General features: G+C 32.8%; 4 protein-coding genes across 5 annotated transcripts in view; 2 read left to right on the top strand and 2 right to left on the bottom strand.

The window, feature by feature from the left end:
- LOC112685987 (remodeling and spacing factor 1) overlaps positions 1-717 on the bottom strand; it is a 10,458-nt gene extending 9,741 nt beyond the window's left edge. The window contains 1 exon segment of the mRNA XM_025558065.1: positions 399-717. Within this exon segment, the coding sequence (XP_025413850.1) occupies positions 399-573 (175 nt within the window). The 5' untranslated portion in view covers positions 574-717.
- Positions 718-6,425: 5,708 nt separating this feature from the next.
- LOC112685929 (pyruvate dehydrogenase [acetyl-transferring]-phosphatase 1, mitochondrial) lies at positions 6,426-8,920 on the top strand. The gene is made up of 6 exons (XM_025557984.1): positions 6,426-6,783; positions 6,845-6,989; positions 7,116-7,600; positions 7,672-7,817; positions 7,913-8,105; positions 8,547-8,920. The coding sequence occupies exons 1-6, from the start codon at positions 6,622-6,624 to the stop codon at positions 8,865-8,867; spliced, it is 1,452 nt and encodes a 483-aa protein (XP_025413769.1). The 5' UTR covers positions 6,426-6,621; the 3' UTR covers positions 8,868-8,920.
- A 3,878-nt stretch (positions 8,921-12,798) lies between these two features.
- On the bottom strand, positions 12,799-15,080 carry LOC112685975 (vacuolar protein sorting-associated protein 4B). Its single transcript, XM_025558051.1, has 8 exons — positions 14,945-15,080; positions 14,519-14,630; positions 14,311-14,452; positions 14,015-14,249; positions 13,672-13,939; positions 13,387-13,600; positions 13,096-13,324; positions 12,799-13,041 (listed from the first exon to the last, which is right to left on the bottom strand). Exons 1-8 carry the CDS (start codon positions 14,966-14,968, stop codon positions 12,940-12,942), a joined length of 1,326 nt encoding a protein of 441 aa, XP_025413836.1. The 5' UTR covers positions 14,969-15,080; the 3' UTR covers positions 12,799-12,939.
- A 313-nt stretch (positions 15,081-15,393) lies between these two features.
- LOC112685974 (nuclear hormone receptor FTZ-F1-like) lies at positions 15,394-70,864 on the top strand. 2 transcript variants are annotated; one of them, XM_025558049.1, is made up of 10 exons: positions 15,394-16,110; positions 28,172-28,228; positions 28,498-28,554; positions 42,238-42,630; positions 57,705-57,973; positions 58,756-59,523; positions 68,930-69,188; positions 69,371-69,471; positions 69,572-69,927; positions 70,644-70,864. In XM_025558049.1, exons 1-9 carry the CDS (start codon positions 15,822-15,824, stop codon positions 69,716-69,718), a joined length of 2,340 nt encoding a protein of 779 aa, XP_025413834.1. In that variant the 5' UTR covers positions 15,394-15,821; the 3' UTR covers positions 69,719-69,927; positions 70,644-70,864. The 2 variants fall into 2 exon arrangements, with proteins under 2 accessions (XP_025413834.1, XP_025413835.1); XM_025558050.1 differs by lacking the exon at positions 15,394-16,110 and adding an exon at positions 21,859-22,047.
- The last annotated feature ends 1,225 nt before the right edge of the window (positions 70,865-72,089 follow it).

Here is a 72,089-nt window from a genome sequence, read left to right as displayed (position 1 = left end):
ATGGAACAATACAAAGCTGTATTTTTTAGAATTAATGAAACATATGTTATTTGTAAATTTAACTAAACATAAAATTGTAAGAAATGTATAATAAAGCAATTTAAAAAAAAAACTACACATTTACTTCTACACCCAATCACATAATAAATGCGACCCACCAAAAACTTACTCAACCATAAGGGAACAGAGTAAACTCAACTTAATTTCTACAGTTGCATCTAAGGGCTTTACTATATAAGTGTAAATAATCTGGTGGACATGGTTATTTAGATTTGACATGGAGCGTTGGGTCATAATTGTAAAACATAACACAGCGTTTAATGGCCGAAGTTCTAGATGGGTATATTTTCTATATATATATATATATATATATGGGGATCAAGTTGGCCGTGCGTTACCTTCGTCGGTCTTCTCTAGCATTTCTTGAAGTTCTTGGAACGTGGGAATGGTGACACCACAACTGTCCCCGAAACGTTCGCAGAAAGCAAATATCACTGCGAAATTGGGATCCGACGCGCACACGTCCTGTGCGTCAGCAATCGGCGGCGGTGAGGTCATCGTGTGTTCGGGCATTTCATGGGATAATCTATGTCGGTACTGTCACATCGTTCGCACTTCCGAATGGATATTTTGAATTTTCGCAAATCGAAATCAAAACATAAATAAAAAACAAAACAAAATACCTATCACGAATGGGTCGCCACCATTTTGATATCCCACTTTTCGAACCGAAAAAAAACAGTGTTGCCATGGGCATGGACTCTGCTACCACACCGCCCAACCATCGACGGTTCGCGTTTATTATTCGATAATCATAATCACACCGACAACCAAAACAACAACAATAATAATAATTTTGGTTCTCATGCTTAGATTAGGTTAGATTCAAGGGCGGGTTTAGGGGGAGTGGCTAAGGGGGAATTAGCCCCCCCCTTGGGACTAAACTAATAACTATTTACTAATTACTAATACTATTTTACAAAGCCAAGTATTATGATGTATTGATATATTAATAATTATTATATCGTCAATTGTCATTGATGAACATGGTACCTATTTTATATATTTTTTTATAAATAAATAGCTCATTTTTGTATATATTTATTTGTGTATACATATATATTTAAAATGGTTTCAGATTAAAATTGATACTAATAATATAACTATTTAAAATGTGTCATTATTGTGAAAAAAATGATTTACTTATGAGAGACTCAAAAACATATTCTGTAATTTAAAATTTTTTGTATACATTTAAAAAACAACTTATTAAATTTTTGAACCTCCATTAGCTCCTCCGTTGGTGAGTGATAAAACCCGCCCCTGGTTAGGTTTACGTTGTTTACTTCGCATAAAATGTGTGTTATAACGCTTATCGATAATGATGTCGATGTAGCTTCCAGGATAACAAAATTCATAGCCACCTCATAACATTTCGAATGTAAATTTCCTTATAGGAACCTCCTGTGCGTGATACACAAACGATACAAATTGCTCACAGTTATTTCAACGCGTGGATCGAGTGATTTAAACGGACGTTTAACGCAGTGATGCATATGCCACTTACGGAGGTGCCAGCCTGAATGGATTCTATGGACAACTATCGAAATGTTTTCTCTTTTTGATCATTTCGATATTTTCCTTTCTCAACACTGTTATTAAAATACAACTGATACTTATAGATAATATTAAGACATTAAATTCCGAAAGAAGGTTACCATAGTCATACCGTGTCGTGGTTGGTTTTTTTTTAGATTTTTTTATTTCTTATTAGGATTTTGACTAGATGGATTGACTAGATCATCCACTTGTTATTTTTCCGATCGTATTCCAATAGACGCGACGGTAGTTTGAAGTAAAAAACAGTGCTCGACTTGTGGGGAACGCAGGGGGGACGAAGTACCCCAATTAATTTTCAGAAATTTTAGTGTCCCCTACTATTATTATAATGATTAACAAGTCTTGCGGACGCTATTTTCTTTAAAGTAAACAGAGTCCTCCTTCTTTAATTTTGCCAAGTCAAGCACTGGTAAAAAATGATATGCGCAACGGGGCATTAATGCTCATGTTGCTGCTCATAATGGGTGAGCATGCGGAGAGCGAGTTGGAAAAATTTATTCATATGGCCTCCGCCGGTGGTAAATGAATCAGCAGCAGAGAGGACAGGATTGTGGTTATGACCACAATAACATAACGACAGTGTTATAATATTTCATTTGCCCTACAGCGACGCTTTTTTTACGCCATACAAACATAGGTGAGCGCAAACGGTCTCGTCCTTTTTCCCGAAAGTCCGTATGCCCAAAATCTTTTTTTCCCGAATCGAAATCCCCGAATAACCTTTTTCTCGAATGGTATTTTTTCAGAAAATTTTTTTTCCGACGGTTATTATTAAAAATAAAAAACTAATATTATTGTAAGGTAATAAAAATATAATTTATTATTTTACTAAAATAGTATTTTATTTATAAAACCTTTTAAACTTATAGAAAGTAAATAATAATCAATAAAAATTTTACCTAAATTATGTATGTATGAATTTGAACAATATAAATCAAAAAATACATAGGTACATCGGCTATATGATTAAAACTATACTATTAAAAATCTATAATTTTACCCACTAAATAAAATATACGCAACGCCATTATTATTTACAAAGCAATTATTATTTGTAATTTTATTTTGTAAAACTTATATTACACAAATCTGTTTACATACTATTTCCGATATCGTAATCAGATAATATATTATCCGTAATATATATATTCCAAATAACATAAGTCTATCAAATGGATGTAGTTATGTAACTAGTACATTGTTATATTATGATATTGTATTTTCACTATTTATTTATTACCTATGTGTTTATAAAACTGTATATCATGTATGTTATGCTAATGTAGGTAAACATTATAAATATTTGGAATTAATTTGTATTATTTGTTATGTACTATCTTAAATAAACGTTTTATAGTTTAATTTTTTTTGTTTTCTTATCATATTATATTATATTACTCATCAGTCTTTATACTATTGGAAGTACTCAAGTACATATTATTATATTGTGTATTTCCTACGACCTACCTACATAATAATTGTAACATTAACAAAATAATTTGTAATTACTACAATTATATAGCTAGTACAAGTAACAAATTGAAAAGTAAAAATTTTTTTTTTTCTTTTTAAACTAGAGAATTTTACAATCTGTAAAATTACGGTTTACAATAAGCACAAGTGATAAGGGAGTTGGTATAGAAAAGACAAATAGTGGGTAAATTAATAGACAAGTCAAATAATTACTACTATTAACATCGATTCAGACAGGGGGGTTTGAGTGAAGAGACCATCCATTGATGGGACTTCATGTAAAAAAAAAAAGTAAAATTTACATACATTTATGTGTATAAACTGTAAGGTCTTTTATTATAGCCACTGAACTATTGCTAAAATCATTCTAGATATATCTTTGTTTGAACCAAACTGCTAATTATCTACAACAAAGATTATTTGTGGGGACAACAACTATAAAAGTAATGTCTACATAATACTATATTGTTATTTTAACTCATTTTGTAATTGTAACCAAATATATTTTACCAAAGATTTATTGTAATATTAACTCTACATATTGTTGTCACGTATGCAACCGAAAATTCTGGTAGTAGGAATCATATTCTGGTAATTATAACCATCTTTTTTTTCCGTGTAAATACTTCGATTAAAATTAACTTTTTGAACAATATAGTGCTAATAGTTTTAATACTCACCATTTGGAATGAAGCATACTAGCACGGTTAATAAATATGTATTTGATATGTACATTACCTATGCAAGTTAATTTTGTTAATATTGTGTTCTTTTGAATTTTTTTTTTTTCATTTCGGGAAAAAGGCATACGGACTTTCGGGAAAAATACCGGTAACCGTGCGCAAAGTTCCCAATCAGATGCAGCACTAAGGTACATTTTCAGCAAATTATTAGCCAATCGAGAAATTGTATATTTGACAGCACCAAAAATGTTAAACTTACCAAGCTTAAAAGATAATCTATTAACCTTGTGATCGCATCTCTAACACCCAGTAAAACAAGAACATTTTTGTCGTCTGTCAATCAACTTAAAACTAATAATATAAAACTAATATAAACGTCTTTAAAAAATCTAGCGTCTCAGAACGAGCATACTAGACTGCATGTACTGCACCCGTGTGCACGTCTGTGTGTATAAAGTTTAACTATAAACCATATAAAGATGCACTCGTGTAATATATACAGAATCAAATATGAATTCAGCGTTGTTTACGACCATGGACTTATTATTATAATAATTAACAGGTTCGTTCCAACTCGCGGTCAAACTATTATAGAACTGGTGAAAGCATGCGCAGTATATTTTTTTTCATTCCAGCACACCCTAAACGCAAACTCAAACTATTAGACGCTTATTCCCACACGTTATTAGATCAGTTTTAGGATTGGTTGTGGACTATCAAAACAGTCCGCTGATTCCGACGGGGACTAATAGAGCAAGGTGAATATAGAGTGTATGAATATAGGTGAATAGAGGTGTAAACACTTCCTATATTGTAGTATTATGATAGTGGGCCGAAAAAAGTACACCATTTGTAACTGCCACCTGGAGCACTGACTATCCGATGAGGGCTCAAAAACACTACAGTTTGTATGGCACGTAATGCATTTTAGCATTTATTTTTACTTAATATTTAGTAGTAATGGGAACGATCGAGTGATTTCAACAATCGAGAGGTTATTAGGTATATGGGAAAAAATTTAATTAAAAAAAAAAAATACAATTACAATTATTAAATTATCAAAATGATTTGTTGCATTAAATTACTACAATTTCTTAGTCACAAATGTGTTTCATTAGCATGTGAATCCAAATAACTAATTTTTATTTTGCATTTTTTGGTGATTATTACTTTTTAAGTCATTTTTTGACATTTTTGGTAATTTTTCATAATTTTTAGTTATTTTTACTGATTTCACACTAGTTCATTTCTTATTGTTTCTTATCGATCATTATGCTGAAAACTCAAGACTTGTCCGATATTATCTCGTTGATTACAGTCGTCGCTTCCATGGGTGCAACTAGGGGGGTGCTATAGCATCCCCAGGCTCAAAAAATGTTAGAAATAGATTATTTAATAACAAAATGTTGAAGGTGACATTATTTTAATCAAATTTTGAAATAAAACACTTTAAATACTTTTAATCTTACATACAACAATTTATTTTAGATAAATCCATCATTACCTCCAATTAGATGGGAGCATTATTTTAATATTTTTAAAGTAGAATGTAATAGTCTTACAAAAATATGTCCAAAACTATCAAAACACCACTTTGAGTTAAACAATCTTTCAAAAATGAAAGTCAAATATGCAGCACAAGTATAAATAATAAAACAAAAATACCTAGTCAAAATGTTATTTAAATTTTATATATTTTTAGATATTTAGTAGATCAATGGCTATAGGAATGGAATTTCGAAACAGAAAAATGTTTAATGTTTCAATGATTCTGATGAAACTATAAAATTTACTTATATGATGAACAATATATTTGATGTATTAAACAGAAAAGGAAGGAATAAAAAAAAAAATAGCAAAGATCTAGAGGTTTTGTGTTGTGTTATTGATTAAATCAATGGTTGTGTTTATGTTGTGCCTATTATATATTTAATAAATACATAACAAAGCGTTTAGTTAAGAAAACTAAATACTTAGTTTGCATTGAAGACTTAAAAAACTTAAATAGGTATTCTGTAGGTCAAGGGGCTGTTTTAGTTCAAGCAAAAAGTAAAGGATACCTTACACATCCAGATCATAATTTATATATTAAGATATTTAGAAACTTGTTTTGAAAAACACGTTAACTCAAATGATGTTTTTGAACTTACTTACAATCAGTTCTTTAATAACAATTTTGAACTAAAATTTTCTTGTTCTGTACATAAAATTGAGATGTTAACTAATATTTTTTCTTATTCCATTATAATAAGAATGAGGCAATACAATTATATAGAAAACTAAAAAACATGAAAAAAATAAAACTAAAAAAAAGTTGTCTAAATTAGTCAAATGTTAAAATTCTGTTTATGTTTATACAATTAATCATTTTTATATAGTACTTTTCAAATATGGTTTGTTAATATTGATGTATACAGATGTAATAAATATTTATATGAGTTTAATATTTAACATTTATTTTGAAAAGTTATTTTACAATTATAATTTATTATTTAGTGTTTATACTTTAATTTTATAATAAAATTATGATTATGAAATATGATTAATTAAACAAAATGAATATCTGTGATCAAGAATTTATAATATGAAATACTTCCGTTTGGAGCGCTACACCTTATTTATTGCAAAAGTAATTTCGTTTATCACATTAGCAGTAATCGATGTGCAACCTATATATCTTTAATTGTGGCTGTACACCGTATAGGTATCACCCATACATTACTCTATAGTATCACCATATCCATGTTGTTAACAATATGGTAGTTCTGTGATTATCCATCAATTGATAATTTATATCAGGATTAGATATCCTCAAGGGTTTTGCGTTTGTTTAGTAAAATATTATATGCAAGTACTTGTAAAAATTACATTATTACATTTTAATATGTCTTTTAATTTGTACGCTAACAATGTTAGTTTTTTGGGCATTAAAAATGTATTGAAGTTTCAGTTGCATTCAAAATGCATACACAAATCTGTCTCAGCTAGAAAAATGTCACCACAAGAAGTATATTTGTCTAATAATATAATTTTTTAATATTCCTTTAACTGTATAATTTAAATTATAGGTAACTACTATTCTTAGCTCTAAGGAACATATACATGAATTTGAACCGAGTTTCGGTTCTATCAAAGCCTATGAAACAAATCAACTGGAGTCAAACTCTCCAATAGAAGATGCTCGTGCTGAAGCAAAATGTCTTTTAACATCTGGTTGGTATGTTTAGATTTATTATTTTGTGTTAATAACTATCATAGAATGTTGGAAAAGTTTCTAAACAATTTTACCATTTCCATGTTTGTTTTTATTAGGTTATTAATACAATTGTTGTTATTTAGGTATGCTGTTTGGAGTGTTTGATGGTCATGGCGGTGCTAGCTGTTCACATGTGATAACTAAACGGTTATTTGATTACATATGTGTAAGTCTTTTGCCTAAGCCACTTCTTTTAGAATATCTGGAATCTGGGAAACAGCTTGTTGAAATGCGTAATGAAACATTTGATTTAGTTTCTGAATTAAAAACCATTTATGCTCAAAGTCTTAAATCATACGTACTTAAAATAATTAATGAGGGTCAAGAACATCAATTTAAAATGAAAGATGCATTGGAAAAGGCATTTTTGCAATTAGATGAAGACATGATGACTGAAGCAAGATTAAAAACTAATACTGAAGTTGATAATTTAACATTGAATGTAGGACTATCTGGATCAGTAGCATGTGTTGCTCATATTGATGGACCTCATTTACATATTGCTTCAACTGGTGATTGCTTAGCAGTAGTTGGAGTATATACAGATGACGAAACATGGATGGCTAAGGTAAATCAATATTTATAGAGTTTAATAATTTTTAATATCTATTTAAAAGATACAATTTTATATCTATTAAGGTTATGGTTGAGGAACATAACACTGATAATTTACAAGAATTAAATCGAGTAATATCTGAACATCCATCCAATGAAAAAGATACTGTAATAAAATATGAAAGGCTTCTTGGTCAGCTAGCACCATTAAGAGCATTTGGAGATTTAAGGTTTTTATTTTTACAAAAATATTATCTATTTAAATTATTTTTACATATTTTTTATTTTGTTAATAATTTGTGTTTGAATTTAAACATTTTATTAGATATAAATGGTCTAGAGAGATGTTATTGGAACATATTGTACCAAAGATTGGAGAAAATGCTATACCACCATTTTACTACACACCTCCATATTTAACTGCTAAACCTCAAGTTGCACATCATCATCTTCAACCAAGAGATAAATTTCTTGTACTTGCTACTGATGGTCTATGGGATTTTATGACTCCATTACAAGTAATATATCTAGTTTTATTTATTTTTATATTGCATTTTCAATATTGAGGAATTTTGAACTATAAAATGTTTTAATATTTTAATAATTTATTTTGTTCACCTTATTTGATTGATTGATGGTGAAGCCAAATAGATTTTTATTATTACTTCCTAAAATTTCATTGTTATTTAACATTTGGTAATCAATCAATTTTGTTTTCATGTAATATATTAACTCAAAAAAAGTGACTATCATCCAGTTAATATTCAAGGATGATTATAATATAATAATATAATATATTTTGTATCAGTTGATCTTAAAAAGTTTTAAGGTATATTTTCTTACTAAACTTCAGGATTGATTATAATTATTTAACATGGTAGTATTTAGTATATAAATTATGGTAAATAGTAAATATAATATAAATAATAGTTATTAAGTTATTTATTTTTAAATTGTAGGTTGTTCGTTTGGTTGGAGAACATATGAGTGGAAAAATCACTTTGACACCACTCAAGTTGCCTAGAAATAATATGAAACTTAGTGAAATAAATAACTTACTTTTACAAAGGCGAGATAGTTTAAAACGAAAACCAGTAGATGCAAATGCATGTACACATTTAATACGCAATGCTTTAGGGGGTACTGAATATGGCGTTGAGCATGCTAAGTTATCTCATTTACTTAACTTGCCAAAAAATATTTCTAGGTCATTTAGAGATGATATTTCTATTACTATTATTTATTTTAATACAGAGTACTTAAGACATCCTCAACCTTAGTACAGTGATTTCTATCAAAAATAATTTCCTAAATGGTTCAAATATGTTGTATATTTTTTTAATAATTATTTTATATATTATTCACTTATAAGTAATAACATAATAATGTAATAATTACATTATTATTAAAAATCAAGTCTAGTCTGCAAAGAATTTAAATGTTATTTTTTATTTTTAAAACCTTGATCAAATACCAAGAAATTCATTAACCTAATGAAAAAATGATTTTTGTACACATATTGTATTTTGTAATCTAAAAATTATAAATAGTTACACCAAAAATTTTTAGAATTTAGTTATAAGATACTTTGTGTTCTAGTCTGAATATAGTATAATTTATAAAATTAACATGTTTGGATATATTATAAACTAATATTAATTCGTGTTGCATACTGATCATTATTTCTTATACATAAAAATCATTAATTTTATTTTAAATGGTTATTATTTGTAATTAATACATCAAACAAAATAAATAACTATATTCAGTAAATTAATACACAAATAAAAAATATTTTCTGTAAAAAGTATGAATTATCAATATAATAAATAAATAAATAAATAAATATTTATCAAGAATCAAAAAATGCATAAAATTTATTTTATGAAAATAATAACAATATTTTCATTATATTCAATTCATCTATACTTAAAATTAATAATAAGTCATTTTATTTAAGTATTTCATATTAGTAAGATTATAACATTATAAAATGTTGTAATTAGGTTTGATTGTGTATAGTAATTTAATATATTACAAATTGATAAAACAAATATAATAATCAAACAGTATTTAAGAAAATTATTTTAACCAATATGTGTTGTAAACTCTATTCAAGTTAAAAGTACTCTGATTGGTATTTGCACAATATGCAATGTTAGTTCAGCAATGGAGCTGAACTACTGATGGGTTAGTGGTGGCATTACAATTTACTAATTGGTAATTAATAATGTATGCATGGTTATGATGTGTTTTCATATGCCGCCTGGTGTCCTCTAAACTTCAATAGAGTATTAAACATAATATTGTGAGTATGGTTTTAATCTTACTACATTATTACACAATAATCAATATATATTTATAAAAATATAATAAATATTTGGCTATTGTGATTTAAATATTTGGACTGATTTGCCCAGTAAGAGTAAAGATAGTTTAGTTTCATTTTAGTTAAAATATATTTTATTATTATTTATTTGATATCTGTCACTTTAATTTAAATAAAATCAAATGTTTTAATTAACTTATATAATTTTTTTGTTCTTGATTTTTTGATAACCCTTTAAGTGCTAATATTTTTATAAGTACATATTTTATTAGTTAACATTACTATAATTTAAATATATATTTTTACTAATATAAAATCATTAGAACTATTAATTGCATTTTGCATTATAGCTAATGCAATGGCGTATTTGAGGGGGGGTGTTGAGGGAAATCGCCCTCCTCCCGAGAATTTTTAGACCAAGACAATTTTTATATAAGCAATGGGTATTTTATTAAGACAAAAAATTATGATTTATTTTATAGTATTACTACATTTGAAAACGTTTCAAATTTTACACTTATTAAATAACGCAAAATGCTAAATTTTTCATAACGTTTTAATTCTCAATAACGGTAAACGGAAAATTTTTAAACGTTTAAATTTGTATAATGTTTAAATTACCTATTTATAGCATTAAACTCTCAATTGCTTATAACGTTCATAGGATGTCCCATAACGATAAATAATATATATTATTTTGATTGAAGATCCAATCCATACTTAGTGAAAAATTAGATAAAACACAAGCGAAAAAGTGCATCCGGCATTAGATTAAAAAAAAAAAAAAAACTGCGAATATTAAGGATTGACCTGATATATTACCAACAATTTTACTTGTAAATTTTGAGCCTGAATTGAAGAAAAAATTTGAGTCGCCCCTCCCTAGAAGTAAGTCTAAATACGCCCCTGAGCTAATGAAAACTTTCAGGAGAAATTATGAAGTATGCCACTAGTTATTATTAGAGTATAAGTAACCTAATAATATAATATAAGAAAAAAAAAAACAAAAGATTCTTTTTTTAAAATTCACTTTTACATTTGTTTTAGTTTTGTTTTTTATATTTTTGAATGCAAATAAAAATTGTACTGTACTTCTAACAAAATTAGACTAACATGTAGTTTTAAATTATTGGAAAATTTTATAAAAATTGTTTTTATTTTTAACCATTATAACATATTATTAAATAATATATATATATATATATACTAATTTTCTACTAAAAATGTAGTATAAAATGATTCTTACAAGAATTTTTTCATTTGAGTTCAATCAGAGTTTTTAGTTTTTTTTACCTAAATAGTAAATACACATTTAGTTTTGATAATTTTGTTCAATTTAGTCCTGTTTAAATTAGTTTAAATTACATGGTATAAATTACTTTGTCTTAAATTGTTTGGGCTTCAAAAAATTATTTACATTTTAAGAAATGTAAACTTAAGCATATCAGTTATTTATGAATCCTAAATATTTTCCATGTTCTAAATACACTATAAAAACTATAATTTTATATAATTTTGTAATTAAATAGGTCAAAATTCTTAATATATTTAATGATTATGCTGCAAATATAGTAGTTGTTCAAAATTAGTTTCTCTTAATTGAAAACAAATAGGAATTTTTATTTGATATCGTAAATTTAATTTATTAAACTGTATAAATTAATTGTTAATGGTTTTGGTAGGTTAATAAATATTCTTTTTTTTTAATACATCCAGGGACGCATTAAAGGCCCATAACAAATTTCATGTTAATTAAGTTCAAAACAACAAAGTAGATGTTTAATTTTAAAATTGGAATTCTCAATGGGTCTTAAATATTAGCGCATTACTGACGATATGAATAAATCTGTAGAAGAAAATATTATGATAATATATAATTTTACTTATGTTTAAAATAAAATAATAAAGATCAAATCAATTATACCAATAGTTTTATTTCTATTGTATAATTGCTCTTTATTAAATATTAACATATTTTAACTTAGTATTTTACTTTAGTTTATATTTATAATTTTATAAATATTTCTTTAATGCTTTATTTATTTTAAAATTGGTAGAATAATACAATTTTTGCTTTCAAATTCAGATAAAATAAAGTATATAATATTCATAACATACTACTTATATTATGGATTCGTAATTTATTTAAAAGTAGAAGTGGATAGAAATTAAAAATTTAATTTACTGAGTGTATAAAAAATGAGAATACTTTATAAATTGAGATATGTGCATTTAGATTAATAATTTGAAATGGATAAAGTCAAATTAACTTAATTTCAATCTAATTTAAATTAAGTTACTATGATTAAAATGCAAGTTATTATTTCCACATTTCCACAAAAAGGAGTCGCAATCAACCTGTTGGACACCCCTCATCTATAAGAATAATTTTTTGTGATTTTTATGACAGTGAAATTTAACTCATGGCTGATTTTTAATCTAGAAATAAAATATATGAACACAATTTCAACCATACATAGAGAATAACCTTATTATATTGAGATGTATCTTAATGATAAAATGTTTCTATTATTAAGGATACAGAATGTTAATATTTTACAAATACCACTGGTCAAAGAATAAATTATAAGGTATTATTGTTGAGAAGAATACACCAACATGAATTATATTTTAAAATTATAATCGTACATAAAATATAATAAGGGATTTGTTGATAGTTATTACAATATGATGTCAGGAAAATCATTTTTTTTCTTATTAATTATTCAACATCCAAACTAAAAATCAATTATTTATAAAATATGATTATAAATTAAAAATTAAAATAATGCAATTTATTATTATACATTTAGACAATATAAGAAAAATAGATTTTGTGTAATAAGTATAAATTATAAAATTAATGATGTATAAGGACAACATAATTAAATACAAAGTTGGACAATATAATCTTATAACTAAAAAAAAAAAAAAAAATAATAAATAATGTCTTGATCTATTTGGAAAATTGGTTACAATTTTTAACCATTTTCTTTTCATCTATTTGAATATTTAATGTAGACTCACCCTTCTTGGCCGAAATCCATTGTAAATTTATCTAATCTTTTCATATCATCATCATTCACTGTAGGTTTAGATGTAGCCAGAGATCGTAACATATCACTCTATCAAAAATATAATTTGAAATATAAAATAGTCAAAATTAATTAATAATTTACCATTGATACTGGTGGCTCAAGTAGTTTATCACTGGGAACATCCATAAATGACATTTCAGCAGCACCAGGGCTACCTGGTGAACATGGTGTAAGCAAGTCATTTACAATAACATTTGGATCTGATCGACTAGGGCCTGATATTCGTTTAAAATGTGTAGCTGTTTGTACTTTTCGTACTGGTTGCATTAATGCATCTCTTACAACTATACTAATATCTGCTCCTGAATATCTGTAATTGACAATTGTTTTTATGAATTGGGTAAAAGAAGTGCATTTTTGTATGGGTAGTACCCTTCAGTTTTAGCTGCCAAAGTTTTAAGATCAACTTCGGTCAGTACATGGTAAGTGTTTCCCAAGTTTTGTTTTAACATTATTAGCCTGGCATGTTCTTCAGGTAAAGGTATGTAAATTCTCTTTTCAAAACGTCGTCGTATAGCAGCATCAAGAACCCAAGGAATGTTTGTAGCTCCCAGCACAAGAATGCCTTCGTTATCAGTACCAACACCTGAATATAATAAATTAAATAGAAATCAGATCAAATTAAAATAAATAAATTAAATAAATTACTAATATTACCTTGCATTTGCACTAAAAACTCAGTCTTTATTCGTCGAGCTGATTCAGACTCATTATCTGAACGCGAAGAACATAGTGAATCCACTTCATCAATGAATATAATGCTAGGTTTATGTTGTCTAGCTAATTCAAATAAATTTTTGACAAGCTTTTCAGACTCACCCAACCATTTTGACACAAGATCGGAAGATGAGACGGAAAAAAATGTGGAGTTATTAGCTTCTGTTGCAACCGCTTTGGCCAAATATGATTTACCAGTTCCAGGTGGCTAAGAAAATAATAAAATATAAATATTTGATGATATAATTATACTAAAATAAAAAAATTTAATCAACAATTTTACCCCAAATAATAATATTCCCTTCCAAGGTATTCTTTTACCAGTGAATAGATGAGGAAATTTTATTGGAAGAATAACAGCTTCTTTAAGGGCCTCTTTAGCTCCTTCTAAGCCAGCAATATCTGACCATTTTACACAAGGTTTTTCTACAACAATAGCACCTTCTAATTTATTTTGTAATTTTTTTGCTTCAGGGTCATCACCATCATCATCACTATCATTTTTTTTATCATCATTTCTTTAAAAAAAAAAAACCATATATATCATATTCTTCTAATAGTTTTTAAGTAAAAATTTACTTAGAATTAGATTCTCCAGCTTTAACTGGTTTCTTTTTATTTTTTCCATTTTTCAAATATTCTTTAAGTTTTTCAGCTCTTTCTAAATATTGTGTGCAACGACTTCGTATGCTATCTTTAGCTTTTTCCCCTTGAGTTTCATCTGTTGAATAAATACAAAATATTAAAAATAAAGTTATATAGCTATATACATGAATATCCTACTTACATTTAAGAGCATGCAAAAAATATTCAATGCCACTTTCATACAACTTTAGAGCTTCTTCATAATTTTTATTACGATCTTCTTCAGTGGCTTTAGTAACCAAATCAATTGCTTTCTAAAACAATAAATTATGGTTAAAAATGTAATATTTGTTGACATTTTTATAATTAACATTTAGTAGATATTATCTAAATTTAAACTATAATAATTTAATTAAGCATAGAATAAACATATACAAGTTTGATTAACGTGAATTTAATTTATCTCGCCTTATGTTCACAATATATAGGTTTTTTTTACTAGTAAATAGTTTTTAAGTCACATAATCTATTAACAGGAACCATTTGTGTACAAATTTTAGACAAGGAAAAATATAGATAGGAGAGTTCATATAAATACAATAATATAAACAAACATTGGATTAATTACCTGTAATGTAGCAGAAACTGCCATATTAATGAAATGAATTATAAATAAGTTGGTATTTAAAAATTCATTGACTTGATTGCTCAATTTTTTTCAGTATTCACGATAGTACGCTCATAGATCTATTAGGGAATTTCTAGAAAAAATCTTAGTTGATAACGATATGTTATTGCAGTGCGACCAACGGTAGAAATATATTCTATGAACATGACAACAGATGTCGTTATTTCGGGACATAGGACAGAAAATCATTGTTATTATTTGATTATTTGATTTTACAAGTAAAATTTTTTGTAAAATTTGTTTTATAATAAACGTCGATATTTTTTTTTAAGCTTGGAATCACTATCCGATGCTAGGGACATTTATTCTCAAACAGATCACGTTGGTTGACCTACTTTCCAAACGGACCACGGAGACGGCAAGCCTGTGTTCTGCGTAAAGTGGACCTACGGTGTTATTATTGTTTTTTCTTCTTTTTTTTTTGTTCGCTAACCAAATTATTCATTTTCACTTTTTTTTATCTTTCGCCTCGTGCGAAAAAAAAGCAAACACACAATAAGTAAGTTCGCCCGTCGAATTCGTCGCAACCCTTCGCGTCTTTTTGTCGCCGTCCATTTATCAGTGAAAACACCGTTGTTATAATATTCGCTTGCCGCCGACGTGTACACGCACAAAAGTTACTTTTTTCTTCCGTGGCTGTTCCGCCCGCAAGTTTTTTTTTATCAATAAAAGTTCTCATAAAAGTGTGTACGTGTGTACGTGCGTTCGTCATCCTTGAATAGCAAGTGCAACCAGTGCTAGTGGAAGTGATGGCCCATCGATTTACGTCATCATCGTTGCTGCTGTGGGCTGTGGTCGTACGCGTCGGGGAACGAGCATGACGGCGCAACTGTCGGAGTACGCGACGATGATGGCGGGCGATAAGAACGGCGGCGATGGTGGTAGCAGCAGCAACGACAGCGGTGGCTTTGTCACGGTCGGTGCTGATGGCGACGGAACCGCCGTGGCCGGCGAACGGGTGGTGTTGTTCGCGTTCAAAATGGAAGACGAAGATTGCGCGGCGGACGTGGACGACGACTCGTCGCTCGAAATGCAAGACGTGGGATTACAACCGTTGGTGTTACCGACGCAGTCGCCGCCGTCGCCGTTCTCCGATGGCGATCAAGGTAAAACGCGTATTTATCGTTTTTATTTCCCGACACACGCGTAAGAGACGTGTACCCCGTGGGAGGGGGCTGGGGATGTTTTGCGGTTCGCGTTCGTTGCACCGGACGTCCGGGTTTTCCTGTCGCCGGCAGATGGGTGACGACGGTTGCGCGCAACACTTTCTCTTTTTCTATTACGTGCGCCTCCGCTTTCTCCCGCACCTCCAACCCCGCCGCTCGTCGTCGTACGTTCCCTCGGTCGCCTCCGATCGCGCACCACCCCCGGCCAGGGTCCGATCGTGTGTGCTACTCGCGTACGGTTTCCGTCCGCCCGACGCACGCGCGCGGATACTCGTCGGCCGCCGGTTGACGGATACGTCGCACAGCACCTGTTGTGACCCGCGGCGGGCGACCTTATTGGTCAAGTTCATGCACACGCGGCAGAGCCTTGACTGTGGACACGGTGATTAGCTATTTTGGGCCCGCGCAGCGGCGGCCGGTGGAAACGACCGCGACCGTGTCCCGGTCGGTGCACGACCACTGCTGGTAGGGGAAAGCGTCGTTTCCCGCCGGTCATTGCTGGAGGGCACGGGGAGAGGGAGAAGGATACTTTTTCACCTGATGTCGCGACTCGTCTCCGGGAAAACGCGCACTGGAAACGTTCGACGCGTTGTTGTTTTACCCCTACACAGTATATCCCATTCGGTTTCACCGACAATGGGTTTTCACTTTTCATTGCCGTCTGGTCTGGTCCGCACGAAGACACTGCCGCTGCCGCCGACGGATTGCACGCGACGGGTTGTTGCTGCTGTTTTCGCAACCGTCGTACCACGGGTGCACATGGATGGTAATGTTGTACCGGAGGCGGCGGTCAAGTCGGTTGTACGAACATTGTTACCCGGTAGCACGTATGTTGCGCGACGGTAGCGGCGTTCGAGTTTGTTCATATCTCGTGTCTAACAGTAGGTAATAACGACACTCCAACCGGTACGATTTAATAATTTAATTTATTAATGTCATTGACGACGACGTATCTAATGCGTGATCGATGGGGCTACTGTTGTAAATGTTAGCGATTAGAAACGGCTTCAAATTTAATGCGTCTAACAAACGGTATGATAAGATTCGTTTATTTGTCGTATCAAAAGCGTTCCCCGTTTGTCTTGTAGTGTACATGCTACTGTGTACTGACACTAATCAGTGTCATTAACAGATAACATAAAAAAATTCATCTAGAATTATATGTAAATATATGTTTACTTACAAACAATGTTTTTCTACATGTTATGTACAAGAGCACGAGGCTAGTACATCTTCGAATCACCAAAAATTATGAATACCTATACGTCAACCGATCCACTCGTTACCTAGGATAATCACTGTATCTCGCAATGTATGTAGTGGCAAACTGTGCTTTAAGCTAATAAGCACATCTATCGTTATTAAATTTTTTAAAAATAGGAATCTATGATCTAAGAACAATCGTAAGGTAAAATAATAATTTTTAGTAATTTTATTAAGTTATAGAAGTTAAATACAATAATGATTTTGATGTCAGTTTTTTTCGAAATTGTGTATTCATATAGTTGTTAAATAGTATTATAATTAATTTTTTTGATACTACTTGAGGTAAGTATTGTTTATCGAATGTGATAATCGTTTTGTTTCGCTATTTGTGAATGGATTTCAAAATGAATATCTTAGCATATTACTGCTTATGATTTTAATATTTTTTTTATGACTTAATCTATAAAAAATTTCGAAATGGTTATTTTTCTAGTCAAAAAGTATCTTTTTAGAGGCTTTAAAGGAGAAAAAAATGTTCATGATTATTCACAAAAAGATAAGTTATTTTTTTTTCCAGCATATACATTATAAATTTTGATAAGCTCTAAGTTTGTTAAAAATAGTTTTTGGAGAAAATTTAAGTTTAAAGTTAAGATATGTTTTAGCATCGAACGGCTAGTTTTTTTTTTGCTTTAGACAATTCACTTACGCCGTCCAAAATTTTGTTTCTTGGCATTCAAACAACCGTGGGAAATGAAGTTTGGATTTCATTGTGGATCTGTACTTTATACCCGCCTTTAGGTTTCCGATTTTCTAATTATGAATTTCTAGAAGAACCTTCTTTATTTTATATTTTAGTTATTTGTATTTCAGTATAATTTATATTTCCTTTTATAGTTGAAAATATGAGAGTTCTGAAGTAAGGATTACCGTATACTGTTTTTAATCGTTCCATGTTACTTTTTATAAAACTATGCGTGACTTATAGTGTTCACTTTGATTCAATACGCTTTGTGGTAGTAAATATCTTAACTGTATGATACAGAAATGTTAAATTTAATAGAGGGTAGATTTAGGAATATGTTACATATGATACATTATTATTTTATTATTTTATACATTTATTTTTTTAAGTATTTAAGTTAAGAAAAACTATACGCATTTTTGTTATTTAAGTCTGTGGTTATAGTAAAAAATGTTATAAAATGCTAGTTATATTTAAAACCAAGTATAAGTCGTCATACTTTCCTGTTCTGTTTCCAATAATTTAACGGTAAATTTATTTAAAAAAGTTTGGAACTATAACTAGTTTTTAGGTTTTTTTTAGCATTTAATAGTTTTACAAAAAAATTGTTTTTAATATTTTTTATATAGATATGTTGATATTATAAACGACTTAAACACTACTAGGAATTCATTAATCTAAATAAAGCTTTTATCATTCAGATCATCTATAATGAAATAAGTAAATAAAGTGATTATTCTTTATTTTTTTTTAATTTGGCTTTATTTATCCTGTAAATATAGTGTTTTCGATGATATCAGTTTAATTTTTTTCTTGTTAATTTAATTCTTTAAACATAAGCTATGTTTAAACTAATATTAATATAGATTTTAAAAATACCTAATTATAGTACCTAAAATATTAGCAAATATGTTAGATATAGATTTTACGTGTATTACAGATCTGAAGAAAGTACATAATATTTTGGCTTTTGCTCACAAAATTATTAACTTATTTATCAACAGATATGTTGGTCAATAATTTAAGATTATTATAAGCAACGTTTTCATATGTATTTTTCATTTATTTCTTGGACATAGTAATGGTATTTTATAATTAATTATTTTATGAAACTATGCAACTAAGTAGTCAGTAATGAGTTAGTGGAATAAGAATGTAATATATTGTTTTTTGAGAATAATTCATATAAATTGTTTATCTCGCTTTGTGTGTATAGGTGTTGAGACATTGATTACATTTAGTTGCTTATGTATGGTATTTGGATATTCAATTATGTACAATTATTATATTTTTCATTATTATCACTTCTTAGTATTATTATTGATTTTTGAGTATAAAATCAATGAATGTGAACTGTGATTCTGAACGAAACTGATTTTTTCCAAAAATATTCCTAATTCCCAATTATTATAAAATGCATGAATTTATATCACTTATTTTTGAATTATCAAAAACTTAATAGCTAACATTTTTTCATACCAGTAAATAATTATTGCACCACTTCAAAAATGCAAATTTTAATGTTTTGAGAACATTCATTGAAATAATAAAGATATAATTTAAATCATAGATTGTGCCTATTAAAAGAAACAAAATATTTCGTTTGAATTGTTGACCCACAACAGTTTATGATTTTCCCCCATTAGTTCTAGAAAAGGGAGGAAAGATTAGATTATTATTGGACGCATCCGGACCTCAATTGACCAAGTTACCCGTTGATAATAAAGGTTAAGCTATATATTAATAGGTCATAATCTTAAATACTATCCAATATTATTAATTACTAAAGTAAATAAGATACTAAAACGAAATTATAAATTTAGGGTAATAAAATAGCTGTGGTATCATATTAAGATAATGATTAAGATGTTTTAAACTATGTGTCATATCAGATTTCCTCCAAAATATGTTTCTATTTTTATTTTATTTTCTTTGAAGTTGTACTAATACGAAGAATCAATGATTGGTATATTAACAGCACATGTAATAAATATTTCAAATCTAATGCAATTATAAAACATTAATAATTTTTTTTCTTCTTTTAACAGTTCATGCATGTTTGTAGATATATAAAATATTTAATTATTTACCTATTATATGTACATTATGATAACGCCAATTTTCGTAATACATTCATCATGTACTAATTACTTTTTTTTAACAATTAAATTTATATTATGAAATAAATGTTTGATTTAATTTACGAAAATAATAAGGACGACAAGAATTATTAAATGTTTATTGATTTAAATATTTAGTTAAATTGTTATAACTCGGTAAAATGCAATTGTATATTTTGTATTTGTTTGTAACGTATTTATTGAATTGTTATTAATAATCTAACGTAAACATATTCTTTATATAAATATTCTATTCATTTTTCATAAATAATCTGTTGAATTAAAAAATATAAGCTTATACAATTTAAAATAGTGAATCAGAAACAATTTGAAAATAAAACCTTATCTGAAATTAACTCTTTAAAGTTATTATTGAACAATAATTGTAACAATTGTGTAACATTTTTTAGAAAATAAAGAAGTAAGAAATCACTAAAAATATGTTGATTGAAGTTTTGAGTTGAATGAATTAATTAATGAATGAATGAATTAATGAAAATATCATAGAAGCTAATTTTTTTTGACTATTTATTTATTTAATCATACTTAATATTATATATTATAAAAAAATATTTTAAAATTCTTAATTATTTATCTGATAGTAAATGTTTGTTTGAACTAAAATGAATTAATAATTTAGGTAGCATATATATTAACATCTCAATTTATAAAGTTGTAACGATTTTCTACATTTCTTATGTTTAAAAATATTTCACCTATATCACTCACCCATTTCTTTATCTCAACCAGACGGTTGTTATCGCCCCTTTTTATTGTATAAGCTTATTGGTCTGAAATAAGGAAATATGTTATCAAAAACAAGTGTTTGTACTAAAAATGCTCTTACAACTATTGTCCCTTAATATTATTTCTTGTATTTATTTTACTCAACACTGATAATAATTTACTTCAAATGTATTTATGAATTTTTATTATCTAAGTACTTTTACTCCTTTCAAATGTAAAAGAACTAATTAAAAATTGGTCTTAAATAGGGTCACACATTTTTTTTAATATGAATATAACTGATAGTTGTAGTTTATTTAAAAGAAATTTAAAAAATGTAGTAGTTTAACATTTAGTTTAAATTTTAAATAGTTGTCAATAACTCAATTATTTATAGTGTTGACTATAATTTTGGTTGGAATCGGGTTAAGAATAAAATATTGAAAACTTTTAGTGGGAATATTATCTTATTTAGTTCAGAATTTAACATAAAATGATTAGTATTATAACCTACAAAACCTATACAAAGTCTATAGAGTACCTATTGTGTAACACTTATTTTATTGTAAATTTAATTACCTATACTAAATAGTTAAAATAATGTTAAATATGTATTATTTAAAACCTTTAAGCCGCTTATTTATTAAAATTGAAAAAATATACCCTAAAGGTTAAAATTAAGGTTTTAAAATTAGGTAATTGGGTCTGATAGTGTAATTCGTATAGAGAAAATTGTATGTTAATTATTTATTCAGTACCTTCTATAATTTTATTTTGTACATGTGAAATAGAACAATTTATATAATTTGTATGGGACAAAATTGAAAACCGAATTCGTACAGGATGACCTATTTTCCTTTCACGAGGTCACGCGTTCCCGCCCATAATTTCACGCAATCGCATGTGTATCCTTCGGGACTTATTTTGCGTCCCGGGTTTTTCCTCCCTGGCTTACTATAAACTCTGGGCGGCGGCCTATTTTCGGCTTCATATTTTCATCCCTTAACCAGGTCATTAGCAACAAAGGCCTTGTAGCAACTCTTCTGTCGTTACGTTATAATTTACAGAATACAGATTCAGGTATGTTTATAAATACTTTTAACTTTAATAGAAGTATTGTTTGTTAGCGGTTTTGAATATTATTTGCTTCTTAATTCACTCTTCGTTTTTGATACGGGAAAAATATTTATTATTATTCATTGCTTATTTTAAAATAATATATGTTATAATAAATGTATTCTAAATAATTTTTTTATTTGTAAATCAAAATCTTACTAGTTTATGAAGAATATTTTACTCTATTAATATAAATATAACGATTTTAATATGTATAAATACTCTTAAAAGTCGTAACCAACTATTTGTTTAATTCTTAATTAATTTTAAACGAGATCTTAAAGGAGTCATTCTGTAATTTCCTCAACCCTTAATCTATAACATCCTTACATTCGTATGACTACAAAAATTTAAATGTTTCGTATTTTTATGAAGGTTATGTTAGGTTATATATTACAAAATATATAATTTCATTTTTATTCTTGATTATTATTTATTACAGTGTTGATATTATCATATTATAATTTTTAAATTACCGCATAACATAGAATCGTAGTTTATTTTTCAGGTTTTATAATAACTTTATATCATAAATTCTTAAAAATGTTTATATAGTTTTTGTATTATATTTCTTTTTTAGAAGAAGTAATTGAATTTCTTAGTTATTGAACAAAAAATATTTAGGACTTTATCCTAGTTATATAAATTATAAAATTGATAAAATTAAAAAACTATTATTTATAATTAGGGTTCGGATTTAAAGGCAATATAATCAATAAAAAAAGCATTTAAAATGTGAAAAAGGCTAAAAAAAGACATTTTATAATAAATCAATTAAATTTTTTTTTTTTCAAAATTAATAAAAATAAATTCACTATCATGTTAGATAAGCTATCTTCAGTAAAACGTTGACGGTTTGGGCTTGAAATATTTTTGTACATAGAAAATGATCTTTCGACGTCCACCGAAGTTATTGGGGAGTACTTCATTCATAAATAATTATCTAAATTCAGATAACTAATTTAAACATAACATCAACAATGCACCGTCTTCATAAGCACTTATCGATTTGTACCGATAATACCTAAGCTGTGTGAAAAATTATTAAATCAATATATAAGTAAAAAAGGTAAAAAAAAAGCAAAAAGAAATTAATAAGAACAAAAGGCAAAAAAATAAATACATACATTGTCTTGGATATTAAATGATACACATTTTAGTATAAATATTATTTTTCTATTATTATTATTAAAAAAAAAAAGGCTTTTGCCTTCAAATCTAAACCCTTTTTATAACTTAAACTTAAAATTTGTATTTTAATAATTATGACTAGTATTATTTTAAAATTGCCCAGAAGATCTTTGTTTATTTATAGTTTATATATAATTTTTATATAGATAATTATAATAAATAATTTTTGAAAATTTTTAATTTGATAATTATATTATTATGTATTATGAGAATTAAAATGTATTCTGTTAAATCCAGGTGTATTAGTATAGTATTATAACTATAGTAAATATTACCAGTTTTAAATTTTTTTTAGCATTTTTAAAATTATTGGGAACTTTATTGTTACGACTTCTGTTAGATTGTTAATTAATCAATTTTAAGTTGTAATTAGTTAATAATAGGTTAGTTTGAAAATATTGAAATCAACTTATTGTAAATTCAGGAGTATTGTAGAACTTAAAATTAAATTAAGAAATTATTTAGCTATAATATATAATATAATATATGTTTTTAGTTTGATAAAAGTGTTTTATAAGTATGAATGTTTTTTAATGATTATTAAAAGTTGTTTATTATAATATTTAGTTAAATTGGAAAAAAAAATTAATTGGAAAATATCATTTACAACCAAATTGATCATTCTGTTTATTGTTATCAAAATAATGTACTCACAACTCTTTATTATTTATGCTCATCTACATATGTTTTGCTCTGTGTTTTGCATTATCGATCAGATTTTGTCATCGCGTCAGTGATTTTGTCATCAAGTTAGTCTCGACTTCAAAGCGATCGTATTTAAGTTACTTACACTGTACTTTAATTTATGAATATACCGATGCCTCGAGAATATCAAAATTATTTAATTGGTATTATTATTTTAAATTTTAAAAAATTACAAAAAAGTTCTACAATTATTTGATTTTTAAATAAATTTACGGAAAATATGATATTATATAAATGGCTTAAGTGTGTAGTAAATTGAATAAATAAAATAAAATTTCATAGAACTAAAGCATAACAATTATAAGTATAAAATATAAAATGTTGAATTCCAGAATATTTGTTTAATTTTCAAAGGTTCTTACAGATTATGGTTAATAAGTTAATAAACAGTTTTTAGCATTAGTAACAATTATTAACTAAATAGGAAGTATTTATACAGTAAATATTATTTAAAATATTATTATTTAAAATATTTAAAGCTAATTTGCATTATCAGCTGTCAAAAACTACTTTAAATATGTTCTTAATATATAATTTTGTTTATTTTAATAATATTTCATTAGTCATATTAAGTACATTAAATGTGTCAATAATTATTTTGAAAACCTACTTCTTTATTAAAAAAATTATTTGTAGGAAATGTTCTGGTTTATTTTTGAAATCTAGAAAATTATTTTGTCGATATTCTTATAATATCTACTATATTCATAATTAGATAGAGTGTAGTCCTAATAGTAATTTTTTGTTAATATAATAAAGTTAAAACATATGCAAGTTTTTATAATTAAAAATTTCATTATAATATAATTTATACTGTATACTTATTAATTGCTGTGATATAAAATATATATTGTTGATGATAGGAGTGTCACTATAGTTAATAGCTTAATTGATAAAATAAATTAAGACGAAAATTGTTTGGATTTGAGAATGTTAATATAAAAAGTCATTTAAATTAATTAATTAAGTATAGAGTATTATAATTAAGCTATTTGTTTATAACTAATTCGTAATACTATTTTATATGATTGATACGTCGACGGATATTTGATTCGTTAAAAAAGTATTAAAATTTAATATATTATAAAACTAAAATGATAAATATCAAGATATATAATATTAAGTTCAGATTATATTGAGAAAATATAAATCAAGGTTATTTTTACTTGTGCTACTGTATTTCTAGTTATATCATAACCAAGTAGTGTTCGTTAAAAAAGTGACGTTTGTTTGTAAAATCAATAGTTCTTTTGGCTTGCTGGAAATCTACGACGTAAATACTCGTGTTTGATCGTGGAATCGTATTCGATTACGTCGTCAATTTTCCTTAGGTCATCATTACTTTTACTTGCCCTTGATTGCGGGTAGAGGGTGAAAGTCTTTTTTGTTTAAATTCGTATTAAAAACTAATTTTGAATAGAAAATTGATTGGCGAATTGTCTTACATAAATATTTTATAGGCTTTAGAAGACGCCAAGAATGCGTATGTAATACGATCAATACAATAGTTTTGTAGGCGACTCAATAGCCCGTAGTATTTTCCTCCGCGCACACATGCGAATAATAATGCGACGAGAATGAAAGTGAAATATATATATATACATATGTATATTTGTATATATATATATATTTGTATATATATGTATATTTGTATCGCGTAATATTGTGTAGTGATCTTGTTAAGATTTGCGTTGTCCTACTGACACACTTACCGTGTCTGACATTGGCCCACTTGTCGGACCGACATATAGTTCTTATGCGAGTGTGTTTTTATATAAACGTCTATTTATTTTATATATTATCATCTATGTGTTATTATTCCGGCGTTATCTCATTGCTACCGGCCTCGAAGGTAATGGTGAAGTCATTCCTTGGTTACCGCCTTGCTTACTTTTTTTTTTTAATGACCCACATAAATTACAAATTGATCAAATTAACTCGTAGCCAATTTGTGACTGATCACTAATATTTGTTTTATATCATATTTCCAGCCATTGTGCATTCAACAAACGTTTTTATGATGAAAACAAACATGTTAAACGTAATACCTTCACCTCATATGTAACTAAGTCTGACCTTGTTACTTTCGTGTTAAAGGACGAATCTGTTGTTATATTGCAAAAACGAGTCCATTGATTTTTGCAAAAAGATTATATCTTTCTCCAGACTTCCGAAAGATTCTTTTTGAAGGTTAAAGTCTCAAATAATATCTTTTAATTGCCTTTTTTTTTTTTAAATATTTCACCATTTGCCTTGAATCAAAAATTGAAATTAATTTGAATATTTGAAAATGAATAAATATTTTTTTTTTTTGTTCAAATAAAATCAATTAAATAACTTTCTTATCGTATATATGGGATTATTAATATGATTTTTATCAGTAAGTTTTTTTTTTTATTATAGTTAATTGTTTCAAATCATGTCCATTTTTATTTATAATGTTCTTGTTTAGAAACTTAACTTATAATTTAAATAAGTTTTTATTTATTATTTATTTTATATATTTATTCATTAAGTTATTTTATTTTTAATTCTAAATCAACATCTATTTTAAGTTAAACATCTATTTGGATCGGTAACTATTATATTTTGTGAGAGTTATTTTAAATTATTCGAGTATTATTTTATAATAAAAAAATATAAAATTGATTAAAAGGCGTCTTAGAACTGTAACTAAAAACTATTATAGGTTTTATTTACTCTTATTGCTTTGTATTTGATTTTATCTGGTTTTAAGTTCCTTAATATGTTATGCATTTTCAAATCTTAAATGTATATTGTGTACATTTTATTATTAAATATACATAATATTTTTAACTATTTAATAAATTGATGGATGATTAAGGGTTTAGAAAGAGCTATGGCTATTTATTACTGATTTATTCCCTTCTGACAATATTATAATCAACCAAAATTAAAATTGTCTTACAATTACAACAACAACGATGAAATATAAGAATAAGATTATATTTAAAAAAAGCCAGACATCCGAACGGATAATAAATTACTGATAAGTTCGGGCAAAAAAAGTAGTTGTTCACTCTGAAAACACCTAGAACTATACTAACAGTATATTTTATTCTCTACTGCTTGCATGTTTTAAATTATTATTTATCGATTATGAATGTTATGATTTTTGACCCAAATCGTTGATCTTTGACCCTTATCTTATCATACCCGGGAATTATCTATTTATAAATTAGTTTAATAATGAAATTAGAACAAAAAATTGGCATTTTTAACGTTACTTGGAATACATTCAAAAGACTAGCATGAGTGTTGTGATATCGGAATTTTATGGGCGGGTTTTGTAGCTATTTTATATTACAATAATTAAAGTATAATTTGTGCAATGTAACTGGGTTTGTCGTTAGTAATTACTAAAACTTACATTTTAATCTTTTTTCATTATAATATTTAAAAGAATTTATATCTGTAACGTAGAAAAATATCTTCAATATTTTCTAATAACGTATTAACAATTAGTTTTATTACTGATGATAATATTAGTTTTAAATATATTTAATTTGCTAACTATTATTTGCATTAAATATCATGCATTTAAATTTTAAATTTAACTATGAAAAATAGCAAAATCATTCTAATTCTGCTAAACCGTGGTAATATTGAGTTAAATAATACAAGTTTTTTAAAATTAATTTATATTTGTTTTTTAACTGGTAATCGTTATTTAATGTAAAATTATTTTAATGATAATCATTTGAGCATCCAATTAATATTTTATAGAATTTTAATATCTTATTATGATTACTTTATTGACAGTATTATTTGAAATTTATAACACATGTACAATTTATTTTATTCATCATTACATATGAAATATTTGCTCTTTATTTTTCTGGGATATAAATCAAATATTTTATTTAATTTTAAATTGGATAGTAAACATTTAATTTTTGTATGACAACAAAATGGATTATTTATTGTTTATTAGACATTTATATAAATCTCGAAATGTTGGATTTAATGTTATTTGGTGTTAATTAATAATATCATTGTTTATATTAAATTTGGATATGGTATATATTTTATTCAGTTGTAACTGAATAGTATTGTAATTTTTATATGCTGTATATGATTTAAAAGCATTATATTATCAAAAAATGTATTAATTAAATAAATGTTTATTATATAATTTTTAATTGACGACACATGTGTTATTATTTTGCAGATAAAAAGTGCATGGACCTCAGTAATTTAAACGAAGATGATCAAACATTCATTGATGGTAATTTTCATCTATAAATTATACAACTTTTGGTTATTGAACATTTTATATTTTACTAATATTTACTATGATCTTATACTACTATAACCAAAATCAAAGTTATGAATAAAATGGGTCATGGAGGAGGGTCACAAATATTTTTTAAATAAAAAAATTAATTATAATAGTTATTATATTAACTTTTCTAAAAAAAAAAAAAAAATTAATTAATTCTGGGTATGACGCCGACATAGAATTTATGAGTCTATTTTTATTTTTATTTTTTTCAGATTCAAAGTGCATTGATTTGAGTCATTTGAGTGACGATGATCCTAATTTTATTGAAGGTAAGTGTCGTAATAAATAATCTAAGTTTTATCATGAAATTATGTGTGCTGGGGCAGTATTATCCCTTTGATCATACGTATTTGAAATATTCTTTTATGATATTCAGAAATTTGTTTTTGTTGTTTTAATTGATTGTTACCCGTCTGTTTTTTATTATTCTAATCACAGACAGCGGACGAACGCGCGCAGTTATTAGCTCAAGGCCATATCAGGGCCGCTAACATTGTGACTAGTGACCCACTTTTAAGCGATTCGCCACGATGTGCTCAAGCAAGGACGGCAAGGGCCCCCTAGTCTCCCCTTCCTTTGCAAATTTTTATTAGTGTCACGGTCGGCACGACTCACCCAATTCAGTCCTATTTTTGGGTAGCCCTAAAATACGTAAATTCTGCTTTTTTTTAAATTTATACTAACCGTTGAAATGTGCGCCAAAATGAAGGATAATCCAAGTAAATTGTTGATCGTCATTTAATTTATTGTAACATTTTCATACTGAGTATACATAATTCTTTATAATTTATTAAGGATAGAGTTGTTTTGTTAGTTGAATAATATACTTATATGATAATTGTATTCATATGATAGTTTTTATAACTTGAAATCCTTTATTGAAGTATCCTTTAGCACGTGCTACGAAAGAATAATTCTAAAACTACTCGACGCAACAATAACAATTGAAATATTCGTTTTATAAATAGGTCTTTGGGTCAGACGGGGTCGTAAAAAAAGGCTTAGTATTGTGTTCGGATATTCGGCGTGTAATTCAGCTATAAATTATTTAAATGTTAAACGGAGAAAATAAAATCGAAATTTTTGAACGACATGTTCGGCCTGGATAGAAAGCGAGCTGACCAAGGACGCCGCCTCAATAAAACAGTAAATCTTTACGCCCCGTTTTTCGGACAACCATAATAACGTTGTAAGGCGGCATCCCTTTTACCGAATGGGTCTTACAAAATGTTTTGTCAACATGACCCTTGTAAATTGTTGGTTATCTTTTTGGGGATTTTATGTTGACAAGTCTGGGTCTATATAGCCTTATTAAATGACAACCATTGATAATATATTGCGATACGTTCGTCAAAAATGTTGTCATGGTGCAGGTGTAAACATATGGTGTATATAAAATAAATCAACCATTTTTAATTTATCTATACTCAATAGTATTTTGGTATTAAAACAAAAATAAAATGATAATATAAGGTTATAATCAAGTACAATAAAAGTTTACCAAAAAAATGTTAAATTTAATCAAGCAATATGTTGTGAGTGGATTAATTTTCATATTTCAACAATGCATTTTTTTTATACTTATTTTAAATTATATTACAGTCAGCTATGAAAAATCTGTGATATTTTATTTGAAAATAAATGCATTGGTATGATTTATTTTTTAAATGATGCTACATACATACAAATTGCAAAGCTTAATTCTTAAATGTTGTATAGCTTTAATTTATTTCTTAAAGTTGACCATAAAATGTTAATATTTTATTGTGAATCATAAAGTATAATTATGAAAAATTGGGCTAGACAGTATTGGACTATATTATCATTCCTTATGGTAGTTACATATTTTCTCTACATTTGAAAGCTGTTGATGAATTATATTATTCTGAAAACGATTTTGATCGAAGGTCGGTGTAATTTATGCATTGATTAACTTATGTAATTGTTTCTCAAGTATATCACGTAATAAAATAATTTTAAATTATGAGACATACGTACTTAATTAAGAGTTCGGAAATTGTGTTATAATAAACGCATAGATTTATATTAAATATAAAAATTTATTTATTTAGTCGTTTAGACATTTTAACTTAAATTATTGGTAACATCGTTTTATTTAAGGAGACAAAATGTAATTATTTTTGTTTTTTCCGTATTTTAAATTAAGAAACAATATATTAAAAAAATGCCTGTTACATTTTTTTTATATCACTCAATTAAAATATTATTCTTTGAAATTTTACTGTTGAATATTATATTTTTATGAAAGTATATTTTCTGTCTAAACCGATGAATACATCAAAAATATATTTCCTTTAAAACTAGATAGCAGGTTATGTTGTACAATATTTCCAATTTACTTTATAAAAGAAGCAATAAAATTTCCGTCTAAACTAAGTTTCTGTACTATCATTTAACAATTTTCACTGTATAATGGTTTGAAATGTATTCATTTTTCATAAAGAAAAAGTTTCAATACATACGAAATTAATTTATATTCAGTAAATATTAAAAATCTTAATTAGTTTAACCATTTTGTTGTATTTGATTGATTAAATATGATCAGTATAGTAAAATAAAATTCGTTTAGAATTGTTTTTCGAAAGTGATAATTTATTACCATTGTTTATAATTTTGATGTTTAAAATAATAATATGTGTGTTAACCAGCGATTAACGAGCATCATATATTCAGTATATGTGTTTTATGAACTACGACTCATTCAATGTTTATATATTTTAAAATTATAACATTAATATACATTATAATAATACTAAAATGTATTAAGCATAAATGACACTTAAAATAATTTTAAAATTTGTTGCTCACAAATATTGTTTTTTTTTTTTTATTGACAAAGTTAGGTTTTGATGGTATTGTTTACTTTTTTTATGGTCTAATTGTACTTTTTAAAGTAAATTATTGTTCACAGATTTTTTTTAAGTAGATGATATCAATTCTTATGAATTTTGACGTGCATAAATTTAATTTTGATGAAATGTTGTCTACTTCTTGTCCATAGAGAAGTCTATTAGAAAGGTATATTTAGGTTTCGTATACTAATTATAAGTAATTGTTATCATTCGGTATAATAGGAATCATTTGAGTGGTTCTTGATTTTTTAAAGTCTTATTTACAATTGATTCTTTTTAAAGTTCCATTAAGTAAAATAATGTTATTTTATTAAAATGAATATTTTTTTTTAATTTTACTTATTTTATTACAGATTTTACCTAAATCATTCAAGTACAGAGCGTATAAATCGTGCATTTATACCGATTACAAATAGTTTCACAGTTTTATAGTTTACTATTTTGTAACAAGAGTTTCGATTTAAAATCGTTTTTTTATTGCTCTTTTTATTTTTGGTTGTCTTAAGTGGGGGGTTTAAGCCAGTGTCATTAAACCTTGTCTACAACCGCAGAGTCATTACTATTCCCAGTGGCAAGTCGTCCATAATATTATAACGGCCGGACGAATGGTGGATACACACGGATAATAATTACCCAAAGAATCCCCGGGGTTGATTGACCCGTGTGAGAATGAAAGAAAGAAAGCGCTTCGTCTCTTAGTCGGTACTTTAACAATGAAGACTGATGATGCCGGCCGATAAAAGGGACATGGATAGGCGAAGGTAGAAAGAAAAGTACATGTTCAATTTTTTCGGTCACGGGTAATAACCTTAGCCGTTGAAGAAGATTGCTCCGGTTCAGGAATTCGACAAGTAGGGGTTCTCAAAAACTAAAAAAAACAAATCATAAAATAAAATCTACTAAATAAATAAAACATGAATAAAAAACTTTATATTTTTTCATTAGGTTTTAAATAACTTCAAAATGTAATTAATTTTTTATGCAAGTTGACATTTTGTAGTGAAAATCATGATTTAAAATATACTGAAATTATTTTTTATATACATAGTTGCTATACATGTTAAACCTTATATTTTGTTTTATATAGGTGTTTTTGTGTACATTGTATAGTAGGCTTAGGATGGCTATACTTTCACATGTATACATTTCATAGGTTGTTGCCTTCTTAACAATAAGACCTCAGGTTGAAACTTTTTACTTAAATTCCATTGGCTTATTCAAGTTGTTATACTTTTATGTTAATAAATTATTTGGGTAGCTATAGTGTTAAGATTTTTAGCTCTTTAGCTAGATTCTACTCATTTATACACACATACATACATTATATACTTTCACTTTTAGGCAAATTTGTTTTAGTTTATATCTTAATTGTTATTTTTTTCACGTTTACTTGACAATGTTCATTCCATCAAACACTTGTTACATAAAACGTCAGCTAAAAAACGTTTGCAATATTTCCGAATTGAAGGGGCATTGGTTATTTGCCACCTTGCCTCGTGAATTGCAGTGCAAATCGCTGTGCCTATATAAAACGCCGTCTATATGGAATACAAGTTTGCAAACCTGTAGTTTGTTGTAATAAGGTGGATTTCGTTAAATTGTTTTATGTAATTGTATCACATGATATTTTAATTTAAATTATTTAAATTATGAATTTATAACATACAAGTAAATAAAATTAGTAGCTTTTAGTAAATAAAACTTAAAATAATATTTTTATACTGTATGATTATATAACCAGTTTTTAAAAATATGCTGAGTAAAAAAATGTTTCAAACAAGATTTGATTACTAAAAATAATTTTTTATAAAAAGCGTTATTAAATAGTATAGATTTTTACACCTTTTTAGTTAGGTACAATAACAAAAATAATATTACTGCTTTTAATTTTTAATAAAATACTGATTCTAAATGTTTAATTGTATTTCTTCATAATCCGAGAGTATTTCTAAGTAAAACTATACATCGTATTTCAAAATTTTAAAGTAATTCAAAGCAACATTTATAAATTATTTGATGAAATAATACAAAAATCATCAATATCTATTCTCAGTACTCAAAAGTTTCTTATTTTGCAATAATATGGTTAAATTATTTTATTTTTATGCTCGTCAAGGACAAGTACTTAATACGCATACAAATTGATAGAAATCTTTGTTTTCTTTATAAGTTTTTTATTGTCATATTTCGAATAATTGTATGACTTAAATAAATAAATTAAGTTTAAATAATTATTTTTTGAAGTTTTGTTTTTGTAATGGGGATTTCAATTAATTTTCTATATTACTTATGTATCTACTTATTTAAAGTTTACATATCCGAATTTATTTATAAAAACTATTGAAATTTTGAATTTATTAAGTATCTGATAAGTTTTATAATCGTATAGTATTATACTGGCCAATACAATTATTTCAAGCAAATAAAGTCGTTTAGAGGCTTCTTATGGTTAAACGTATAATTATACGAATATTATTAAATATTATGTGATGAAAATTTACTGGTATCACTTGAAACGTTTGGAAAAGAGAGGGCTTGTATTTTTTAAAAATCCATCCAATGGAACCGTGTCAAGGACAACTTAACGACACGGTCCATAGAGCTGTGATGAACCGGTTCCCCTCTACTGCAATGCAAACCATCGTTAGTTCAAAATCTGATTGAAATTAAAAATTATTTTGTAAAGGCGTAATATATTATGTAGAAATTAAAGTATAATTTATTCATGTTATAGATTTCATATTATTAAGTATAATTTATGTATATTAGTTAGTTTAAATAAAGTTGATATAATTATGTAAATTCAAAATATAATTATGTTCTATGGTACATATTTCTTATTAAATTAAATTAATATTATGACGCTTAAATATGTCAAATTCATAAAAATATGAAATATTTCTTAAATTATGAAAAAAAAAAATCGTTTACAATTTTATTTATATACTTATTTACCTATTTATAATTAATAAACGCTATGGTATTAACTATTACGTTAAACGGTTATTTATTGTTATGCAACTGTATTTGCTCAGACCTAAAAAATAATATAATATGCAGGCTGTATTGCATTTAATAAAATACTTTTATATTTATTATTTAAAACATATTAACAATAAACTCTAGAATGAATTATTATTTTTTTTTTTATTTACTTTAATCGTATTTAAGTGTTGATAATCGTGAAAACAAATTTTACCCTCTTAGAAATCTAGACCTTTTAACAAAGAGTACGGGTGATTCCAGAATTTACAAAATATTTGTATTTAAATGCATATATATATACTATTTTACAGCTCTTTGGGGACCAGTTTAGATCCAAAATAACAACAAATTCTTTGACAATAGATCTTTTATTAAACCTACCTATGTAATGTTTATAAGTCACTGCAGGGATGTTGTTTTGTGTAAATACGTTTTATAGCCAATTTGATGTCCGTGAAGGAGAAAAATTACAAACAATGAATTTAGGATTTCGGCAAGGTCGTTGTCTCACCCCCGACAGGCTTATTGTTACACGAAAAAGTGAAAATAACTTTCAGTTTTATTTATGTTCTATTTTAGAATCAAATTCAGATACCAATTCTAAAGTAAATGTTTATTTGTTTAATATTACCGTTTTACGGGAGTATTCGATAGTAAAATTCACCGATAATCAGGGAAATAATTATCGTGCCCTGTAATCCGTGACGATTTTCTACTAGTTTATAGAGGGGAGTTATCTCAAGGACTTCGACTTCTTGGCAGTTCTATTATTTTTCTCATAATTGAATGAAAACTTATTCAGCATCGTGTATGTGTTTATATGACCTAAAAAAATACAAAATATATGTACAACTGCAGTTATATAAACTTTTAATTTAAACCAATTGACATCGATTATTATCAGTGAAAAGAAAAATGCATTACAAAATATAATCAATTAGATTATAATAAAACAATCGAAGCTCATAAAATATTTATGTCTTTACAACTTAATGCGTATTATTTTGGCATAGATTGTTTATCATCTAAGATTTAACAATTGTAAACAATGTAAATGTTATAAAATTAATTGAACATATTTCTTTATATTTATTTATAATGTAACTTTTAATTATTTACAACTGGAAATTGGTACTCTTATTAAAATTACATTGATCATAGTATAGGATTACAGTTTTTAATAAATGTCATTTTAATTATAAATCAAAAGTAAACACATCGTTTTATAAATTATATTTTAAATATTCATAGAACAAATTTTTATTAAAAACCATAGTTGTAAAATAATAATTTAATGTGCATCGAAAATGTATGAAAATTATACTTATCATTGATTATAACTTTTATTTATCGTCAAGTGTGTAATAATTTTATTTTTAAATTAATTGCTTTTCTCGCGATAATTCGTTGCAATAGGCATTTTGTATTGTTATTTTGTAACCATATTTGTAGAGCCCAATCCGCGGCTCAATGGTCATACGTGGCTCGTGAAGGTATTCAATGTTTTCCGTTACAATTTTTTTTTTTTAAATAAAACAAAATATTAGAATATTTTATTATAATAAATTTGTTTTAATTATTTATTTCGCAAGATAATTATTTTTGTAATAATTAATTTTACAGCATGGTATATAATTTACGATGGATTATAATAATAACGCTGTCAAATGTTTTATTATATATAAAGCTTAAACTGTATAAATATATTAGTTTATAGTTTTATTTTCTAAATCCGTTAAAATTTCGTTGAGGGGGGGGTAGAACCCCCTTCAAGTCACGCCCCTGATAACACGTACAACTCGGTTAATAGTAGAAATAGAAATATTTTCAATTTGCCAAGATTTTTCATTATAAAAATAGCCTTTGAACCGTCCAACATTAGTGTTCATTACTGTTCAGTATTTAGTATTATCGTTGTAACTTGTTAGCGTTGTATTCGATGCGCGCACGCTATCCGTTAATCGGTCAGAAGAAAAACGATACTGACATTATTATTATTATTATTATTATTATTACTGCTACTACGCATGCCGGTCGTGCAACAGCAGCCAGCCGGTACTTGATCTTATACGTTTTCTTTTTCTTCTCTCGTAGAGCTGTTCGTTTTTATTATTATTATTATTTTAACTTTTCCTACGTATTTTTGTATACGCACACACGCGCATTCTCATTCGCGTCTATTTATACTTACACGAAATGATATATCGCGCGCGCGAACGAAAGAAATAAAAATGAATAAATCGTCGTCGAGGGTGTGTGTGTGCGTGCGTGGTGGCGCATTACACGCGGGCGTTAGCAGCATCGGTCGGGGGCGGGAGGGTGGGGAGGGGGTGGAGGGGTGAGATGGAGGTCGCCACTGACACAACCTGCCACCGTCACGGATACGTAACTGGCTCAAGTGCAAGCGTTGCGATTACGTAAGTAGGTCGTATCGCGGTTTGGCGGCGCGCAGGCGCATCGCGTTGGCCGTTCCGTTCTCGTGCCCAGCACAACTGCGTTAACGTTGCGACCCATAACGCCGCCTCGGTACTGTCGTTTATCCCTGGCCCGCTAGATATCTCTCCGCTTTTCGGCGGCCCACAAATACGTTTGACGTGCCGCGACGTGTACACATCACGTACGGCGCGCGCGCACATAAATCGTACGCGTAGAAAGGTACACGTTAATATAATACGTGTACCATGTTAACGCCGCGTACGAATCGTCGTGCACGTTTACCTTCATACGGGCACGGGTACACGCACGTTGTGCGGTGGCGCGTGTACAATAGGCTTTTGTGCGTTATCCGTGTGTTCTGTCGAATCCCTTTGTTGCTGGTACGCGACGACCGTGGTGTGTGGGTAACGTTATCCGACGACGGGCAACGCCGTTCATTTTTTTCGATTCGATCTGCGATTCGTTCGACGTAGATAACGTGTGTTTTCCGCGCTCTCGTCGCGGGTGCCCGGAAAAATCGGTTCGCCACCGGGGCGCGATTAGAAAACGATACGAAAACCGTTAAAATTTTCATCGCAAAAGAGACCCGCGCCTTCTGCAGTTCTCACCGATCGCAAGTGGTTTTATTTTTACCCCACATCTTTTACCGTTCATCGAGGCCGAATCCCCCACGCCGTTGTTCATTTTGCAAAATTAAAATGCGCCACGTACACAGTGATCCACAACAAATGCTAATAATCAAGCAGTACCTACGCATCATATGATTCCGTTCGCATGTGTAGCGTACGCTTGTATTTTTTATAAATAATATGCGCGAAACGTGTCTCTGAAACCTCAAATGTTATTAAACGATTGTTATGATCACTGTAAATGCGATGTTGAATGACCTTATGCGCTAGTATCTTATTAGGTTTCTATATCGATTATGACATTCGGTGGTTTGTCATTAACACAAAGAAAGAACTCGCGAGTACGTTCTGTGGGCTATTTCGAAAACATCGAGTAAAACGGAGAAACGTTACGAGTTCGGAAGTTAATAATTTTAACTCCGTTATCAATTAGATTAATTTCACGTTTGTGTGAGTTTTGTATATATTTACTTAAATGTAATAATTATGTACGATATTGTTGTTGGTAACCTAGATACATAAATATAGAATTTCAAAGTATTCTGTGTATGTATTGAACTATGGACCTGCATGCCCTAGCTCAAATAATAAAAAGACGCGATAACAATCGATACCAGTGTGTCTGTTTTTTACTTACGTTCTACTTTGACATACATGAATAATAAAGTAGTATGGTTTGACAGTAAATGTTTTACCATTTTTACTCGGTTTCTTAAAAATCTAATATTGTACGCATATAGAAAATTTGGTGTATATTCTGATAATATTATAAAATGGAACATTTTTAATGTTTTTACTAATCGTTTTTGTATCTATGTACTGTACTATTTCAGAAATTAATTTCACCAAGCTTATAATATTGAGAGGATGACGTCAAATTGTATTATTACTTTTTTATCATTTATTTTGTTGAACTTTATGATACTCTATCTAATATTAGTCATTATTAAGTAATATTGATTTCGAGTAGCAAGATTATAAAATGTTTTTTTGAGTTATTAAAAATTCAAATTTTCAGACATTTTTAGTCGCGAGCATACGAACAATCATCATTTAAATGATTATAGATTTTTATTCGTGAACATAGATTATTATCGATTGGTATTTTAATACAATTTAAATTTAATCATGCATTCATCGTGCAGATAAACCTAGTGTATACATGTATTATAATTATTATGATATACGTATTGTTTTATTTTACAACATTAAATTGCCTTGAAGTTAGCGTATATTGTTGTGAACATTAGTACGTTAACGTGCCTAAATAATTCTAATAATATGCTAGTTTACTTTATGTTTTGCTTTAAACTTTTGTTTTTTCCAACTGATAAAACACCCGTAAAAGGATTTTTATTGATTTCATTCGAGTTGCGTGTGCAAATATAATTGTACTTTGTTTTTTGTTTTTTTCTAACTACTGATAAGAAATCGAGAGCACACTTGATTATGTAGGTTAGTAGGACACCATACACTATAATCCATATGGTGTATCATTTTGCAGAAGCTGAATAGATCTAAGCTCGACACTTGACATTTCTCTTCATATTTGCACAAAATAAGAACAATTGAACTTGCATTTTATATATTGTAACTTTAAATTATGGATTTATAATCGGTCATATGTTTAATATTATACATCACATATATGTATTATATGTGAATATTTTTAGATTGAACGCACATGGTTTTAAAAAGCATCCTAATTATAATATTGGTTAGGTCTTAAGTTGTGTGGGAAATAGGTCACGTTTACATAATTATTTAAAAAATATTTTTTTTTATTACATATTGTAAACCTTATGGTTGTTTGGGGAAAACCTTAAATACTGTTTGAATGGGTTTATTCTAATAACCCTTGCACCTGTCGACAGTATCAGGTGACTATCTGCTACATGCATATGGGGGGTGTGTCAAAACACAACGTTTTTGAATAGCAAAAAAATCTGAAGGGATTGGATTCTCCTAGTGTGTAGAACAAATTACAAAAATGAGGCGGACTTCATTTTTTTTTTATACTCATACATAGTATCATTAGGGGTCTGATGCGAGATAATAATATTTTCCCCTGGGAATTGGGTCAATGAGATGACAACTTTAAAACACATGACATCACGCATGATCGTACAAAATATTATGTTTTATAATTTTAGTTAAAATTATCAGAAATGTATCAATGGTTAGTTGTAAAATAATTTCATCTAGATGATTTTATTTATATTATTTTTATTATATTTAACTATAAACAAGTCTTAAAAACCGTTTTTTAATTTTAATTTTTAGTTCATTTAAAAATTGAAATTTACATGTTATAAACTTAAATATTATAAATTCGATTTAATTATGTATTCATTACAATGTTACATAACATTAGGATGCTTTAATATCTGAACGTTGGAATTTATATTTTATATAATAGATTTAATAAAATATTAATAATAATATTAATTATATTCTGCTAAATAAAAACAAGTTATCAAATTATCGCAATCGACTTCCTATGCACAATTTTTTTGTAATTTAACTAAGACATGTATTCGATGTATATTATATATATATTATAATTAATAGTCTGCATTTAATGTTTAAAGCTAATTTAAGTGATACAGTGATCAGTTTCACAGTGTAGTAATCGTATTATATTTTGTTTAGATGCAGAGGTTATATTTTCACATTAAAAAGCCCATAGGGTTATACCTAATCAATCTCGCAAATAAAACAATCGTAACAAATTATATACGCTATAAATATCATTAATTATGGAATATGTTTTGAACACGTTGATTTAACAAAAAATTGTTCTGTAATTATAACTTTTCGTAATACTTTAAGCATATGTAAAATTTACATAATGTTTAACCAACAAAACTATCGGTTGGTTATACGTTTATAAAATATTTTCTAAAAAAAAAGGTTGTCATTAGCGTATATTGAATTATCTAAGTTCGAATATATTTTACTTTTTTTCCCAAACAATTCACTCAACAATAGAATTTATGTATGCAACTTAACAGAACAAGACATAAAGTTGTGTAAAGCTTTTATGGTTAGATACGTAGAAACTATAAATAAAATCGATCTGATATCGTTTATTCTGTGCGTTCTTAAATATAAGGAATGTAGAATGGTTTAAATAAAATCATTTTTAAAACTCAACATCGACTGTATTCAAGTCCCGAGGTTTTCGTGATATTCTCTTACAAGAGTTTAAGATAATAAAAAACGCGCTTGTCTCTTAACCCGTAAAATTAATATGATTACGTTAATTATAAATATATCTTTAATTTTTTAATTTTTTATTTTAATGTTATATTATTAAACTCGTTTATTCCTTCCAAATATAATATGATATATTATAATATTAGTTAATTATTTAAGCAACCTTGAGGTGAGACGCGCGTATCTTCGTTCACCCTTCTCGGCGCGCGCGCGCCCGTGTACATATACGCTTACATACATGTACGCATACGTATACACACACACACACACACACACACACACACACACACACGCACGCACACACACGCACACACGCACACACGAGTACGCGTTACACACACAAGTTTACGCGTTACGTACACGCGCGCGCCCGCGCCTGTCCGCTCCGCGTCGGACTCATTGTGGACACACACACACATGCGCGCGCGCGCGCACACATAGAATTGAAAGTAGGTCATTGAGATCCCTCCTACGTCCCGCCACCGGTGCGATCGCGCCGCCGCTCGCCGCCTCCACCGCCGCCGCCGCCCCAGTCATTACGCATTTGCCCCCACCTCGGGCCGGCCCCGTCACTTTCACTTGTTTCAGCCGTTTCGTCGTGCCGTCCGTGTCAGTGTGTCTGTGTGTGTGGTATCCGATCTTACGGCCACGGCTAACCTGACTCTGCCGCGAAGTTTCGTACATGTGTTCGTCGAACGCGCTCGATTTGTTTCGTTTAATAAAATCGATCCTTCTGCGGTACTTGTAATTAAAAAAAAAAAAAAATAATAAAAATAAAAACAATCGTTTTCTGGATTGATTTTAAAATAATTTCGTACGTTTTATAAATTCCGTCGCAGTGTTTTACATAATACACGTAATATTTATTTATTTCGTTTGTAAATACGAATCGGATGATTTTTTTTTTTTTTTTATCGAATCCATAATATAATAAGCGTTTATTATTAATTTTAATTCGTGTGTATTTGGTCGTCGTCCGTCGTCGTCGCCGCCGCCGCGTTTACTGTGTCCGCGCGCGCCAGTAGTGTGTCGGTCCCCCACCGGTACCGGTGCGTGTAGCGCGTGTTTGTGTGCCTGCGTGTGTGTGTGCGACGAGCCGCAGCGGTTGCATTTCGTCGTCGTCGTCGTCGTAGTCGCCGCGCCGTAGTCGTCGCCCGATTCAGTCTCAGTGACGAAATCGGGCCGGGCACGTTGTTGTGCAAACGAGTCTCGCCAACCAGTGTAATAGCCTAGGACATGACGAAAGCCGACAGCTAGCCGCCTCCCGCGTCCGCGCGCGCGGCCAGCACCAGCAGCAACCGCATATACCGTCGGCGGCATTCCAGCGCAACGCCGTTATCGTTGTTGCGCGCGTTTTCAATACACATCCATCGTGACACCAGGAGAAGTACATAAAAAATATCGTAAAACGGTCGCGGTACCCACAAAACCCCGTCGCGGTGTATGGTACAATAATTAGTACTATGCTCTCGAGCCCGTACTCTTGACGAACAGTGCGAACCGCGTGTCCAGTGGGTGCCCCTCCGGGACGCCCCGTACGTACGTCATATGTTAGCAGCCGGCATGGACCATTCCGCCAGTTATCTGTCCCATTTCGGGCTTAGCCCGCCACAGGCGTCCGGCGACGACGGCGGCGACGATTCGCTTTACCAGCCGCCCGCCTCATCGCCGCCCCTGTACCAGTACATGCCGCCCCAGCACCAGACGCCCACGTCTAGCGCGGCCGCCGCGTACTCGATGATGGGCGGTAGTAACCAGGGCTGTTATCAGCTGGGTAATGTGGACACAGCGTATTTGTTCGGTTCCGCAGGTGCCAACGGCGGCGGAAGCGGCGTCTCCGGTTCCATGGACGGCCTCCAGCAGTACGTGGCCGTCGGCGGCGGCGGCGGCAGCGGTGGCGGCGGCACGCCCGTGGCCACCGGCGCGGCCGCGTCCATCAATCCGTCCACCGGTGGTTCCGAGCTGCCCGACACCAAGGAGGGCATCGAGGAACTGTGCCCGGTGTGCGGCGACAAGGTGTCCGGTTACCATTACGGTCTGCTCACGTGCGAGTCGTGCAAAGGCTTCTTCAAGCGGACCGTTCAAAACAAAAAGGTGTACACGTGCGTGGCCGAGCGCGCGTGTCACATCGACAAGACGCAAAGGAAGCGGTGTCCGTTTTGCCGGTTCCAGAAGTGTCTCGAAGTTGGCATGAAGCTCGAAGGTTAGTTTATATTATTATAATTTTTCTTCTTCTTCTTCTTCTTCTTATTTTTATTTCTCGACATTATTATATTACTATTACGTTGGCCGCCGAAGTATTCTTTTAATTTACGCTCACGTGTATCGCATTATAACGCACGTATACGTAATTACGCTTTTTAAGCCGATGGCGAGTAACGTCGGTGTCGGTCCTACGTATACACAACAGTGTACACACGCGTCTTGTAAACGGTGCAGGGTGTGCGTGTGCTGGACGGTAATGACGGTCGTAAATTTACGTTTTTCGTAACGAAATAATAGGCACTCCACTAAACCGTGTACGGGTTACTTTTCGTTGTTGTTTTTATCCGGTGGCATTTTGTTTCCGATGTACGTCGACGGTATGAAATATAAATTTTTTGTACGCTGTACACGAGAATGCGATCGGAAATCAAATTCGTCTGGACCCGAAACACGCATTCGTTTACACAATTCGCGAAAACGAAAAACTTCGTCCCTTCTAATCCTTAAATTGCCCCCCCCTTCTCTCTCACCCGTGAGTTTTTACTGTTATTCCGACGGTGTACACCAATCTACTACGAGTGTTATTGTAATTTTATACGTGTGTTACGCGTGTGTGTTGTACTACTCTCTTGGGCCGTATGACAATGTGAAAAATGCTAATTAATTCAACGAGGGGTTCGTCGTTGCGCTGCGATCACTGCATTATACTGTTGTATAATTTTTGATCGTTCTACCAATAATTTTTGATTAAATACTGCTCCCGACTTCGAAAGAGTCGCCTCGCGTGCATGTTACAAAACGCGCCGTGTATTACTGTACCTTTAGGCATAACGTTTTAGAACACGTGAGACCCCCGTTGCAATTGACATAAACTGGTTTCGTTATGTGTTTCGAATTTCGGTAGTTGTATTTATTATTACCTACGCTTATCCGAACAGCGTAACTATGGATCGTCAAAATTGTATCCTAAATTGTATAATAATAATAAATAATTATTGTTATTCGTAGTTGATCGTGTTTTGTAAAAATGCGGGTTACATAGCATTGTGAATTATCTATATCGCGTGAAAAAAAAGCTTACGATCGCACAAGTACAACTTTAATAACCCGTATTTTCGTTTATTTCCTTAAACCTGGTTTTTTTTTGCCTATCGTTCAAAGTCAAATTTTAGAGTTCGAGAGGTTGATAATTTTTTATTTTAATTTTCTACACGCGCATATTAAATACACACATGTTAACTATGTGTAAGTTTATTTTAAATTTTATTGTTTGGTCATCATTGTACTGTACGGTTATTATAGTAGATACACATGTATAGAAGTTTATAGTGGTATTGATTATTCTATTGTCAGGTAACGATGCATGCAGTATATTACTTTTGTTTGTTATTAAAATCGTTCCTACGTAATAATTAGTTGTTAGTTATTATACTAAAAAATCGAAAACCTCTAGGTATTTAAAAAAATGTATAGAGTTGTCGTTTTCAATTTTCTTACACAATTTTAAAAGCGTTTTAATCTCCCCGTGTTTGCGTACCGTCCTTATTATAGTTTTTAAAGTTAACGTTATATTATAGTTTTAAAATTACGTGTTGTACTTTATCTCTGCACCTCACTTGAGGTTATCCAATTAATCGTTTCAACGTAAACTATCGAAAGTATATATTGCACGTTGGGAGAAGAAATTTCAATTAAAATATTTTCATCTGCTAGATAATAATGAAAGTTTGCGTATTGTGTAATGATTCTTTTTACCATGTGTACAAATAATTGTTTTATGTTCATATGTTTCATGTGTTTCATGTGTTTATTAATTTGTTTTTATACTTAAACAAAAACACAATATAATATTAACTCAAACTAACCAAGTTGATGTATATTTATAATTGCCAGGAAGCCCTGTAATTCGTTGCTATTTATTTGATATATCACGTAATAGATAAATTAAATTAGATCAATTAGAATATATTTTTCAAAAAGTTACTTTTAGAAAATGAACCTGGGACGAATTCATATACATAATATTTAAATGTTAATTCATCGTACAATTTTGATGATTTAATATTATCATTCAAAATAAAAAAAATCGCCGTCAGATTTTTGTAACAAGTTATAAAAAACACATTTACTATTTTGTAACTGGTATTATGGAGAATATACACGCAGAGATAATAATGATAAAAAAACTCGGTTTTTCTGTTCTACAGACCGAATCCGTGTCAAGATCGTCAAGATTTTCTCAGTGTCCCCCCTCTCGCCCTCTATTGCTTTCCACCATTCTTTCATGACATCATACAGTTTATTATTATTATTAATTCTGCTATTCTATGACAAGGCAATTCGTCCCACCGGTAGAATATCAAATACATAATAGTAATACATATAAAAACGACTATATATGTATATTGTATATAATCTATTCAGTCCTTCGATTTTTTTTTTTTTTAGGAATAAAAAGTTAAAATTGAATAACGTGTATGTATGCATGTATACTTTATTCATACACGCGTTATATATTATTATTACGCGTTATAATAAATATTATATATATTATTATTCTTTAATTTTCGATGCCGTTTATGATACGCACAGAGTGGGGTTATTATTAAACCACAAATATTTTTTCATACGTAAAATGTACAATATTTTGTTGTGTTCATTTATTTTTATTGTTTAGATTAAAAAATGATAAAACTGCGTGGTATCAATAATAATTGGTTTTGGCTTGAAAATTAACCTAATTTCCCGCTTCATACGAAAGTACAGATAGACATCGAGGTGTATTCGTATATACACATATAATACGCTGTTACGTGGGCATTCAGTGTGCTATTCTATTGAAATGCATTTGACTTCCGTTATTTTTACCACCAGAGTGTTAGTGGTAATCGTGTTCGGAAATCCTGTTCTGTGTATGTAATGTTGATTGTTTTGTGATGATTGTTACATGGAATCCTAAAATTGGCACATTAAAATATATAGATATATATATGTATCTATTGTATGAATTATGTTTTTACACTCGAAATTATTTTTTATATTATTTTTTTACTAACCACATAACGTAGAGACATCGAACAGCACACCGATTGTTGCATATAATGTGGGGAGTTTCGTTTTGAAATTTGCTACAATAATTACCGATATTACCAATTCGACTACATTCCCGTTTTCGCTGCGGATGGATACAGTGAATTCGTGTTTGTATTCATGCAAGTTGCTGATAAGATTCAGCACTCGTAATCATCGCACACGATTGATAGTGTGAAAAACGAACGGTTTTTTTTTTTCCGTGAGTAAAACTGTTTCGGAAACGCGCTCGCGCCGTTCGAGTCGTGCAAACCCGATATCTTGCGATTTTATGCGTGTACGTGCGAGATAGATATATAGACATTAAGAGAGAGAGAGAGAGAGAGAGAGAGAGAAAGACTCGATAGACTCGTTAACGGACCATTAATAATCCGTCGTAACGTTACGGCTGTTGCCGGGAACGGAGGTGGGGAGAATTTCAGCGGCGGTTCCCTAGTTTCTTGCGTTATCTACTACCGCGCGGAAGCGAGTCTGGACGTTAATTTTTTTTCTTACGAAAATTTAGCAAAAAAAAAAAATAAATAAATAAATAAAACAACGCTAACAGTCCGAACGAAAACGAAAACCTAGTCTCACACACGCTCACGTACTCGTACGGACGCGTTCCACACGTAATATTATCCATCCTTAAGCGTACCGTACACACAACAAACCTACGTGAGCCGCGCGTTGCACAACAGTTGTCATCATTCTTCTCGTTCTCGACGGCGTTTTGATATTATTATTGTTTTTTATTTCTCTGGCGCGCGCGCACGCACGCTCGCATGCATTCAGAATGTAGATTAGCATACGCGCAGACGCGCCCGTACACGTTGCGTGCGTGCGGCGTGTGCGGTGGACGCGCTGCCGTGTGTGTTCGTGTTGTCATGTGCGTCGCGGCGGGTACGCACCCAGTAGACGCGCACACAAACGCGTCGTTTACGTTGAAACGCGCGCGTACAAACCTAACCGTGCACTTGTACGCGCCAATACGCACACACGCGCACACGTACACACGTACACGGGCGCGCGACGCGGCTTAGGCGTTTCGCAACGCGTTCCTTTAATTAGGGTCCCGGCGAGTAGGTCACATAATCTCCGCCCAACGTCACCCCGCGCGCCCCGGTGGCCCAGTTGCGCGCCTTACCGCCGCCCGTGTTTTACGGTGTTACACACGCGCGTGCGCACCGACCGTGCGCCGGCGGATTGTTACGCTAGCAGCTTTTTCGTGTCCGACGTAGCTTCGCGGGACCGGCGGGAGCCCTGCCGATCCTCGTACTCGGCTGCCGTAAACCGGTTGCGGGACGGGGGGCGGTTAATAAAACCGTTAAGGGGCGCGCGTTTTCACGTGCACATCCGATCGCGTTGCGTCGGGGATTCGCGCGATTTTTCGCCTCGTTTTCGTCCGTACCGTTCTCGGAGGCGTGGCGTCGGTATTGATAAAGCTTTCGCGTTGGCCGCGTGTACAAAAATAATGATAATATAAATATAAACGATCTAACAGCTCCTCTTCGTTTTGTTTTTTGTTTTTTTTTTTTTTTACATGTTTTCGTGTGTAACAACGCCCGAGCGGTGCGCGTGCACATCGTTGTCGCTTTTATAATGAGACGCACCACCCCGCCGCCGCCGACGCCACGGGGGACCGGTTTTTTAGAGCGCGATCAGAATAGTATTCTGTTGTGCCGGTCGTTGTACAGCACTAGTAGACGGCGGCGGTGGTTTTCGTCGCCGAATCGTCGTTGTTTCTCTCCTACTCCGCGTTCCGACCAGTTACACATATTATTATTCTATACGTTATTTTGATTATTACTATATCATTATTGTCTGGGTCGAAACGAAGTGGGAAATATATACATATATATATATATATATATAATGGAAGTCCGCTCGATAATACCCTGCGGACGACCCGTAACCGTTGTCGGTCACATCGCCATCGATCGGTTTCACGTCTCTTATGGATCGATACGTATGTTATCGGCCAACACCCAATCGTAGTCTCGGTCGCATCCGTCGTCACGTAACCCTTCATAATTATGTACACACACAATAAAACCGTTCTCATGAAGTTAAAAAAAAAAAACCGCTTCATGTCCCTGCCTCAACACCGGTACAACACGTTTACTGTCCTCGTATCCTCAGTATGTGCACAGTAAATTCGTTCCGCTGCCGCCGACGAATGGTGGCCTGATCCGTCCGCGAGTATTTTCGGTGGAAACTATTAATACTTTGCACGCATAGGGTTTACCGACCGGTCTCGAAAGTTTCGTAAACACTCGATTTGGCGCCAAAATATACCTCCCACCGCGTGCTCATGCTCGCGTGCAATTTCATCGGTTGACTGACCTATTTTTTTTTTCCCCCGAGCAACACACATCCCATTTACTACCATTATTACACTATTTTTATTGCTAAATACACAACAATACTGGCTGCAACGATAGTTGCACTCATTATTGTTGCACACACACACCAGCAGTTTTATACCACCAAATCCGTTAATTTTTTTTTTTTCTTTACAGCAAACGTCACTTTACACACTCGCGCGCGTCAGTGATTTTTCCTCCTTCTACGCGTCGATACGCACACGTCGTCGTGGTGCATTTTAAATGGATAAACGAATTTCGTGTTTTATTAATTTTTAACGACCGGTAGCAATGGCGGGGTAAAAATGTCTGTTGGTCCGCCATCCGTAAAACTATTGCTGCTGTTGATTATTTCAAAACGCCGCCGTCCGAATCGAATCGATGTTTTCCGTCTGTTTTCGATATCTTACGACATTCGTTTTATTTTGCATCATAATTTTTTTTATCCTGGCGGCCTGGCACATGTATACCGTTCTACGGTGATTCAAAATTCAAATGTAAATACGTTGTATATATTATTACCCTTGCGCGCATATCATAATATCGGTTTCAAGTAAAAACACGTTAACCGCAGCCGTTTATGTGTGTAATATGCATTTTTTGCTCGCGAAACAATGAGCGGCAGACGTTTTCACTTAGTAATTTTAATTTTTTTTTCTCGTTTCATTCTCTACACCGAAAAATGTAACTTTGAATGACAATGTCCAGACAATTATTGTTGTGTAGTCCGTACTTAATGTCGAAAGCGTCTGGGGTGCGGTTGCAGCCGAAATAGAACCTATAGCGTGTCCGGCTTTCACCAGCGGGACGTCTCTGCTCGGAGATATCACGTAGGCGGTGCAGCGTCGTAAATGTCTGTACGGAGATTTTTTTTTTATATGCGTATACCGTTCGACTGACTCGTTGGGATTACGGATAAATAAACGTAAAAGTAAAACAATAAATAATGAAAATAATTGTATCATACCGGTGTGTGTGCGTGTGTGTGTGTGTGTGTGTGTGTGTGTATATGAATGACGTTAAAAATGTATGTATTTTTGTGTACTGCACATTTTTGCTCATTTATCGTACTTCTTGAAAACTATGGCGAGAGAAGAAAAATCGATCAAGTGTTGAAAAATAGATAAGAGTTTCGTGCTGTGTGTTCGATGTTTCCACGTTCTGGTGTTCATCGGGTTTTCTGGACATTTGATGGTAATAAAAATAAAATAGGCCACTGTCAATGTCTGCGGACGTGCTCGAAGCGAACGTTGCGCAACGTTCGGTTGCCGCCACCGCCGCCGGTTCGGTTGCCTCAGCGCAGATACGCATCCCATATCTCGAGGGGGGGGGGGGGGGGGGGGGGGGCCCTCCTAGCCGCGTGCGCTTACTATGTATGTACTCGGTTGATATATTATTATACACACGCACGCATTATATTGTGTATTCTTCTTTTTCTACTTCTTTGTGTACGGTACGTGCGCGTGTGTACACGACATCAGGTTCACTTTCTCCAAACTCGGCCTCACCATTACGTACGCCGGTGCGCGCTCGTTCGCCGGTCGTCTCTTCTTCCACCTGTCAATGGTCACGTGCTCGATTTTTATTATTTTTTTAAACCAGTTTCACAATCCGACCATTCGGCGGCGGCTACGACACATGCACACTAAAACAATATTTTCAACCTGTGTTCACCGAACTTGGTGGTGGCGGTGGCGGTCGTAGTGTGGCGATCGGCCGGCCGACGACGGGCAATGGGACAAAGAGAAAATCGTCAACCGTTTTGCCACGCGCGCGGCCGCTGTTGCGGTGTAGTAGTTTTACGGTACCGCGATGCGATTGTTCGTTGATAAATATAATTAACCGTCGGGAGCGGCGGCACATTATTATATCTTGGCCGGTACGTTGACGTGCGTTGCTGCTGTTGTATACAGCGCAACATTGCTACGCTATTTTCAGCCTTGAGAATCGCGCCACGTCAGATCTTCAAGGTTGAGCACGATTCGCCGCTCGGATTTGCCGTACCAAACACGCCGCCCCACCCCCTCCCTCTCCCCCGGTTGATTTCCCATTCTCGTAACGTTTTCCTTTCCCCGGGGTACCCACGGAGAGAAGAAGAAAAAAAATCCACCTCTCGTCGTACTTCGCCACAAGACTTAATACGGCTTATAAGATTACAATACGTCAGCAGTTGTAACGCGTATGGGTGTTTCCGTTGGTTTAACGTCGGTCCGTACGTTAGTACTTGTTGTATTACTCGCATCGCAGTGGCTCCGTGCCACGAGTATGTTCTCGGGGGAAAAATAATAACGTTTCGATAATGACATTGTAGTCTCGCGTCAAGACGGTGCGATTAAAATGGTTGTACAAGTTTTTTAACAATATTAAACAAGAAAAAAAAAAATACTACGTGACTCAAATAAATATTGTTACGGTTTTTTAAACATTTTTTGTTAGTCTGTTCGTGTGTAGTACCACAAACAAAAAAATAAAAAAAATTAGCGTCTATATTATATATAAGTTGTTTAAAAAATATTTTATTAAATCATTTTCGTGTAAAAATAAACAATCCGATTTATATATAAATAGGAGTACATTCCCGTACAGTAAAAAATACCTTTATGTTTTTGAAACTTCTCACGACAACAGTTTTGAAAGGAACTTTATACGGAACGTTGACTTTTTGTCAACAATCGTCATTTATAACATTGAGCTTTTAAGGTTTCGAATAATCTTCTAAGTGCATTTTAAGAAATAGGACTTAGGTTCTTGGCTTTATACACGTTGACCTGGGGCGTTTGTTACTTAATTATTCAACAACAATAAGAATAAAAATAATACCTAATCACAACATAATATAAATCTTAACAATATGCCCGTTGTAGTACATATATGTCATAATATAGATTAGTTTTAGAAAGTTATTGGTACGGTTTCGATAGAGATCCCCTTGGGGTTGCCCCGCGAGGCTAATACAAATGAGGTGTAATATAATAGAATAGGTAAAATGAAATTAATATTTTTTTTTTCCTTTTCATTATACAAATATCGAAACGTTCCTCCTATAGTTGATTGTTTTATTAATTTATCTCGATTTGTGCTTTTGTTTTTAATCCGATGACGAGCAATGAAGGGAGGTGTATATACTTCTGTTGAAAATGAATGTATTGTTGTGTCCATTCCGGATTGTTGTTTACACTGGCGGCGTGTGGTGGTGTTATAATCAAGGTGAATTCAACGACTATAACTTCCTAGTAATATTTATCCGTACACCATTAGACCTTCAACTCTGGAGCATCTCTTCCTGGTACACAGACGAGAATATATATTTGCGAAAAATAAGATCAATTTTTATTTACCGTAGAAAAAAAAAATTGAATATTTTGATAAATTAGTTTACAAGTTGTTAAGATATCGGGCAGCCATGTGTACGTAGGCGTGATATACGCTCGATAACAATCATGAAATTTACTGATTTTAGTGAAAGTTACGGTATTATTTAACGAGGATTTCAATTCGAGTCACTGGTCTTTTATTGGTGTATTTATCAAACAAAATTCAATGATGTTTGAACAAAACCACTCATAGGAAATCCCTATGTATATAAATCTATGAGAATCATTAAGGGAGTTGGAACACGTCATGTTTTTAACACCAAAACGCAGAAGCAGATTAACGTAGCCATTTTAACCTAACCATTTTTATTTAAACTTTATATTTGAATTTCTCATTTTCTCTCCAAGAACAATTAGGAAGTAGATGTTTATTTTTTTCCCCGAGTAATGGTAAAAATATTTTATCATTATATTTTTTTATAATAATTTCGATATTGTTTTTTTTTTTTTTTTTTTTAGAAAAATAGAACCATAAATAGAAAAAGTGCTTGCTAGTTGTCCTGGCTTAGATGATAAGAAATCAATTTTTTTTTTCAAAATGAAAATCTGGAAGTCTGGTCGATTTATATTCCCTTTTGACAATTTTTGCAGTTTTGTAAAGAATAAAATAAAATTTTATGTTGTACGAAGTGACATATGCATGTGCGTAAGAAAAATAATATCTTCTAAAACATGTCATGATCCAACCCCCTTAACATCGTTCATATATAATACCGATTTATCAGTGGGATCATATTAACAAACTTTAAAAATACGTGATTTCAAACAACATACTTATTCCAGTATCTCATCATTATTCAAACGACGACTTCGCTTTTTTATATTATATGTGTATTATTTGTTACGTATGTCCACCAACTCTCTCCTATTACAACGATTCCTGTTATTGTATACTTCCTGTGAAGTATCTAAAATATTTTCATTTTATTTATTTTTATTGGTTCTTGTATTATTTTTAGAAGTTTTTACATTTCATTATCCATCGAATCATCTATGTTATAATTATAGTCGTAAATGTTAATAATCATACATTTCGGATCTAATTATTTGATGTCACTTTATGTTATCGGTGCTCCGTCAAATTATCTCGGTCTCATATCATCTTTTTGCTCAAAATATTATTTGCTGTATAAATAACCCTACCATGTTTGTATTTGTCTGCTTTATTGTTTGTACAATACCATACCCACATCTACGGTCGGCTTTGTTATGTACTGTTTAAACCTGATATATTTACATGTTTTCTATCTTTCTCTTATTTCTCTTAAATATCTATCTTGGAATTTACTAACTGTTTGTTGTATTTTGAAATAGTTATTTTAAAACACATTTATACCGGTGCGCACCGGCGGTGAATTATTTTTATTTATTTAGCGTGGTCGAATTTTGCGTGCTTTTTATAATAATATAAGATTGTTTGTTTTTTTTTTTTTTTTTCTGAACCAAACTTACCAAGTCGCATTTCAAAAAAATATTTAGTCGACGCTGAGATGAACATTGTTCTTCATAAATATATTAGATCGTTACCTTTGAACTGTTTTCCACGAACACGGCCGCTGACCGCTATACGGGGTACCGAGATGTACCGTCGCGATTGCACTAACACAAGAAGAGACCCGCACGCGAACCCGAGGTGCCGGATTGCTCGCAGCAGCGTCGGATCAGAAGTGCATCATTCCGGTGCGATTACAAGGTATTACGCGAATCCGGTGACCTTCGTTCGCGAAGAAAGTAAAAGCGGAACTCGTCGGCGGTTCTGCACGCGCTTTCTTTCGCCGTGTTCGCATGTACGGTATACGTGTGTACCCTTACTCGTATTTATTATTTATGTATGTTCAAAACGTACAACACTCGTGGCGCACTCACTTTTCTCCGGCGACTGGGCCAAGGCAAATGGCCTTGACACCGTATACACTATGTGTGTGTATAATATATACCGCCGCCGCAACCGCATTCGCATTCGCGCGCGTACGTATAAGACTGCGGCGGTCTTCGCGGGCCGGTGGCAATGATCACAATCACGTCCATCTTTCAAGTCGCGCGCGCTATTATTGCGCAACAATGGTTCGTTGAAACCTAAAATCGCCTATAGTGTCGCGGCGACACTGTATTATGGTTAAGGTGCCGTACGGTGTATAATAATCGCCGGGAGATTTGACGCGCGTTTTCTCTTATCCCCCACCCATCACCTCCGTTCTTCCTCTCCTACCCTTCGCGTACTGCCACTGTTATTATAATATTTAGTTATTTTTTTTTTTTGTTTATTTTATTTTTCTTTCATTCTGAATTACCCCCCTTCTAACGTATACGCTGTCGCTCACGCGCGCACACATGACGGCGACGGCGACGATAGGCGTTCAAGTCTCCGAACACCGTGACCGGCCGGCGGCGGCGGTGGCAACGTCGCAACAACCGCGCCGCGCTCGGCCGGTATATAATATGCACAATCGTCGTTCGAGCCGTCCCGCTTAATGGAATAATATATTATTAATACATAGCAACCGTAGCGCGATTGCGCGTGCGCGCAAAGCCGCAACGCTGCCACTTAATTTCGTAAGCGGCGTGTATCGGTTGTGGCCGTTACGACGGTGGTGGTGTTCTCAAGGCCACACGCCTTCTACCTCTTACGTTTGTGTGTATATGTACGTATGTATGTATGTGCTTAATATTCATAGAATACACATAGAATTTATATACATACATGTTGTGTGTACGACCGTACAATCGGTGAGAAAATCGGTCACCTCTATCACCCTTCGCCCGTCCGTCCGACTGTGTATATCTTTGCTGTGTATATCTTTGCTCTTCGTCGAGTACGTATCTGTGTTCAACGCGCGTATATGTATACACATAAACATAATTATAATAATATTTTGCGCCTTTTCGTACGTTTATCTCTCTCTTTGTCTCAATAATCCCGTCGCAGCTTCGACGGCGAATTTACATATTTATCCTACACACGTAAACATTTCGCACGATCGGCTTTAACGAACCGTATACGCATTTTGTATGCGCGCACACACCGGTGTGTGAATAATTCTGCAATGCGTCTCGACCGTCTACTCTCAACCTCTTCAACGTGATATATCGACGGGCTTTTGCGCCAGACAAATGCAACAAATTCGTACGTTAAATCGACACCGTCCCACCCGTCCTGCAGTAACTGTGGTTAGGCGGAAAAAAAACAAGAAAATCGTTCATCTTCCGTCGTTTTCCTATGAGTCTTAACTTTTAACCGGGAAATCGATGAACATTCGCACGTGCGATCGCCAACGGAGAATCGGATCCGATGTCATTCGGTTGCGATTGAACTTACTGCCGTTGAAACGCGCTAAGGAGTGAAGAACGACAAGAATTGTAAACGATCGTATTTAGGCAGTGGTGACGATATTTATCGATATCTACTCGACCAATGTATCTCTGCTCTAATGGATTTTTTTTTTCTTTTGCTTTTGCTTCCAATCCGCTGTGCTAGCGATGTTTTATTTTTATTTGTTTTGCTGTCGAGTGTCGTCAACTCTGATGTGCCGTAGATTCGTATGTGCAATCGATTCATCGACGAACGTCGCTACGGCAAAGATGGTATTTCGCAATTTTCGCAATGCTTGTAATTATTTTCGTTTTAACGCCCAATCTCGATATGTATCCACTAAAATTACCTTTTGAAATCGCGCATGGCCTTACGCAATTGAGCCGTGGCGCAATACGCACGAATTCACCACACGCATATTTATTCGGTACGGGCCAGCGTCAGGTGGTTTTCGAATTTCTCATGCGTGCGTGTAGACAGTTTTTTAAAACCCTTTATTCTTACATCTTTAGACTTCTATACGTATACGTATTGTAGATATTTTTCATTCTCATTGTTATGTTTTTTTTTTTCAATTTTATTATCGACCGGGTCCGAAGAACTGTGATTATCATTGAAATATGTGCGTGAGTACATATGAGTTTGTAATGCGTCTCACGGTTTCTTAAAAAATCGTTTTATTTTTATTTTCGATAAAATGAAAGTTTTTTGACATAATTCCGAGTTATCCGATTTGTGTTCAAACTTTACTATTAACAAATCTGTTTCGTTTTCATCGGTTTTTGGTTGCCGATTTGAATACTATTTTTGACATTTTTTTTTTTTTTTACTTATAACGTATCGATCATTCTTATTACGATATAATAGACTAGGTACAACATCTGTTGTACTATCAATCGCTACGTCCATAATTTACAGTATATCTTTTTTATTTTTTGTGTTGTTACTCGTATGCGTCATAATCTGCGCTATAACCGGTTTATTGTATTTACTGCAACTCGAGATCTGTCAGTACGTGAAATAATAAACATTATTATTCAAAAATGCAACGTACACTATATGGTATTGTCTTCTATGTATAGAGACCAGAGAAATACCTTGTACAAAACGTATGACGGATTATGATCTTCACGGCTTCATATGTGTACGATCTGTTTCGATCGGAGTATTGTTTATTTTTTACTCGACGTAATTTGTTTCGGATAGTGTATCAAAATTATTTGTCGGCCGAATATCGTTTGGTTGTCTCCCCCGCCGTTGTTTTACGACTTGTTATACCTAACCTACGTAACGTGTGTGTGTGTGTGTGTGTGTGCGTGTGGGTACAAATCGTTATTATAACGTTAATGTTCCGATTGCGTGTAAGACGTGTTCACCTTAAATTTTTCAGTGTTACTAGGGGGGTGGGGATGTACGATTAAAGAGAAAGACGGAGACGAAGACGTTTTCAAACTTGAAACCATTTGACCCGTTCGATTTCGCGTTGTTAAAATCTATTGTAATACTCGCTGCTTCGATGCCGCATTACCGTCAACAGTATTCGACGACTCCACAGTATTTTCAATCAAATTATTTTCAACGCACACCATAACCATTTATTGTAAATTTTGTTTTGTTTTTTTTTTTCAAATTTTTTCAAACGCGTACCGTTCCGTAACAGCCAACTTGTGTAGCAGTTTTACGGGCACACACTTTACCTAACCTACTATGGTGTGTACGGGGAACCGGAGAGGATGACTGCGCAATACGGCAGTTGTCGTTACGCCGTGTGTGCACGCGCGTAGAGCCTACCACGACGGTTCGTGTGCGTACGTCGGTTTGGTATAATAACTTTAATAACAGGAGGAACGCCGAGGTTTTTCCACTGTTATTACTGCGGATGGGTCCGGGGGGGACGTATGCGATGAGAACCATTGTTGACTGTGAAATACGTACGCGTATATGCATTTATGTACAATGCGGTTTACACGAATAAATAATAATATGGACGTACGTTTCCGATTCTTTGGTACAATAATTTTCTGGACGGCCACGCCATGAGAGGATTCGTCGATATTATCGTCGTGTTCACGCCCGTGTCGCGTCGTCCGAGTCTTTTTTTTTTTTTTTGATTCGTGCGCACCGCGTATATAGGTAGAGTACAGCAGCAGCAGCAGCAGTAGTGTTCCCCTCGCCATGATTTTCTCGTCGGCGTAATTATATTAATTGTGTGCGCGCACGATGTTACACGGCGTATTGTTTTTTTATTTTTTTTTTCGCAGTCGAAACGCCGTCGCGCGCACCGCATACGATATTCTAACGCATAACTCTCGGCGGTCTGCCCACCGGTCGCACGTATTAGGATTTACGTGTGTTTCTCCAATCGGTGTGTGCGACGAAAACCGTGTGGCGTAATTGTCTATTGTCACATAATCGCACGGGCATCGAATACCGTTTTTAGTCTCTACGTGTACACGTTTATCTCGACTCGCGTTTGAACCGAAAAAACCGTTGTAAACTTACCGACGGCGATGTTATTGACGTATACATGTATCCTACGTATGGTGTACCTATTACGAGCGTTGAATTCAATTTGTTCTCGGCTTACGTTTTGTAACGCATACATATATTTATTCGATTGGACTGCTATTAAACGCTAATCATGATTGATAGTTCGTGTATTATTTTTGCTCGGTGTACAGTTTTCTATTTACACTTTAAATGTTTCCATCTGGGCTTAAAACTTTTATCCTTTTTTTAAATCATACGTTTTCTTTTACGTGTTTCCCGATTCACGTTGAAATAATCGTCCTTTGGGTTGTGTATGAATTATTGGTGTTTAATCATCAAGAGTATGCGCCAGCAGTCTTAGTAATACGTAATATAGATTAGGTTATTTGGTGTTTTCATTTAACACAGCCGTTTACCCCACCGTATGCATATCAGTCCAATAATGTGTCTTGTTGTGTTTCAGCTGTCCGAGCCGATAGGATGCGAGGTGGTCGAAACAAATTCGGTCCCATGTACAAACGAGACAGAGCGAGAAAGTTGCAGATGATGCGACAGCGACAGATGGCCGTGCAGACGTTGCGCGGTGGTGTGGTCACGTCGGCCGCAGCAAACAGTCACCACCAATTCGCCATGTTGGCCGGCGACGCGGTCACGCTGGGCCAATATCCAGGCTCGACTATCACCTCAACAGGTTCCAGTTTGCACATCAAACAAGAAATTCAGATTCCTCAGGTGAAAATTCTTACTTGTTCATAAGAAACTTTTTGATTTGCTAACATTTTGTTCATCTTAAAATGTCAACGAAAATAATTATATTACGTGTAAATCGTATTTTGACTGTATTGTTTTTCCTATAAAATGTATTTTATTTCTATATATACATTTTTTAACTAACTTATTTAATACTTTATGCCTCTTTATAATTGGAATTACTACTTCAATTGTATTTTCTGAATAGGTTGAAAAATATCCATGGCAATATAGTTCCTGCGATACCAATCACGAATATATTTTAAGTGCTCGAAAATCGAATTTTAAGTACAAGTCTAGTTTACCAAATTACTTATAATAAGCGTGAACTACGATCGTAATCTCTTTAAAGTTTAACTTTAAACTGATAAGATCTTGCTAGAAAATTCAAAAGTGTTTCAATACCCTTAAAACGTATGCGTCAGTGGTGTCAGTGTCACAACTATCAATTTCACATAATTCTCATAATTATTATTCGCCGTTAGCATGTGTCTAACACTATTGCGTAAATTTCGAAATTCGAATACACAGTTAGAAATCCGAACACCGTAATTATTCTCACACGATTGCGGCGGGGTCTCAGTACGTGAAAATAAAATGTAATTACGATATATATATATATATTTGATTTCACACTAGGAAAATACGTGCAACCCTTAAATTGTCTACCCTTAAATAGTTGCGCCAGCGCGTCAGACTAGAGAAAATATAATATGCACCCTAAGTATTTTTTTTACAAATGCTGTTTTATCTGTTTCTAACAGGTGTCATCGTTGACGTCGTCGCCCGACTCCTCGCCCAGCCCGATCGCCGTGGCTCTGGGCCAGGCAGGACTGGGTTCTCTGGCTACGGGTGCCGGAGTCACCACGTGCGCGGTCAACCAGCACTCGCAGATGACGTTGCAAATCGTCGCTTCCGCCAACGGCAATAACAACAACAACAACAACAGCAGTAACAACAATAACTCGGTGGTGACCAACATGAGTGGAACGAACGGCGGCGGACCCCCGTCGCAACACCAACAGCATCACCAGCAACAGCAAGCGCAACAACAACAGCAACAACAGCAACAGCAACCGCAGCAGCAGCAGCAGCAGCAACAACAACAACAACAACAATCGGCCGGCGGTCCCGCAGCGTCCATGTTGTCCGTGAATAAAATGTGGTCACCTCCGTCGTCGCCGAAAAATTACCTGATCCACCAGCAGCAGCAGCAGCAGCAGCAACAACAGCAGCAGCAACAACACCACGTGCAGCAGCAACAGATGGTGGACGGCGGCGGCAGCTCGTCGGCCACGTCCAACGGTACCAGCGTTGTGACGGGCAGCAAGGGCATGCCGCCCATGATCCGGGAATTCGTGCAGGGCCTGGACGACCGGGAGTGGCAGAACTCGTTGTTCGGCTTGTTGCAGAGCCAGACGTACAACCAGTGCGAAGTCGACCTGTTCGAACTCATGTGCAAGGTGCTCGACCAGAATCTGTTCTCGCAAGTGGACTGGGCGCGGAATTCGGTGTTCTTCAAAGATCTGAAGGTAAGGTACATTGTCGTTTTAAACCCCCGCGACGTGTAACCGTTAACTGCACCCCGTAAGCGCTTACCGCCGTACGTAGACGTGTACGATATAGATAGCGTAGATCTCCAGGGACGGGAGCGGATGAACTCGGTTTCGTATGTTTTTGACGGCAAGGGATAAAACGTCCACCGAATTATTTTTATCTCCGCTGCACCTTGTATCGCGCGTTAACCGCTTTGCCGCTTTCCGGGTCGTAAAAATGTCCGCGCCAGTCATTTCGAACGCGCGTGATGATGATAACGGCGTAATGGGTCAAACGACGACCGTACAACGGACATCCATTTTTACAGGCCCCGTAGTGACCGATATAGTAACGATAGAATATTAATACATCGGTCGCGTGAGCGGTCCATTACACATTCGTGTAGAACGTGCGCGCGCGTGTGCAATACAGCTGCGGAACGGTCTCGTTTCGCGGTTTGCGGGACTCCGCCAGCGGTCGTGCGGCGGTGGGCGGGGGCAAAAAAAAGTAAAAAGTAAAATGAGGCCAAGTTCGTCGCCGCCATTTCTTGTGCACACGCACAAGCACCTCTCGTGATCACGTAAAATGTATAATACGAAATAATATGTAATGCACTGTCGCGCGGCGGCGCCGTACGGTTTTTTTGCGCAACTGCGGCGCGCGCACAGAAAAGCCGACCGGAGGAGAGAACAATGCCGTGCGCGCGTGCAATTGCGACGTAGGTGAACACACGCATTTTATTCCATTATTATATTTAATGTATTTTGTATGCGCGCGCGTTTACGTTTGCGTATGTGTTTAATTAATGACGAAAAAAAAAAAAAAACAATCGGCGCGACGGAGAAGCAACAGCAATAATGATAACAACAGAACCATCTTACCGCCATCGTGTGTGGATACCCTCGTGGGATCGATCCGGCGCGGGGGGAGGGGATCGAACGTTCGCGTCCAGATCGCATTGCACGACGTACGCGATTTTAAATAATAATTCGTTTTACGCGCGTGTATAGTGACGAATGATAGTAAAGTGTTTTTTCTTTTTTATTGCGGGCGGCGGCGTTTAAAAATACGAAAAAAGAGTAGCGCATGGCGCTCGTCGGCTATTGCCGCCTGTTGTTGGCCCGGCACAAAGAGAACCGACGCCGTTGCCGCCGCTGCCGCCGTCGGCCACCGTCGTCGCGGCACCGGCCCGCAGTCGTCCCGGGGGCCCGATTTAGGGGCACGGCGTCGGCGGCGGTGCGCGCCGGTAACCGCTGCCGCCGCCGCCGTCGTTTCCCCCGCACCGCCGCCATCTATCACGATGCTCATTACGTGCGCCGGGGTCGGCGTTGCCGTTCCGTCGTTCATCGCCGTTGATAAATGTTAATCGAGTGAACGTCACCCGCCCCGCGTTCACTCGTATCGGTGCGGTGTGTCGACGACGGGACGACTTTATTCGCGAAATTCGTACTGTGTTATTGCTAGTCACCACTAACTACTGCGTTGTACTACTATAGTACTACTACTATACTTCTTACTCCGATGTTCGCTGGTGGGGAGAAATTAAAAAAAATAAATAAATAAAATATTCTTCATCGTAACGCTCCCCGTATCTTTTTCGTTTCTGTCTATGTTTCTCGACCCGTTCAACGCACGAAAATTCGGTTTCTACAATACCATTCGGTCCGTACGCCCGTTCATTTATTAATAAATTAATCATTTACACTTCGGCCTCGTGCACGTATTCCTTTTTTTTCTGGGTCATTTCGGCTGTGGTAGTGTGTACGCGTTCGATTCTCGTGCGCGCACCACCCGCGACGCAAATGCGAGCTACCAACGGCCACCAACGTGTTCTCGTACGCTATATAGCTATTATTATTATTATTATTATTATTATTATTATTAAAATCCGCCGTTTTACCTATAACGTTATTAGATTCTCCCCTCAAACTAGGTTTTATTTTCGTTCATACAGATATGCGTAGGATAACAACAGCAGTAATTTGTGTTCTATTCAATACGATTTTTCAGTATTTTTCTTTTCGTCAACCGAAACATCGGGTTGAAATTAGAAATATATCCTATCACGCATCATCGTTATTACGGATTGAATATTTCCCTCGCCCTCTTCCGGGCTTGTCATTTTCCAGCTCTTTAAAGAGTCACTTTTTCAAAAACTATTATTAATAAGTCGACATTTTAACGATGAAAACACGAATTTCTAAACATCGAAGAGCGAACGATGACCATCACAACGCACTTCACTGTGACCGTATTTAAAATTCCAAAAACTCAACATTTCAACTGTAAAATAAAATATTAAAGGGAACATTTTTGCATTCTATTGGTCGAACAAAATACTTTTACCTCTCGCTTGTAATAACGCGGAGAACGAATTATTTTCGAATAAAATCTATTCTTGATAGTGCTCCTTTGTCGAGTTTAAAATGTTCTGTGTTTCGAGCAAAACATAGATAGTATATTGATCCATCTTTATTTATGTTCCTTTGTCACATTCAATGCTATGAAGATAAAATGCATTCAAATAAATATAAAATATGGACCGGATACTATACTTGTGTTATACTACCATATCATAAAACAGGCAACTCCCATTAGTGGCGCACGGTTGTTCAGCGCACTGCATGTATCCAACGAGGCAAAAAAGTTTGCACAACGCCCATGACACATATTTTGGAACACGTATTTCTCTTCGTTTTCTTTATATATATTTAACAAAATTAAAACAATATACATTTGCGAAATGGTTGAAAACCCAAAACGTGTTTTAAGAACAGTGTATTATGTGTAAACAATGTTTTATTTTAACCGAAAGAATGTTGATAGAATAATATTATTATTAACTTCACGTAAATCCACAACGGTGTATTTAAAGAAATACATAAAAAAAAGTTATAAATAACCTGAGTATCAAGGTCAAAAGTATTTTGTATTTTTTAAGACTGAAAAAGATGTACAACAAAAATTCTAAAACAGGCGTTTGAGATTTGGCGTTCATATTTTGCTTACTTGAACACTCTATTAACCACTGTTTGGTTATAATTATTATAGATTTTGAAACAAACTATCACGTTCATATCATTATTAAGTTGCGTTTTGTTTACTTTTTCGTAGTTTTTGAATGTTTTTTAAATTTAAACTTATATAAATTATTTTCATCAACAATAAATATTATTTAAACAAAAAATATTGTAAATAATTCTATAAACTTTGTATAAAACTCCATTTAAATTATATATATATAACTAGAATTTCTTATTTTGTGAAAATAAATGTAATTAAAATGTTAGTATCCTATTCGTTATACCTTACCATAATCCAAATTCAAAATGTTCATCAAAATTACAATGACGACTAAGTATTTTTAATAGTAAATAATAATATGTAAAAATATATAAAAACAATATTTATAATTTATTATACTTAATCTATACTGTATTAAACTATAAGTACTTTGAAATTAAAATTCCAATATTAATAAAATAAAACTGGATGAAAAATACTTTAATGTCTCTATATGCGTGTATAAAAAAATTGCGTGATTATGAAAATATTTTTTTGTCCTATGGAATTTTGGTCGTTTATCTGTTTTTTTTTTTTTTTTTACTGTCAGAATATTGTTATTTTCCGGAAAATCTACTGGAAAATTTTTCAAAAGATTACCATATAATCCACCATATGCGTCCAGTTGTATAACTTTGGTTGGTGGTAATCATGAAATAATTTTGATTTTTCGTGTTATACATTTATAAAAATATTAAAAATAACAAACTTTGTATCGTCTATTTTTATATATTTTGTTATTGGTTTTATAATAAGCTTTTTTCTTCAAATTCTTTGAAATTGTTTTCGGCTAAAGGTTTTCTTGTGATATGGTATAGAAGAGCAAAAACCTCCCGGCTCGTCTCTTGGGAGTTTTTGTCAGAAATTGAAAAATTTGTGACAGTAAATTTGAAGAAAAATTATATATCATATTCGATGATGACATCCAGTCGGTAAAGAGAGGGGCAATGACGATGGAAGGGACGGTCGAGCAAGCGAGCGGTGGCGAGACATAGATGGGGTGTACGTAGTAACGGGGTGTCTGTGACTGGGTTAATTTGGTTATGGTAGGTCATGGTCAGGCCAGGGATCGATCCTTTAGAAGGGAAGGGGTATGTACGACTATACGTCATCGTGTTTTCGCGTACGTGTAGGTCGCCCTGAGACGTCGATCACACCCCTCTTGTGTCCCACTTCCGCGTGAAACACTTCATTTTCTTTTCGTTTGTTTTTGTCAATTTTATGCCACTATCCTTTATTATTATACTCGATCCATTATTTTTTTTTTATCGCTACTATTATTTGTCGTTATTATTTATGAACTCGATTTTATTGTAAAGGCGCTTGGTTTTTTTTTTAAAAAAAAATTTTACGGGCTTCGTTTATTTCTCGATCGTTTATACGTGCCAATAATAAACGATACAACACATGCAGGAACGAGTACGTACTCAACGACAAAGGTGGCGTTTGAGACTACTTCGTCGTGTTCTAATGACCTATTTACGATAGTTGCCAAAAAATATAGATGTACATTTTACACCGTGACCATTAATTGTTCCCCGTTTTAATTAATATTACGCGTCGGTTTATATCATATCGGCGGCACTTCTCTTCTACGCACGGGTTCATTGTATTCGCGACAACGGTGGGTTAAGAAGACACTTGTGTGTATATTTATATCAAAAAAAAAAAAAATAATAATAATAATAACAACATACACACGATTTTTGTGTAAATATTAATGTCATGAACCGCATGCCAAGTTTTGTCACCTTGAATAATGTTCTTAATAAACATCGGTGAACAATAAAATAGTAAAAAAAAAAAAAAATATATACACATGCGGAAGTGTTGAAAAAAATTGGCAACATATAAACATCGCTGGACATTGCGACTTCATTTCGTACACAGACTGCTAGGTACTATTGTAGTTTATTTTTTACTTAGGTTCATCGGCCTAAGATTTTGTTTAGTGTTTAGACACTTTGTTATTGTTTGCCCGTGTCGAAGACGACTATCACACACACGTGGGTCTTGAATGTTCATATTTCCCACCCTTGTAAAAAATAAGTGTAAATTAGTATCGTGTATAAATTCTCTATAGGATTATTCATACAAAAACGTGTATGGTAAGATTAATGCATATCGTATAATTTATATGTAACTCAGATGCCTGGGAAATTTAAAAATTTTCAATTTTGTAATGGTGGTCGATCATATAACATTACGTGTACACTGATCAATGTATCAATTCATTATTTCGTGATATTGAAATATGTCATCATTCCCTCTATACATTCACTTCTGAATTTTCTAGATATCTTATATACTGCTTAGTACGTTTTTATCTATTTATACTGTAAGATTCTTATCGCTACATGTCTGAACGAATTATACATATTGTATATCTAACAAGTGAAATATTTTGTTAATTAAATTTTTTGTTATTTTATATCGGTTGAATCAACTAAATAATAGTTTTGTTTCCCTATCATTGTCATCTTAACTTTGTGGTGCGTATATGGTGAATGGGTTTGTTTTGTTTCATAATATTTTAACATTTTAATAAATTTAATCTCTCTTCTCTTACCAACCATTTACAAATTATTCAAGTCTCAAATCTTTAAACGCGTTTTATTTGGGTAAATATGAGTTTTATTTGAGGTAGTGAAATTTATGTAGCGGTGTGCTTTACAGTGTACACATTGTTGATGGGCCCTCCCTAAATCCATATCTCCTGTATTTATCTGTCATAATAGGTTCTTTTCGCGACCTATCCGTAAAGAAAAAAATCAGTTTGTTGATATTTAAATAATTTTCGTTTTTATAAAATTAATAGTATCAATTTTGTCGATTTGAACGAGTGTTTTTAAAATCATATATCGGTTGAGGTTACAATTATTAATTGTGTTATTTAAACGATTAATGTTTGTTGATCTTCGTCTAACTAGAACAGTGGTTCTCAACCGGTGTGACGCGGCACACTACTGTGTCGCGAGATCGACTAGGTATGCCGTGAAAAATGTCTGATATTTGAAAATACCGATTGATGAAACTATGACAGCTAAATATCAATTAATTTTGCAGATAAGACGATACATATATAGATAAACTGTACGGTTCTAACCCAACTGGATATCTTAGCGCGCAGCCAAAGTATTTTTTTGTTTTCAAGTGCATGAGTGTGCCGCGAAAACTTGTAATGCATAATGGTGTGCCGTGAACAAAAAATGGTTGAGAACCACTGAACTAGAACATAATAATTACTTTCCTCGTTTTGTACATGTATAATTTATGTGTGTGCGTGCGACAACGTGATTTTACATTTGTAAATATTGACACTTGCATTTCCATCTTTCAACCGTTTCTATGTCGGTTTTCGTAACCGATGTCTTGCGTTGAGATATTATCCTGCTGCAGTATGCAGTTCGATTTTCCCGGAGTAATATACGACTAATTAGTCATTAAGCACCATGTTGAAATGACATAATGCGCGTTTTAAACGTTGCGGTTAACGTGCGTATGTGTTTTAACGTCATTCTCAGAAAACTCATACTCGCGAACGCATTTCGACCGTGGTATACGATGTAGCGTATGAAATACATATTCGTTTGTGATACCGTAATTTAAACGAATCCTAAAAACCTCGCTCGCGTAAGCAAGAATGATAAAACTCGCTCATATAAAAATATTATTACGTTGTAGTTGTTTATTATCATTATTTTTTTTACCTGTATCCTGTGCACCACATGTCAAGTGTCCCGTTCTACAATATTACATGGTTTTTGTGGATCGGTAAAAAATCGTCAGGAACGCGTTATTATATTCGATATATATATCGATATATATATATATATATATTATATCGTATTATATCGAAATTCTAACGTTTTGCGGCGTTAAAACCCCATAAATGATATTCGATTCTATATAGGTTGTTTGCACTCGTTTCCGAGACTTTCATAATAACACTAATAATAATACCTAATAATAATAATAATAATAATAATAATAATAATAATAATAATAATAATAATAAAGAACATCCCGCCTGGGGGGAGGGGGGGCAAACACGGTGTATTATACGACTGCGTTTTTCCTCCGGCAGCGTGTCGGATTTTCCACGCGCGCGCCACGTATTTACGAGTGAAATCATCGGCATTGGCCTTGGGCTCAAGGTTTTTCCAGTGAAAGCGGAAAACGCGGATGAGATGATGGACGGAGAAAAAATAAGGCCCGCGTAATCGCGCGTAACGCGTTTTACAACTGCTGCTGCTGCTGTGCTATGAATTCTGTTTTTCTTCCGTCGACCACCACTGACACACACCGCTGGTAATGTAATATGGAATTACGATTGTAAAAAAAAAGGAAAAAACATAATATAATGCTGTAACGCGTGCAACCCAGTAGATATATATCAGCAATTTACATCCGATGGATGCTGGGAAAAAGGGAGTCGCAGCTTTCTTCCCGCAGTACTTATCGCACGTTCTCGTGTATTATATATATTGTTTACCGATGACTTAACGGTCTTGCGCGTACATCGTATACGCGACGATTTTAAACTTCAAATGTTGATCCAACATTGGAGTTCATTACAGTAATTAATAACCATACAAACATCGTTCGCAAACGCGTACGCTGAAAATATAATCGCAATTCGACATCATACTATACGGGGTTGAAAAAAAAGTCACGATTCACCGGAACCGCCCTTTAGGACCACTCGTCGTATTTCGTACATTCGTATGCGCGCGTTCTATACCGCTGTTCGTGACCCGCTAGAAGTCGCTTTACAATATGGACGGACCTAAAATTGTACCTACTAGTACGACGCACTTTGTGCAACAAAATCTTATTCGTCTGAGTCGTAAAAACAATACTGATTATCGGTTAAAGAGCATCGTTTTATACTAAACATGGAACGTCGTTTCTACGGTACGTTTATGTATAACGGTTTAAGTTCGAGAATAGGTTCGTCCTCAACCGTTAATAATAACTCGACGGGCTCGCCGAACGTCTTTACGTTAAAACAATCAAGCGTACCATGCGAAAAATCGAACGTTTCAATCCCGGTCCCAATTGTAGAACGAAATCGCCGTCCGTCCGCGCGTCCTGACAAACGCGCGAGTCGTTTCGGATTTACGATCGCTGTACGTCGTACGATTATATCATTATTGTGTACAGCAATAATAATAGTAATAGTAATAATATGTAATACACCTACCGTACCGTATAGAGATAGATACGTTTACGCGCCGCACAAGCAAGCGCGCGCGGTTGCCGTCGTCGTCGTCGTCACAGACTCTTCTTTCACTTTTCAAGGTCTTTCGATTCGTTGCGCGCAAATGGAAGTGCTCCGCGCGCGCGATGGGGCGAGAATACACACACGTTATTATTGTACGTGTAATAAACGAATATTTTTCTTTCTCGTACGCATTTACACTCGATTCGTACGCATTATATTGTATTTATTTGTGTACCGTGCACACGTGTACCCGTACCTATACCTGTACGCGTAGAGCGGGAACATGGAAAGAAGAAAAAAAAAAGAAAAATGATTACAATCGAGACGGCGACGACCTGCCGTCATCGTTATCTCGCGTTACGCAACGGAATTCTCATATCCTCTGCAAATACACGTACACGGGGGTTTTCAAAATTCGTGTGACGGTCACCGTAAAACGGCTCTATGCGTCAGTCGTGTAGCTACGTACGAACGTGTGTAAATGGAATCTAGTTCGAACCGTTCAACTCTATATTCTCCTTCTTGATTTGACAACGAAACAAAATAAAATCAACTACAAATCCATCGTGTACCAATCGGAATAATAATAATAAACTTCATCTAAGTTAACGAAGTTTTCATTATTTATACTCAAACACTAAGTTGAATGGTTAACTGTCTCTTGAAATCCAACAGATTTAGATAAATTCGTCACAATAGATTTCACAATAGATTCGTGTGTACTATCGTGAATCCGTCGTAAAGACTCGTCGTCTCCCTTAAACCATACGATATCGTATTAATTCCAATTACGACGAGGCATAGCTCCTTTCATCTCCGTCCACCGCGTACACGTATTTTTATTGTTTGTAACGATGATAACATAATAATTGCCCTGCAGATGTTATGCCAATATCCTCCGTCAAACACTATAAATGTACACACTATCCGTGTATACATGTATCGGTCTATATAATTATAATATCATTATCGGTCGAATTGTGATTGTTGCTATTTTGAAGCAATTTTAAATGTTCGCAGTTTAAATACATGTTGTACTTGTTTGTTTACAATATCATTACGCAGTGACAATTTCAATTTTTAAACATGTTTTTTTCGTCTTCTCATTACAGGTAGACGATCAAATGAAACTGTTGCAGCACTCGTGGTCGGACATGCTGGTTCTGGACCACATTCATCAGCACATGCACAATAACTTGGCCAACGAGGTTATGTTGCACAACGGACAAAAGTTTGACTTGCTCGCTCTCGGTCTGCTCGGCGTCTCCTCGATGGCCGATTGTTTTGCCCGTGTCGTAGACCAGTTACAGGACCTCAAGTTCGACGTGGGCGATTATATCTGCTTAAAGTTCCTGTTGCTCCTAAACCCCGGTAAGAGCACGCTCCCGCGGCATTGACCTATATAAGTAATATATACGGTCACATGTATATCATATCTGGACTAAACAGATATATGCACGAGATGTACGTAGTGCTGTTACGTTCTTCTCAACGCGATGGATACGGTTTTGTTTTCTTAACACTGTTATACTTAACATATTATATTCTTGCAGACGTCAAAGGAATCGGGAACAGTAAACACGTTCAAGAAGGTCATGAGCAAGTGTTGAAGGCCCTGATGGAATATTGCTTTTCGTTCAACACTCAAGTGCCGGTAAAAAAAAAAAAAAAGACCATTTAATATATTATACATCAGAAAGAGTTATCACTACTGTCCGATGATTATACAAGTTTTTCTCGTACGTGTTTTGCAGGAAAAATTAACCAAACTGTTGACCGTGTTGCCCGATATCCATCACATAGCTACTAGAGGCGAAGAAAGTTTGTACTTGAAGCACTGTAGCGGTGGCGCTCCCACGCAGACATTACTCATGGAGATGCTGCACGCCAAGCGAAAATAACACCAACTTAAAACACACACACACCACTCACCACCAAAATAGTATATATCATAATGATATGTCATAAATTTGTATTTATATAAATACATAAAATGCGTATATATTTATTTATGTACCAAAATACTACACACAACACACCACTATACCACATATGTCATCAACATCATAAATGAGAAGAAGAGACATGCACGCCTCGTACTCGTTCATACGTAAGAGCGCAAATACTATTATTACCATTATGATTAGTACAATTAATATTATCACGCTCGTCCTTGTACAGGCACTAGTTGCTGTACTACTGTTACAAGTATTAGTTAAAGTCACTCGCAGGAGGAGGCCCTCACGCGTGCGACAAGTTTAACCCGTTTGATTACCATTATCGGTGACTACGCGACTAGTTTGCGCTATTCACTTGTTATCTAGATGTTCACATATACGTGTTATTTATTTGGTTTTTTTTCTGCAAAATAATTATTATTATTTTTCATTTAATCGCTAACCCGTCCGGTGTCAAGGGGGACTTGTCTCGATATTTCGCGTCATTATACTGTTGACTCACTTCTGCATGTGTGCTCGATATTTGACGATACATGTGCGCTCTTAAAAGCTGTGTCCCGGTAATTAAAGGACGATAATTAGGATGATGCATTATGATTGTGCGTTGACCAACCTAGAGATTGGACTCTGAATTGTGTCATCCGCTAAAATTGTCTTCGAAATTTTTTTTTTTTTTTGATAATTTCTATTATTTTGTAATAAAATCTTATGTAGAGGAGTTCGTCGCATATCTATACTTCATTCACTAATCAAACTTTTGTCCGGGTTTACTGATTAAATCGTAACCTCATGGCGTGTATGTTTTCCTGTCACATTACACATTTAATATTTAGTGTTCTTATTTTCATATTTTTTTTTCTTTTTTTAGGGTTGGCTAAATATTTCTAAAGACCGATCACCATCAACGTCTATTTGAACGACAGCTACGTTACCATGACAACTTTCAATATATTTTGAGTCATCCAGAGTTACCAACTGATCTCGTCGACAGCGTCATTACACACGTACGCGAACGTTGGTCAAAACTACTCTTATACACTAGATACACCACTAATGTACACATTTACTAATACACAATTACATAATTACACACATACACTCACACACAAATACATACACAAAGACACACCACATAAATATTATTTATTTTTAATTATTTAATTTATGTTTTTTTTTTTTTTTTTTTTTTTTTTTGAGTAATTCTTCCGATGACTAATGAACTTTATTGTGCTTATGCGCTCGCAAAAACCAATAATTATTGATATGTTAATTGTTCATATAATGCATATATATTATTGCATATGTATACATATATTTTTAATATAAAAAATATAGTTTGTAAATATTATAATGATTTTAATGCTTAGATTAGGTATTTAATGTTTGGTTACCAAATCTCAAAAGGCCAGTAAAAGGAGATGTGCTCAAGGTTTAAAAATGTTAAAAAGATTATATTATTTATAACATAATACATGCCGTTCAGTTCCTACATACTGTTCCAATTTTAAATAATATATAAATCTGGTTTTCTTCTTTTTATAACATGCAAACATTTTATTAATGGAAGCGATAAGTGAGAAAAATAGGCAGAGAGAGAATGATTATAATACAAATGTGATAATAATATTTCTTTTAACTGTATTTATCTGTTTTATTCATTTTTTTTTTTTTTTAATGATATAAATCTTAGGGTTTAATCAATTTATTTTACCGGCACACTTAATATTGTATTTCTTTATGATAATTTTTAAAGAAACCATACATGTATGTAGTATATTGAAAAATTGAACTACCATTGCCTCCAAATCAAGAGTACAAAATATTTTTCTAAACCAATTCGTTATCTTTGTTAACCCCATTAGTTTTAGTGTTTTTTTTTATTGGGGGATTTTCGGGCATAAAATCACTGATTCGGCATTCGTTTTTTGGACTTTGTTTGAAAAAAAAACATTCCGTCTAAATAAATTAAACTTAAAAACAAATAACTAAAGTTGTTTAATTTTTCTCCTTGTAGAAGGTGATGGACAAGTTAGCGTTCGCCTTATTTTATTTTATTCCTCTATAAGTATAATATTATAATTATTATTATCATAACATAGATTCATAGTTGTTTAGGCTTAGAGATTTATTTATTTAAAAGCGTGTATACATAGTTTTAGAGCATATATAATTATTATATACCTTTGTGGTTCATAATGTTAGGTGTTAAAAATATTTATTTTAAAGAAAATATTGTCGTTAAAAAAAAAAAAAAACAATTTGATGAAACACAAGAATGATCGTACGAAACTATAAGTTACCGTTAACATTTTTT

The sequence above is a fragment of the Sipha flava genome, unplaced genomic scaffold (assembly GCF_003268045.1).
Source record: "Sipha flava isolate LNK unplaced genomic scaffold, YSA_version1 299_pilon_pilon, whole genome shotgun sequence".
Classification (NCBI taxonomy): domain Eukaryota; kingdom Metazoa; phylum Arthropoda; class Insecta; order Hemiptera; family Aphididae; genus Sipha; species Sipha flava.
This window is presented reverse-complemented; position numbering and strand designations above follow the sequence as displayed.

Bases quoted from the DNA above. Each gene is read 5' to 3' on its own strand.
- LOC112685975 (XM_025558051.1), bottom strand. From the start codon at position 14,968: ATGGCAGTTTCTGCTACATTACAG. The intron at 14,250-14,310 runs GTAAATTTTTAC...TTTTTTTTAAAG, and splicing joins GCTGGAGAATCTAATTCTAA to AAATGATGATAAAAAAAATG. The intron at 13,325-13,386 runs GTACTACCCATA...TGTCAATTACAG, and splicing joins TTGGCAGCTAAAACTGAAGG to ATATTCAGGAGCAGATATTA.
- LOC112685929 (XM_025557984.1), top strand. From the start codon at position 6,622: ATGCAAGTACTTGTAAAAATTACATTATTACATTTTAATATGTCTTTT. The intron at 7,601-7,671 runs GTAAATCAATAT...ATATCTATTAAG, and splicing joins ACGAAACATGGATGGCTAAG to GTTATGGTTGAGGAACATAA. The intron at 8,106-8,546 runs GTAATATATCTA...TTTAAATTGTAG, and splicing joins ATTTTATGACTCCATTACAA to GTTGTTCGTTTGGTTGGAGA.
- LOC112685974 (XM_025558049.1), top strand. From the start codon at position 15,822: ATGACGGCGCAACTGTCGGAGTACGCGACGATGATGGCGGGCGATAAG. The intron at 28,229-28,497 runs GTAATTTTCATC...TATTTTTTTCAG, and splicing joins TGATCAAACATTCATTGATG to ATTCAAAGTGCATTGATTTG. The intron at 57,974-58,755 runs GTGAAAATTCTT...TGTTTCTAACAG, and splicing joins AAGAAATTCAGATTCCTCAG to GTGTCATCGTTGACGTCGTC.